The 72,089-nt window shown below is 32.8% G+C and overlaps 1 protein-coding gene across 5 annotated transcripts; it reads right to left on the bottom strand.

Annotated features, from left to right (window-relative positions):
* Window positions 1–18,622: 18,622 nt before the first annotated feature.
* Window positions 18,623–44,353, bottom strand: LOC110661959 (probable serine/threonine-protein kinase PBL4). 5 transcript variants are annotated; one of them, XM_058147237.1, is made up of 15 exons: window positions 44,093–44,353; window positions 43,545–43,967; window positions 43,351–43,434; window positions 43,183–43,247; window positions 42,901–42,983; window positions 42,585–42,720; window positions 41,007–41,168; window positions 36,733–36,784; window positions 31,142–31,522; window positions 30,856–30,942; window positions 30,688–30,758; window positions 21,040–21,119; window positions 20,772–20,919; window positions 19,055–19,213; window positions 18,623–18,883 (listed from the first exon to the last, which is right to left on the bottom strand). In XM_058147237.1, exons 1-15 carry the CDS (start codon window positions 44,139–44,141, stop codon window positions 18,770–18,772), a joined length of 2,094 nt encoding a protein of 697 aa, XP_058003220.1. In that variant the 5' UTR covers window positions 44,142–44,353; the 3' UTR covers window positions 18,623–18,769. The 5 variants fall into 5 exon arrangements, 4 of the variants coding, with proteins under 4 accessions (XP_058003220.1, XP_058003223.1, XP_058003221.1 ...); XM_058147240.1 differs by having other exon boundaries at window positions 19,055–19,085; XM_058147238.1 differs by having other exon boundaries at window positions 43,545–43,946; window positions 44,093–44,301.
* Window positions 44,354–72,089: the final 27,736 nt, after the last annotated feature.

The following is a 72,089-nucleotide window of genomic DNA, read 5'->3' as shown; positions in this document are numbered from 1 at the left end:
ATTTGGTGTCTTTAATTAACAAATCTCCATTCTTGAGCTTGAACTCTTCAAATCTTCATATCTTCAATTTTTATCTTGGGTATAACTTGCTTCTTTCTTCAAAAACTTCGCATCATCAACTTTCTTGACTTTGAATCAAAAGCTCCACCTTAACTTCAACTTTCCACCACCTTGAGCTTGCATTACCATTGTTGCATATGTGACTTTCTACATGTCACAACAGCTCCACCTTCAACTGAACTCGCCAAGATAGTCCCCAAGCTCTAATACCAATTTTTGTGCACCATGAAAGTGTGAAAACAATAAAGAAATAAAGCAAACATACAAAACACAATATTTATGTGGTTCACCCTATCTACACAAGGCTACATTCATGGGCATACCATCTTTCACTATCCATAAAATAATTATCAATTACAAGCTCAAAGCTATACTACCTATCATCCCAATTATACCCAAGAGAATCCTCACATCAAAACTGCTCATAATAAATATATTAGTTAGTCTCTCTCATTCTCTTCTAGACATAACCTAGCATATTTACTATTTTAACTACATTATACACCACAAAATGTGTCTTTAACTACAATGGGCTATAATCCTTTCTATTGGATTATACCCTTTCTCCATCTCAAGCCGAAGTTTTTTTCTTCTCATGGGACTACAATGGGCTAAGCCTCTTATCAATGTGCAAAGTCACTCTTCAGCAATTGGCAAAAGCTCTTCTCTATAGGCAAAGACAAAATTCATCATATTCCTATTTATAGTGTTAAGTCTCTCAATCCTAATCTAATTAAAAATTCCACTCAATTAAAAATAACAATAAAATAGAAATTCTACTTTATGTAGGAAATTTTTTTTCATCCTATTCTCTCATTCAAATTAAAAAAAGATGTCTTCTAATCCATTAGAGTTTTGGATCACAAATCTAACATGTCCACCATCAAATTATGCATGTCAGACCAAAAACTACATAAATTAAAAGTTCCCATCAAACATATGTCTATAAATATCAAAAATAGGGTTCGAATTAGCTCTCAAATCAAATAAAAATCAGAAACACTCAACAGCCAACTATAACATAAGAAAATCTTCGACGAAATTCAATCAACACGCGGAAAACTAAATAAAATTTAAGTATCTTTAGAGCATCAAAATCGGCGACAATCAATGATTGCTCTTTGAAAGTAGCCATGCAACAAATTTTAAGAAGATATGAAAATAAAGGAATTCATTTATAGTGATGGAAAACTGTCGTTTAGTACAAATACAAGAATGCTTGAAAGAATGGACATTTAAAAATTAAGACTTAGAACAAGATACTGAATGAGCGGATGTTATGGGTTAATCTTACTCCACCTCCTGAGCAAAGGAAAATCAAGACTTACAAGATAGAGAGAAAAAAAAAAAAAAAAAAAAAAAAGGTGGTAGACAATCTCCCCTTCTTCACGTAATGAAGCTTCCTATAGTAACTTATTAAATTTTGCAGAGATGTCAGATAGAGAAAATCTACATTTCTATTACCAAAAATAAAACATTTTGCAACAAAATTTCACATCAAAAATATTTAAAAAAAATATGATTTAATAAATAATTAACGTTATATATATATATATATATATATATATATATATATAACTCTTATTATTTAAATATATTTTAAATTAATAAATTTGAATATATTTTCTATTACCAAAAAAATAAATTGCTTTTTAACAAATAATTAATGTAATTTAAACTTTTATTTATATAAAATATTTAAATTCTATTTAATTTAAAGGTAATATATAAAAAAAATGTGTAAATATTATTGTCAAAAATATATTTTATATTTGATTAATGACTTATATAAATAGATTAAGATAAGAAATACAATTAGCACAAATTAACCCATTAAAATTACAACTCAATATATTTAATCTAAATTCAATTTTCTATGTAAAAAAATAAATAAATAAAACCAAATTAAAAATTAAGTTGTCCACTTTCCATATAAAGACATATAAGTAATTTAATTTTTTTACTACATTATTAATATATATTTAAAAGAAAAAATTATTTAAATTTTTTTTATTAATTCAATTCATATTAAAAAACTAGTATATAATAGTTTTATTGAGTTATTGCAACTGGGCTTAACCATTCGCAATCCCGTTCGGCCGCAGCAACGCACCGGCCTGCTTTAACACCGTTTTTTTTTTTTATCTTATTTTTTCTATAATATTAATACCGTTTTCTCTTACTATTTTATATTTTATTATATTTTATTATGTAATTATTCAATAAGCTCACTTGTTTAATATGTACAATTGTTTAAATTAATAATAATAATAATAATAATAATAATAATAATAATAATAATTTAAACTTATTTTATTATTATTGTTAAACTTATTTTATTATTATTATTATTATTATTATTACTCTAGTGAATATTTTGTGAAGGTGCTTAGAATCAAGCTGGCCGAAATTTAAATAGTTATATAATTATTATAATTAATAAAAAAATTATAAATTGTATTTTTATTAAACAGTAATTAATATTTATTTTTTTAATTATATATTTTATTAATTTAAAGTAATAAGAAAAAAAAAATAAATAATAAAGTTCATACTACACTTAGGTTAGCAAACCTATGCATACACTCAACATGGGACCTAATATGTGAAGTAGTAAAAATCTGGTACAAAGACATTATAAGATAAAATAGGATATAAGAAGCTTGGAGGATATCTCAAAATGTGGGACTAGCATGTAACAAAGCCGCGCTTTAGTCATGAATTACTTTATTAGCGTGATGCCTACCCAAAGCAAAGGCTCAATAAAACTCTAAGATAATAAAAAAAAAAAAGAAACAAAATTTATGATCCAAAATAATCTGATTAAATTTTGACTAATCATCAGCATCAAATAAAATGGCATTAGATATTTCCTAGCAAATAATCTCCACTATCAGATGAAACATGTCAAAAAAAAACACAACATTTTTTTAAATCATGAAATTATTTAATTATTATTATGTTATTCACTTCCATAATACTTTTTTAGCATAATTATATCCCAACTTCATAAATTTATTATCTTTTATTTTTACTTGTATTTTTATTGTTAATATTATTATTTTGGAATACACAATAGTAATATATCTACTTAAAAAAAAAATATTGAGAGCTCAAGGATCCACATATATGCCTCTTATTTTAGAGTCAAGGTATTACACTTATAAAACATATCTAATTTTTATTTTAGAAAAAAAGAAAGTACTTCAATAAGGGTCAGCAATCGGTTGATTTGGTTCAAAACCAAACTAAACTGATCAAAACTAAATAGACTGAATTTATAAAAAAATTTAAACCGAACTGAACTGAATAAGAGATAAAATCGAATTAAATAGAATTGAAACAATTTGATTTGATTTGGTTCGGTTCATCAATTTTACAGTAAAACAAATTCCAGAAGCAATAACACAAGCAAGCAATCAAGCAAACACATCTTATTTCAGGATTTCACAGCTTCAAGAATCAAAAGGCACAAATTTACAAGATATAAAGGATAGTGCCAACAGACAAGAAGAGCGACGACATGGCCTATATGAGAGGGGAGGGAATGGAAAGGAATTTGAGAGCAATCAAAGGAAAAGAAAGCTGAGGGGAAGAATCAAAGAAATATATAGGTGGGTAAGAAATCAAAATGGAATAGAGTAGAGGTGTTTGATTGCTTGTCGGAGAAAAAAAAAATCATATGTAAATGAGAGGGGAAGAGGTCCATAGTCGGCAGTAAGGAAGAGAAGAGATGAGTCTCAAATGAATGAAGATGCTAGGGTTTGACAGATTATGAGATTGAGAGAAAATGATATATATATACACGCACACTAAGATTTAAAAGGCTGAGATTGTTTGGAATGGATGGTTAGGTTTAGTCAAAGTTAAAAAATGAAACAATAAATTGTTATGTGGGAGTCAAACTCCAAACATTAGACTGTATTAGGAGTCTTTAACTACTATGCTACATCAAGCATATTCAACTCAACTCAACTAAGCCTTTATCTCAAAAATTTGGGTTCGGCTATATGGATTCTCTTTCTCCACTCTAAACGATTTTGGGTTAAATCCTCAGAAATGTGTAATGCTTCTAGGTCATGTTGTACTACTCTTCTCCAAGTCAGTTTAGGTCTACCCCTTCTTTTCTTTCTATCCTTTACTCTAATGTGCTCTACTTGTCTAACTGGAGCCTCCGTATGCCTACGCTTCACATGACCAAACTACCTCAATCTCCCTTTTCTCAACTTATCCTCAATTGATACCACTCCTACCTTTTCTTTAATACTTTCATTACGGACTTTATCTAGTCTAGTATGGCCACTCATCCACCTTAACATTCTCATCTCCACAACTCTTATCTTAGACACATACGACTCTTTCAGTGCCTAACACTCACTACCATATAATATGGCCGGTCGTATGACTGTACGGTAAAATTTTCCTTTCAACTTATTGGGAATTTTGCGATCACATAAAACTCCCGTGGCACGTCTCCACTTCAACCATCTGGCTTGAATCCTATGACTAACATCCTCCTCACATCCCCCATCTACTTGAAGGACTGAGCCGAGATATTTAAAGTGATTCCTTTGAGACAGTATTACTCCATCCAATCTAACTCTATCCAAACTAACTCATTCCCTATAATCAGTTTGGCCTTCACTGAACTTGCAATGCATGTATTCTGTCTTCGTTCTACTTAACTTAAAGCCCCTTGACTCTAGAGTACTTTTCCAAAGCTCTAGTTTTCTATTAACTCCTTCTTGTATTTCATCTATCAGAACTATATCATCCGCAAACATCATGCACCAAGGGATACTCTCTTATATATGTTTTGTTAATTCATCTAAAACTAATGTAAAAAGATAAGGGCTTACGGCTGAACCTTAGTATAATCTAACTGAGATAGGAAAATCTCTTGTATCCCCTCCCACCGTGCGTACAATAGTAGTTGCTCCTTCATACATGTCTTTCAATACTTGTATGTACCTAATAGATACCCCCCTTTTGTTTTAGCACTCTCCATAAGACATCTCTTCGAACATTATCATAAGCCTTCTCCAAATCAATAAAAACCATGTGTAAATCTTTCCTCGCATCTCTATATTTCTCCATCAAGCTTTTAATGAGAAAGATCGCTTCCATAGTTGAATGACCAGGCATGAAGCCAAATTGATTGGGAGAGATAGAAGTATCATGACGTAGTCGATGTTCCACAACTCTCTCCCACAACTTCATAGTATGGCTCATGAGTTTAATTCCCTTATAGTTTGAACAACTCTGTATGTCTCCTTTATTTTTAAAAATAGGTACTAAAATAGTCCTCCTCCATTCATCAGGCATTTTCTTTGAATTTAGAATCTTATTAAGATCTTGACATTTCTTTTCTCTCCTCCTTGCTAATCTATAAATATCTTTCTCCCCTTCTTTAGTTCCAAGTTTCTCATATAACTTTTCAAAGGCTTGTGCTCTTGCTTGACTCACTGCCTTTTTTGCTTCTTTCTTTGTTATCTTGTACTGTTCATATGCCTCATTATTATCACACTTAGGTGATTTCTTATACCATTCTCTCTTTCTCTTCACTGCCTTTTGTACTTCCTCATTCCACCACCATCTCTCTTTTGAGGGTGGTCCATGTCCTCTAGACTCTCCAAGTACTTTTCTAGCTCTTTCTCTAATCTTTGATGCCATCTGTATCCACATATCATTGGCCTCCATATCCAGCTTCCATGCTTCAGACTCGAGAATCTTATTTTTGAACTGCACTTGCTTTACTTCTTTGAACTCCCACCACTTTATTCGAGCTATACTATTTCTTCTAACCTTACTTGAATTATCCTAAACTTGACATCCAAGACCACTAACTGATGTTGACTTGTTAAAACCTCTCCCGAAATGACCTTACAATCCTTGCATAGAGCTCTATTTGTCTTCCTAGTTAAGAGGAAGTCAATTTGGCTTCTATGTTGCCCACTTTTGAAAGTCACTAAATTTGACTCTCTTTTTATAATGTAGGTATTTGCTAATATTAAGTCATATGCCATAGCAAAATCCAGAATTTTTTTCCCTCCTCATTTCAGTTGCCAAATCCAAAACCTCCATTAACATTCTCATAGCCTTGCCTATCACTTCCTACATGTCCATTCAAATCTCCACCGATGAAAACATTTTCTTCATTCGGTATGCTTTGCATTAGATCATCCATATCTTCCCAAAACCTTTGTTTACTCTCACTATCTAGTCCTATTTGTGGAGCATAAGTACTAACTACATTTATTGTTTCTCCTTCTAGTATCAGCTTTACTAGTATAATTCTATCTCCTACTCTTTTCATAGCTATTACAGCATCTTTTAACGTCCTGTCTATGATTATGCCCACACCGTTTTTATTTCTCTCCTTTATGGTAAATCACAGTTTGTACCCTGAATGTAACACCCCAAATTTTTAAATTTATTAGTTTATGAGTAATATTAATATTTTATTTTATTTAAATTTTAGAAAATTATTTGAAATTTTTCAGATTTTCGAAATCGGGTTTGATTTCCCGAAAATATAAAACTTTGATATTTTTAAAAATTAATTTAAAGACCACGTGGTAAAACTAAAAATATATTTGGACTCTATAAATTTTTTTGAGTTTTCTAGAATTTTTGGGCCTCGTTTTCGGTCCCAAGGCAAAGTAAAAATTTAAAATTTTGTATCTTGAATCGAACCAGCCGAATCGAACCGAAATGGATCTAATCGGTCGAATCGGACCAGCCCTTTTCTTTTTCTTCTTCTTTCTCCCTCGCGCGCTCGACGTCCCTCCTTCCCCTTTTGTTTTCTCTCTCCTCTCACCTCCCCTCGCCGGCCAGCCGCCATCCTAGCCTCTCCACCTCATCAGCGCGCCGCCTCGCCCTTCCCTCCTCACCGGCCGTCGCCTGAAATGCCGAGAAAGCGCGCGCGAAGACCACCTGATGCGCAGCGCGCTGCTTCAGCTTCCCGGTAGAAATCTGGCCGATCCGGGCATCGATTGGGCCGGGCCTTGTGTCAAACACCATCTACACCTCGAGAGTTTTCCATAGACACCAAGAACACCAAAATCCATCGAGCGGCTTGTCCAATTTTTGTCCAGGAAGTTTTAGCCCATTTCGACTTTTGGGCTAGATTTCTCGTAAACCGTGAATCCCACGAGAAAACCGAGAGTACCAGAGCGCTCCACTCGTCGAGAGCTTCGCGACAATATAAATTTCAAAATTTTTCGATACTATTTTTCGGTGGGTCCCACGAAACTTCATAGTATTTTTCTGAGCATTAAATGAGCTTAGAAAATTTTGTAAAAATTATATACTAACCCTCGTGTTGTGGGCTTCGTGTAGGTACCTTTAATTCACGGAAATTCGACGGTTGCCCGGATTTATAAAATTTCGGTCAGACAGACCGGCTACCGAAAAAGTCTTAGAATTAGATCGAGATTTTGGATACCCCACCATTATCAGATGTCCCAAGCACGTCCTTGGAGTCGGAATTGACATAGGTAAACCCAAACCTCACTTTTTCGTAATTTTCTAGTGCTTGAATTGGATTAAAAATTCATAAAATATTTGTGGTTGCTTAGAAAATTATAATTCCTTTTGCATTAGCTTAGTAATGATGCTAAGGACCGCGAGGCAAAGTTTTAGAATTTTTAGAACTCATTTGGGTAGTTTTTGCAAAAGGGTTAAATTATGAGGACTAAACTGTAATTTTACATGTTGTGATTGATGACTATTTAGATGGGCCCAGGAGGAGCTGTGTTATGTGATTGAGTTGTGGATATATGGTTTGTGGATATGGAAGTGTGTTTTAAGCCTTTTTGCAGGTTGGGTAGGTCCTAGATATAGGGGAGACTCTGCCAGATTTTCGGCACGACTTAGGACATATTTGGTCTTTTCTTGGTTTGTATTCAGTTAATTGTATTAAATAATTGTAATAAAATTGTCAGGTGAGCCGGGACATCCTTCCTCCTCCGCCCAGCTGCCACAGTGACTTCGGTTGAGTCTGTGAGTAAAATATTAATTTTAATTATAATTTCAATATTATTATATGTTCAAGCATGCCCATGCATCACTTATAAATATGTATCTATGTAGTTAAACACTAGGCACGTTTTTTGTTGAATTCATAATTGTTAAAGTGCCATGGATGTTATTGTGGTAATTTAGAGCAGTATGCGTGAGTTGGCGTTCGTGTGGTGTGGTGTGGTGTTGGCTATGGACAGGACGGGTAAACATAGCTTGAGATCTTTGCTGGGACCCGGTCCTTTAGGGTAGACACAGCTTGAGTTCTTCGCTGGGACCCCGATTTGGTTTATTAAGCGAAAGTCCGGCTTGAGTTCTTCGCTGGCACAGTTTGGATTAAAAGGGCTGTATAGGTGATCACCTTCCATATATGTATTGTTTGACATTATCCGGTGTGTGAGTGCTCTAAATTGCCTTTTTTATGTGATTTGTATGAAAATTATGACGATGTTTCATTTCACTTCACAGGTGCATTAGCTTTAGATAGCTATAGAGATTATGTTTAAAATTGATATTTTACTCTCTGAGTTGAACGCTCACTCCTGTTCATTATTTTTCCAGGCTATAGGAGTATATTTGTTGTGGTTAACCTGCTTTTCTTCTTCGCAGGTCGTTTATTAATATTTGCATAATTCTATTAACTCCTAAAATTTTTGCATGTGTTAGAAATATTTATTTGATTTGGGTCTGTAATATAATTACCATGGTAGACCTGTAAACTTATTATATGCATGTATGTTGGACTGGATGAGGGAGCTGAGCTCCCATTTATTTTTGTGACATTTGAGTACGTGGAGGGTGAGCTGAGCTCCCCAATTGATTATATATTGTGTTTACAGGTCGGGTGAGTCAAAAACTCCCCGTTGAAAGGTCCATTTTATGGCCGGACTCTATCCGGTTGAATTCTTGGGCCCAAATGGGCCTTAGAGTTGGGTTGAGGAATAGTTAGGCTTACTATGGGCCTCCGGGGCTTTAGGCTGGCCCAGGTTCTAGTGCCGGTCCGACCCATAGGTTGGGTTGTGACAAATGTGGTATCAGAGCTTAGGCTCCAGATTCATAGGGAAAAATTATCTAAAGTGTTGGGAAGAGTCTAATAAGAGTCACATGTGGAAAATAGGGTCCACATTCGTCTTGCATTGTCATCTTTGCTTCTAGTTTCTGCTTCATATATTGTGTGTAAATATGATTTTATAGAGCTGTGTAATATGCAGTTTTGAAATTTTATGGGCTAATGCTGCTGAATTTTAGGAAAATGCATAGAAGCAGGAGAGCTGCCACTGCACCAGAACCAGATGTGCCTGACGAGGTGTCGGCACAGGATGAGGCGCCTGCCCCGAGGAGGCGGGGTAGGAGGCCTAGAGTTGCTCAAGTAAAGGAGCAGCCACCACTAGTTCAAGAACATTTTTTTATGGCACAGGGTCCCATAGACCCAGTGGCAGCTACTCTAGCTAGTTTGTAGAGAACCATCGATATGATGGCGCAGTATATGATTCACCCCCCACAACAGTAGCAGTCCACCGCACCAAGAGGGGAACCTTACAAACAGATAATCAATTTCATGAAGTTGGTGCCTAATACTTATGATGTGTCAGACGATGCCTATCAGTTTTTGGATTCCTGCAAACAGGCAGAAACAGAGTTACAGTTGACTGATAGGAGACTTATAGAATGTTTGAGCATGTCATGGGGTCTATGCCTAGACAATAGATGAATGACTACATATTACCTCGGATGGAGGGTTTGTCATGGACCCAGTTTGTGGAACTGTTTATCAACCGGTTTGTACCAGAAAGTTTCAGAGATCAAAAACAGTGGGCCTTTGAGGCCTTAAGGCAGAATGACAGGTCTGTAGATGAATATGCTACAGAATTTCTGGAATTGAGCAGATATGACCCTATTGCAATGGCTACAAAAAGTATGAAAGTGAAAAGGTTCCTGAAAGGGCTTGACAGGAAGTATGAAAACATGGCCATGATGTCTGATCAGTCTTTTGATGTGGTAGTTGATCAAGCCCGACAGATTGAGATTAGCTACATCGGAGATGACAGTGGGAGAGCAAAGAAAAATAGAGCAGAGGGTTCTTCAGTTGTTTCCCACATGGGTGCTCCGGACAACGGAGGCCAAAGTAATTACAGAGGAAGAAGCAGGAATAAGAGGAATGGCTTTAGACACAAATCTCGAGGATTCAGACTAGGGAACGGATCCAGCAGTGGTCATAGTTCAGGATACAGCAATTCTGGGTCTGGTTCAGGATCCTCCTTAGCACCTTGCGCACACTGTGGAAAAGGACATTCAGGACCTTGTCTGATGGGTTCATGAGTATGTTTCAGGTGTGGCCAACTAGGTCACTTTGCTAGGGAATGCCCTGTGTTCAGCAAGCCATAGATGGGGTCACAAGGTTCTATTGCAAATGTTCCTCGTCAGTTTTATCCTAGTGCTTCCAGCATGGCAGGCAGTCAGTTCAATGGCCAACAGGGCTGAGGACAAGGGGGACATGGATTTAGAGGTAGATCAGGAGGTAGGAGTCAGTATCAGGGTTCTGTAACTCAGGGTAGATGTTAAGCTCGGGTTTTCACCCTAACCCACCAGGATGCCCAGGCTTCCAATGCAGTTGTGGTAGGTATTCTTCTAGTCTATTCCTATGAGGCTCGTGTTTTAATAGATCCAGGTGCTACGCACTCATTTGTCTCTCCAGTTTTTGCCATGAGATTGGGTAGGAACCCTACAACTTTAGAATGCCCTTTGTCTGTAGCTACCCCACTTAGTGACAACATAAATGTAGATATGGTTTTTTCGGGTAGCCCAGTAGTAGTGGATGGAAAGATCCTCCTAGCAGACTTGGTTCCTCTACCAGTAATGGATTTCGATGTAATTCTGGAAATGGATTGGTTGGCAACTCATTATGCCACTTTAGACTGCAGGAACAAAAATGTGTATTTCCACATACATGGTGTGGAAGAGTTTAGCTTTGATGGTGATAGGAGCGTGGCTCCATATAATTTGGTGTCAGCAATTAGTGCTAGAAAAATGTTGAGGCGTGGATGTCAAGGGTATTTGGCATTGGTAAGAGATACATTTGTAGAAGGTCCCAACATAGAAAATGTTCCTGTTGTTAGAGAATTCATGGATGTCTTCCCTGAGGAGCTTCCAGGGTTGCCACCAGGAAGGGCAATAGAGTTCTACATTGATGTTATACCGGGTACAAACCCCATATCAATGCCGCCTTACAGGATGGCAACAGCAGAATTGAAAGAGTTAAAGGAGCAACTACAGGAGCTTTTGAACAAGGGTTTCATACGTCCGAGCACTTCACCCTGGGGCACTCCTGTTCTATTTGTGAGAAAAAAAGATGGGTCCTTGAGGTTGTGTATTGACTATAGACAGCTGAATAAGGTGACTGTGAAGAACAAGTATCCACTTCCACAGATCGATGATCTGTTTGATCAGCTCCAAGGGGCTAGATTCTTTTCCAAGATAGATCTACGATCAGGCTACCATCAGTTGAGAATCAGGAATGAGGATGTGTCTAAAACAGCATTCAGGACAAGATATGGTCATTATGAGTTCTTGGTGATGTCTTTTGGACTCACTAATGCACCAGCAGCCTTCATGGACTTGATGAACAGAGTGTTCAGGCCATTCCTGGACCGTTTTGTCATCATATTCATAGATGACATTTTGGTATACTCTCGGACTGAGGAAGAACACTGTGGCACTTGAGGATGGTGTTGCAGACTTTGAGGGAGCACCAGCTATATGCCAAATTTTCAAAATGTGAATTTTGGCTACAAAGCATCTCATTCTTGGGACACGTGGTTTCTAGTTAAGGCATTCAAGTGGATCCCAAGAAAATTGAGGCTGTAACTGATTGGCTTAGGCCTACAATCGTCACTGAGATGCGAAGTTTTCTGGGCCTAGCTGGCTACTATAGGTGTTTCGTGCAGGAATTTTCCAGGATAGCAGCTCCCTTAACTAAGTTAACTTGGAAGAATGTTCCATTCATTTGGACAGATGATTGTGAGGAGAGTTTCCAGAAGCTTAAGGAGTGTCTAACCACCGCCCCTGTGTTGACACTATCGATGAGTGGTGAAGGATATACAGTGTACTATGACGCCTCCAGAGTTGGCTTAGGGTGTGTTTTGATGCAGAATGGAAAAGTAGTGGCTTATACTTCAAGACAGCTAAAGAGGCATGAGCAGAACTACCCCACCCATGATTTGGAAATGGCGGCTGTAGTCTTTGCACTAAAGATCTGGAGACACTACCTATATGGTGAAGTGTGCGAGATATACACCGACCATAAGAGTTTGCAGTATATCTTCTAATAGAGGGATTTAAACTTGAGACAGAGGAGATGAATGGAGCTTCTGAAGGACTATGATTGTACTATCTAGTACCACCCTGGGAAGGCCAATGTGGTAGCAGATGCTTTGAGCAGAAAATCTTCTGGCAGCTTGGTGCACATATCAGCAGAGAAGAGACCTTTGATTCAGGAAGTACATGAGTTGATGGATCAAGGTCTGATCTTAGATCTTTCAGATGAGGGGGGTATTATTGGCTCATTTTTTAGTGAGACCAGACCTGCGAGACTGAGTTAGAGTTTCCCAGCACAGAGACCAACAATTGATGAAGATCATAAAAAGAGTACAGTAGGGTGAAGGTGGTGAGTTTGGATTTGCCAATGATAGCGCCCTTATGCAAGGTTCCAGGATGTGTGTGCTCAATGTGGACAATCTCAGAAATGAAATCATGCGAGAGGCACACTATACACTATACAATGTCTACCCAGGCTCCACCAAGATGTACCATGATGTGAAAGATAGCTATTGATATAATGGCATGAAAAGAGACATAGCAGACTTCGTGTCCAAGTGCTTAACTTGTAAGAAGGTGAAGTTTGAACACCAGAGGCCATCAGGGAAGCTGCAAGAGCTCCCTATCCCAGAATGGAAGTGGGAAATGATTACTTAGATTTTGTGATTGGGTTGCCTCGTACCACTCGAGGATATGATTCAATATGGGTAATTGTAGACCGCCTAACTAAATCAACTCATTTCTTGCCTTTGAAGATCACATATTCTATTGCACAGTATGCCCAACTCTATATTCGAGAAATCATTAGATTGCATGGAGTTCCTGCTTCCATAATATCTGACAGAGGGCCCCAGTTCACTTTTTAGTTTTGGAGAAAGTTGCAAGAGGCACTTAGCACGCAGTTGAACTTTAGTACCGCTTTCCACCCTCAGACAGACGGACAGTCCGAAAGGACAATCCAAACACTAGAAGACATGCTTCGCATATGTGTTCTGGATTTTGGAGGTCAATGGGATGATCAGCTACCCCTGGTGGAGTTTGCCTACAACAACAGTTATCATTCTAGCATAGGGATGGCACCCTATGAAGCACTATATGGAAGAAAGTGTAGGTCTCCTCTGTGTTGGACGGAAATGGGAGAAGCAAAGGTGCATGATGTAGACCTAATGCAGTACACTTCAGAAATAGTTCCTTTCATCAGGGAACGATTGAAAACAGCTTTCAGTAGGCAGAAGAGTTATGCAGACCCCAAATGAAGGGATGTGGAGTTTGCAGTAGGTGACTACGTATTCCTGAAAGTTTCTCCGATGAAGGGAGTCATGAGATTTGGAAAGAAGGGCAAGTTGGCACCTCGGTATATTGGACCTTTTGAGGTTACTGATAGAGTTGGAGCAGTTGCCTATCGGTTGGAGTTACCACCCAACCTTTCTCACATTCATCCTGTGTTTTACATCTCCATGCTCAGGAAATACATACCTAATCATTCTCATGTGCTACAGCCGGATGTAATAGAGCTGAAAGAAAACCTGACGTTTGAGGAGCAACCTGTAGCCATAGTGGACTACCAAGTGAGGCAGCTAAGATCAAAACAGATCCCTATGGTTAAGGTTTTGTGGAGGAGTTAGTCAGTGGAAGAGTGCACCTGGGAGTCAGAGCGGGACATGCATAGCAAGTACCCTTATCTATTCAATGTATAATTCTGTACTTTATTATGCCTTGTATAAAATTCGAGGACAAATTTTCTGTAAAGGGAAAAGAATGTAACACCCCAAATTTTTAAATTTATTAGTTTGTGAGTAATATTAATATTTTATTTTATTTAAATTTTAGGAAATTATTTGAAATTTTTCAGATTTTCGAAATCGGGTTTGATTTCCCAAAAATATAAAACTTTGATGATTTTTAAAAATTAATTTAAACACCACGTGGCAAAACTAAAAATATATTTGGACTATATGAATTTTTTTTGAGTTTTCTAGAATCTTTTCAGAATTTTTTCAGAATTTTTGGGCCTCGTTTTCGGTCCCAAGGCAGAGTAAAAATTCAAAATTTTATATCTTGAATCGGATTGGCCAAATCGAATCGATCCGGATTAAACCGGTCGAATCGGACCAGCCCTTTTCTTTTTCTTCTTTTTTTCCCTTGCGCGCCTGACGTCCCTCCTTCCCCTCCCGTTTTCTCTCTCCTCTCACCTCCTCTCGCCGGTCAGCCGCCACCCCAACCTCCCCACCTCGCTGGCGCGCCGCCTCTCCCTTCCCTCCTCGCCGGCCCTACCTCGAACTCCGGGAAAGCGCGCGCAAAGACCACCCAATGCACAGCGCGCCGCTTCAGCTTCCTGGCCGATCCGGACATCGATTGGGCCGGGTCTTGCGTCAAACACCATCTACACCTCGAGAGCTTTTCATAGACACCAAAAGCACCAAAATCCATCAAACACCATCTACACCTCAAGAGCTTTCCATAGACACCTCAAGAGCTTTCCATAGACACCAAAAGCACCAAAATCCATCGAGCGGTTTGTCCAATTTTTGTCCGGAAAGTTTTAGCCCATTTTGATTTTTGGGCTAGATTTCTCGCAAACCGTGAACCCTAAGAGAAAACTGAGAGTACCAAAGCGCTCCACTCGTCGAGAGCTTAGCGGCAATATAAATTTCAAAATTTTTGGACACCGTTTTTTGATGGGTCCCACGAAACTTCATAGTATTTTTTCGAGTATTAAATGAGCTTAGAAAATTTCATAAAAATTATATATTAACCTTCGTATTGTGGGCTTCATATAGGTACCTTCAATTCGTGGAAATTCGACGATTGCCCGGGTCTATGAAATTCCGGCCAGACAGACCGACTACCTAAAAAGTCTTAGAATTGGATCGAGATTTTGGCTTCCCCACCATTGTCAGACGTCTCAAGCGCATCCCCAGTGTTGGAATCGATATAGGTAAACTCGAACCTCACTTTTTCGTAATTTTCTAGTGCTTGAATTGGATTAAAATTCATAAAATATTCGTGGTAGCTCAGAAAATTATAATTCTTTTTGCATTAGCTTAGTAATGATGCTAAGGACTGCGGGGCAAAGTTTCAGAATTTTTAGAACTCATTTGGGTAGTTTTTAAAAAAGGGTTAAATTACGAGGACTAAATTGTAATTTTTTATGTTGTGATTGATGACTATTTGGATGGGCCTAGGAGGGGCTGTGTGATGTGATGTGTGTGTTTTAAGCCTTTTTGTAGGTTGGGTAGGTTCTAGATATAGGGGAGACTCTGCCGGATTTTCAGCACGACTTAGGACATATTTGGTCTTTTCTTGGTTTGTATTGAGTTAATTGTATTAAATAATTATAATAAAATTGTCAGGTGAACCAGGACAGCCTTCCTCCTCCTCTCAGCCGCCATAGTGACTTCGGTTGAGTCTGTGAGTAAAATATTAATTTTAATTGTAATTTCGATATTATTATATGTTCAAGCATGCCCATGCATCACTTATAAATATGTATCTATGTAGTTAAACACTAGGCACGTTTTATGTTGTATTCATAATTGTTAAAGTGCCATGGATGTTGTTGTGGTAATTTGGAGCAGTATACGTGAGTTGGCGTGCGTGTGGTGTGGTGTGGTGTGGTGTTGGCTATGGACAGGACGGGTAGACATGGCTTGAGATCTTCGCTGGGACCCGGTCCTTCGGGGTAAAAACGGCTTGAGTTCTTCGCTGGGACCCCGATTTGGTTTATTAAGCGAAAGTCCGGCTTGAGTTCTTCGTTGGCACAGGTTGAATTAAGAGGGCTATATAGGAGATCAGCTCCCATATATGTATTGTTTGACATTATCGAGTGTGTGAGTACTCCAAATTGCCTTTATGATGTGATTTGTATGAAAATTATGACGATGTTGCATTTCACTTCACAAGGTGCATTAGCTTTAGATAGCTATAGAGATTATAGTTAAAATTGATATTTTACTCTCTGAGTTAAACGCTCACTCCTGTTCATTATTTTTCCAGGCTACAGGAGGATATTTGTTGTGGTTAACCTGCTTTTCTTCTTCGCAGGTCATTTATTAATATTTATATAATTCTATTAACTCCTAGAATTTTCACATGTGTTAGAAATATTTATTTGATTTGGGTCTGTAATATAATTACCATGTTGGACTTGTAAACTTATTATATGCATGTATGTTAGACTGGATGAGGGAGCTGAGCTCCCATTTATTTTTGTGACATTTGAGTATGTAGAGGGTGAGTTAAGCTCCCCAATTGATTATATATTGTGTTTACAGGTCGAGTAAGCCAAAAACTCCCCGTTTAAAGGTCCATTTTATGGCCGGACTCTGTCCGGTTAAATTCTTAAAATTGGGCCCAAATGGGCCTTAGAGTTGAGTTGAGGAATAGTTAGGCTTACTACAGGCCTCGAGGGCTTCAGGCTGGCCCAGGTCCTAGTGCCGGTCCGGCCAATAGGTTGGGTCGTGACACTAAACTACTCACTTCCTTACTTTTCTCTCCTACCCATTTAGTCTCCTAAATGCAAGCAATATTCACCCTTCTCCTTTCCAAGGTATCCACAAGCTCCATTAATTTTTTGTAAGTGATCCACTATTCCAAGTACCAACCCTGATTCTCCTCCTATCATGTTCCTTCCTAATTGATCTCCTTCTATGATATCTTCTATTGTTCTCTATGCCTATCTGATGTTCTATTCTACTATTTGTTCTACTATCTGTCTTATGGACTAACTTATTTACCCACACCCATCCATGATGTGGGAACCCTTGCTCATTTAAGACCACACCCGAGTGCCAGCATGGTACGTCACTTTCGGTGAACGCCCTACACCCTTGCATATTTTTCACTACACTCGGGCTCCGATGTAGCGCGTCATAAGTAGAGCACGCCCCAACGTTTATATCATTTGAATCCATATCATAAGATGTGATGAAATTTTTACACTGGTTGTCACCTACCGCAACCCTCCTCCTTTATTCGAGCTTGGGATCGGCTAAGAGCAAACTACTTAGGCGGAGTTATGCTACATCAAGCATATTACAAAAATATGAGGAATATATATATATATATATATATATATATATATATATATATATATATATATACACACGGTTTGATTTAGATCAACCAAAATTTTCTTTCAAAATCGAACTGAATTGAGATAACTAAAATTTTCAAAAATAAAAACAGAATCAAATTATTAAATAAGGGCAGTTTACTTCGATTTATTCGATGAAATTGAATAGTGTTCATGCCTATACTTCAGTTTGCCCTTGGCTAGAATGAGAGTTAGAAGGTAAATATTATTTTATATAATTGGATTAAGCAGGTTGTCGGAGCTCTAAATAAAATAAGAGTGTTTGAAGATATATTACTAATCAGTGAAGCTGAATTTTAGAAAATGACTTACATAAGCAAGTTATTTGTGCTTTTCAAAAATCACCACATGGCATATTAAGAAACTTAAATTACTATAGTTTAAAAAATATTTTATTAATGATCTTATTTAAAATTTAAAATTTAAAATTAAATAGTATATATCTTTATATCTTTTATCAAATATAAAATTATTTGAATTGCTATTAAAAATATAAAATATTATATTGTTACATTCTCATAAAAAATTTATTTAGAAGAAAATAATTAATAATTATTTAACAAATGAAAATTTAATTTGATTTAATAGAAATAAAATTATTTGAAAATTTTAATACAAATTTAAATTATCATTTAGAATAATTAATTAATTAAAAATTTTATCATTAATAAAATTTTATAGTATAATATTGAAAATATAAAAAAAATAACTATTAAATTATATTATTAAAATAAAATAATAAATAATTCGTATATCATTCGAGTAAAACAACTACTTATACTCTAATAGATTCTTTTGTAATGATTTAAAATTTAAATTGTTTAAAATTTGTATTTTCAATTATTTATGGATTTATGTTTCAGAATATGCATATAATTTGGTTTTTCCATTCTCATCATATCGACTATAGAAATAAGAATGAACCAAAAAAAAAAAGTGAATAGCAAGATTAATAAAAAAAAAATTCCAGTGAATTATGGTTTAAACACTCTTTTGCAACCGTCTATTGAAAAGTTTTTGTTTGAGCATTAAATGGGTGGCAAATATGCTAATGAAAAAAAAAAAGAAATTTATTTATTTGGAAGAAGAAAAACCCAGCAATAATAAGAAGGAAATTATTTAAAAACAAAATATAATAATTAAAATCAATGAAATAAAAAGAAATTATAAAGCTTCATACATTCGAATAAATTAAGAAAAATTATTCTACAAATCGAAAGTCAATACCCAAATAAGAAAGCTAAATTGTTTTTCCTCTACGGATAATCATAGCAAAAATCATTTGATGTACGGCCGTATATACGGTGCCCCCTCGCAAAGGTAATCCCTATCATTGTTTAACCATATACTTTGTTCTGGGAAATTCTGATCCCCTTGTAGGACTTTAACAATCTGCATCAAATAATAATTATAATGATAGAATTAATATTTTAACCTATAAATTATTTTCTCTATCCTATTAAAATAGTTGAACTAGTTATTTGATAATATATGAAAAATGCTCGGGTGTTTGATTTCTTAAAACTAGTAAAATAAATATGTAATCCAATTGAATTTACATACCTGACTCATTCGTGGACGATAATGAGCGAGTCTATATACACAAGATGCAGCACAATAAATCATTTTCTTCATTTGTCCTTCGTCGTAGGATTTCAAACCGGTATCAATAATATCATTATAATTGTTTTCCTGCAAAGCTTTTCTAAGTCGAGGAGCTACCTAAAAATTTATAAAACAAAAATATTAGTTACTTTTTTAAATAAAATCTAGTTAGCTTAATATTAATACTTGAAAAAAATCATCATGTGACATACTTAGAAATAGCTTGTAAAATTATGCCACCTGATTTATTAATAATGCTTAAAAAATATAAAGCTATTTCTTATTTGTTGCCGATGGAATAGTCAATTTGTTGATTTATAATAATAAGATTCCTCGTAAATTTTGAAGGTTTTCATAGTTGTTGCATTAAATAATCAAAATTTCAAAAATTTGAAGGTCTTCTCCATAGCAATTGCAAATTGATCAAAATTTTAATTATCAAATGATCAGACAAATAGATATGCCATTAAAAATATAAATTTTCAATAATTTCTATAGTTAGCTAAATGTTGTTTTAAAAAATTGCAAAATATTGTACAGGCAAGTGAAGATTTACAAATACTAAAAAGTATAAAAAAAATTCAATTTTAGAAGAACAAAGTGAATACCTAAAAAAAAAAAAACTGGAGAAGAAATAAAATGAAGACAACAAATTAGGAAAGGCCAAACCTTGTAACTTGTTAATTTTGGCCCAATTTTAAACTTTAATTTAAATTTTAAAATAATTAAATTAAAATTTGAAATTGGTCCAAATTTTGATTAAAAAAAAAAAAAACAAAGAAGTCAAAATTGACAAATTGCATATGGCTTTTTTTAATAGTTTGGCCATTAAGAAATAAATATGACCTTTTATGATTTTTTTCAATTATTTCTTGAATATTAGCATAATATTTAAGACAATAACTTTAAACATACTTTGTTATTTTTGCTATAATTGATATTTTCTTTTAAATCATATATTTTTCGTTTGATTGCATTTATACTATAAAGATATCATACGGTTACATTCTTATGAAAAATATTTAGAGGAAAAGTAATTAACAATCATTTAAGAAAAGAAAATTTGTTTGATTTGTATAGGCATATAATTATTCAAAATTTTAATAAAATTTAAATTTCACTAACTATATTTAACTATATTCTTACTAGTCAAATTTTAAAAAAAAAAAGTCAAACCTAAATTAAAATTTAGATTTCAAAATTACCTTTATTCCTCTCTCCCCTTCTTAATTTCTCTCCTTCATATCACCAAACCTTCTTAAATTTTCAGTTTTAAAAATATGCATTTTCAACAGCTAGATGATGACCAACAAACTCACCAATAACCTCAGTTTGTTCTAGACTAAAGTTACGTGTCTAGACATTGACTATGGCTATAGTGCATAGACAACCTTTTTGGTCCTTTCATCCACTTTTCATAATTCTACTTTCTACCCCAAAACTTTCTCTGTTCAAATAAAATAAAAACTTCCTATCAATTCATTCTTTGGCTCTGATACAATTTAAGGGAGTATACTCCTACAAAGGTGGAATTAGCTAATATTCAAGAATCTTCACATCAAATCATGCAATTTGAGTTAAAAAAAAATGGCACTCTAATGGGCATGATTCAATCTATTTTGTCATTAAAAACTATAAAAATAATAGTATAGCGGATGGAGGAACAAATTCATACCCAAACAGACAACGTAGTGCCAACACCGTCTTCATTTTCTTCAACAGCTCGTTTCCCAGTAATTAATTCCAAAAGTATAATACCAAAGGAAAAGATATCACCCTTATCAGTAAGCTGCCTAGATTTTTTATACTCTGGAGCCAAATAACTGCATGCACTCAGACAAAATGTGCATAAGAATAAACTAATAATTGAGAATCTCTCCCAAAGAAAGAAAATGTAGGAGGATACGATCATGCAAAGCTAATGAATAGAAAATATGTCTTACCCCCCATTCTGATGATCAACTGTGGAACTCTTAGATTTTGAAAAGTGCAAATTCTCTTTGGCAAATCCAAAATCTGAAATCTGAAATGAAAAAAATTGATATAAGTAAATTCATCCTACAATGTAACATAAAATCTAAGGACAATAGAGCCTAATTTAAATAATTTTATATTTCAATTTGAGTTCACATGTTGGCAATATATTTCAAAATGACAACATTTAATTGAAATTATAATTGCACTAAGTTGACTTAAGTCAATCAACTTGAACTCAATGTGATCATAATCCTATTAAAATTTTAAAACGTAGAGGTTAGACTTTATTAATAAATTTTAATTTGGCTTATAAAAAAATTATAAAAAATATCATTTAACAAATAAGAGTTGCGGAGATGAAAATGTTAGGGTGGATGAGTGGCCATACTAGATTAGATAAAGTCCCTAATAAGAGTATTAGAGAAAAGGTAGGAGTGGTGCCAATTGAGGATAAGTTGAGAAAAGGGAGATTGAGGTGGTTTGGTCATGTGAAGCGTAGACATATGAAGGCTCCAGTTAGATAAGTAGAGTACATTAGGTTAGAGAATAGAAAGAAAATAAGAGATAAATATAAACTGACTTGGAGGAGGGTAGTACAACATGACCTAGAAGTATTACACATTTCCAAGGATTTAACCCAAAATCGTTTAGAGTAGAGAAAGAAAATCCATATAGCCGACCCCAAATTTTTGAGATAAAGACTTAGTTGAGTTGAGTATCATCTAACAAATATATATATATATATATAATAGAACAACATATCATGTTAGATATGTGTTTATAGTTTTATAACAGTAGAAACATTATTCTCCTTCACCAAAAATTCTGAAAGAAAATTAATGCACAATAGCATCACTCTATTGTAATCATTCTATTTATCTAGAGTTACATTGGGACAAGTTTTGCACTTAGGTTAGCTCTTCCCAAAAATTTTTATTTTTAATGTCTTTTAAATTAGAAATTTAAATTTGGAGAAATTGTTTTTTTTTTTTAGTATTTTAATGGATTTAAATATTTTTAATTAAGTCCTATAGGCACAATTCAAATATTTAAAATATTTTGTGTGAGTAAATAAAATTATTTTAATCAGCATTTAAATCAGCCTAATGGGAGGGGGGAAAGAGAAAGAGCAAAAAAGAATGGTAAAGAAAAGAAAGAAAAATGATATAATATAATAGTTTTGAAATGCTCTAAAATAAACTTTTGAGCAAAAGACTAAATCATAATTTTATATTTAATCATTATGAATTACGAAATAGTTACGAATGAGCCCCTCCAATTCCATTTTCCTCTCTCTCTCTCTCTCTCTCTCTCTCTCTCTCTCTCTCTCCTACCACCCACCTTTTCCTACGATCGTGGACCTCCTCCACCTCCTCCTAAGCTTTTCCAACTACAAGGAGGCAACGACTACCAGGAGAACCAAGGAAAAATGCAAAGAGCTAAAACACAATTGTTGGAGGCCAAAACTTTCACAAGTAATAACTCCCTCCTCAAGCCATATTAAGACCTCTTATACATCCTGTTTTTCTCGTCTTCCTATGGCAATAAGTTCCAACTGAAAAGAGTCATCGTTGTTGCTCGTATAACATGAATCAAACGTCAAAATTTTTTGCCATCAAACAATTTTAGTGAGGTTATGTCAGAAGGACCTAGCCAATATGTGATTTGAGACCACCATTGTGATCCTTACAAATGTCAACTTCGTTTAGAGATCAACTAGGTGAATTTTTGGTTGCTGAAAAAATTTGGAGACTCACAAATGGCCAATATTTTTTAGTGAGTTTTCATGCCCTACTGGTTAGATTTTCGAGTAACTAATTATGAGTAATTACACACTAAACAGTGTAGTTTGAGCTTTGTTTAGGTATGTTTGGATTAGCAAAACTCCACCAATACCTAAAACTCTAATGTGTTGGCTCAATAACCTACCGCGAAAGACACTTAATATTACAGTTGATTTTTGCATTTTTGGACATGCCCAAAACAACAATAGTTATAGAATTTATGTAGGCAAGCCTGAAATCAAATTGACATTTTGATATATTAGGCTAATTTTTAATCTAATACTTAAATTCTACAATTGGTTGAACTTGATTAAGCAAAATTAATTGGCATTTTAAGACAACATTATTAAGGGCTATTGAGAATAATAAATATATGTAATTGAGGAAAATTGAATATTTTTGTGAAAAAAGTTACTATTTAGTCCCTCTATTTTAATAAAACTAACTACTTGGTCCTCTTATTTTAAAAAATACATTAATTAGCTCTGTATTTTTATTTTGTTTACTGTTTAGTCCTTGCGTTCAGTTTAAATCAAGTTTCCTATTGATCATTATATTCAAAGGAAAGAGAAATTACCTTTATGGGGACTAAATTCTTCAAGGTTTAGAAAATAAAGGGGCTACATAGTTGTGTTTATCAAATTATAGGGACTAAATGAAATTCAAACTAGTTACTTAATATAAAATTGAATTAGGGATTCATTATGTTAATTGAAACCCAATTAAGGAACTAACGGCATTTTGGACTTTTCACTAATGCCTAAAATGACTAGAGTAACTAAAAAGTTAATGAAACAAAAATATAGGGACTAACTAATGTATTTGTCAAAATAAGAGGACCACATAGTTAGTTTTATTAAAATAGAGGAATTAAATAACAATTTTCCCTTTTGAAAATTAAAGGAGATTGGGAGCATAAGCTAGAGTTATGAAATTTAGTTAATTGAATTTAATCTATAAGCCCCATATGGGCATTATAGCACATATTGCTAGCTTGAGGCCATTTGCAATGCTTGTGTGAGAATAGGAGGTTTGATCCTAGTATAAGAAAAACTCTACTAGATTTTCAACATGATCTTAAGATGTTTATTTACTTTGATTATGTTTCATTTTGTTATTTATTGATGACGATTTGATAAGTGTATAGGTAATCCAAGTAAACCTTTTTTCTGCTCCAAATCGGATTAGCGAACTAGTGTGGTCACAAGCCTATTTATTGATATTAAACATGCACTTAGCATCAATTGTAATACTCGCTACCCGAGCTGGATGGAATCTACATCCGAAAGTAGAATATTCTCCTAGGCTCCAAAGGATAAGTGAAGCTGGGAGTCGAGTGGAAGTAGAGTGTATGTGAAAGTAAAGCCTTAACTAGTAAGCTCAAGGGAGATTTAATTATTAATGATGGCAAAGAGACTTGGTTGTCAAAGGTTATATGTTAAGCCACAGAAAGTCCCTAAGCAAAGGTATTTAAAGGACAATTAAGATATTTTGGAGTTGCATACCTTCCCTCTTCTCTTTCTCGAAACATCTCCCTTCTCCCTCATTTTTCCCTTATTTTGTCTCCTTTTCTCTCACGAACCAAATACCCACCAACCCTAAAGATTTCTGAAAACCTCTCATTTAAGATGAAAAAACTTTTCTTCCTATAAATCTTTCTTTACTTAAGGAGTGTTTTGGAGTTTTGAAAGTTATAGTCCTCTTGCTAGGCTTTGAATTTCTAAGTAAATCTTTCCTTCTTCTTTAATCTCTTTAATAATTTCAGGCCTAATGGATGTTAATGAAGTTGGATAGGAGTATTTGAGTTTTTTAAGAATTTTAGACTTTTGTGAATTTAGTAAATTTTCAATTAATGGAGGGATTTACATTGTTTTGGATATACTTTAGTTGTTTAAGACTTAAGGTAGTTATTTAAGGTTAAAATTGACTTAAAGAAGCTTGAGGTTGAAATCTTAAGCTTTAAAATCAAGTTTTTGAATAGTAAGTTAAATTGTGAAAAATCCATATTCAACAGCTAAAAGAGGATTTTCAGCAGTCGAACCACGTGAACAGTTACATAAACATTACATAGCACTTTTAGTAACCAAAAGTGGTTCTGCCAGCAATGTAATTTTTATATAATAAACCCTTTTAAATCCTTCTTGTAGACTTGAACTGGAAAAGCGAAGGCTTGAGTTTAGAAGCTCATTTAGAAGTAAGAAGTAAGAGTTTGGTTAAATAAACCATAATTTAAGGTAAGTAGAAACTAAACTTCCAAATTCTACAAACAAATGTTATTTTTATGCATAAATACATGCCTATTTAATCATGAAAAATTAGTTCACACACACACACACACACACACACATATATATTGCATTTTATTAATTGTGATTTGCAGCGGATCATGGATGACCCACAACAAATGAAAAGGAAAGGAAAGATTGAAATGGCATGCAAGCAAAATAAGCTCAATGATATGCAAAGTTATGGAATGATCAGGTAAGACAATTCTATGTCTTTAGCATCCACTATGTTATGTAATAAATTTGAGGAAATCCTAAGAAGCTCCCATAAAGGGCTAGGCATATTTGACTAATGGAATGAAAAATTAAGTGAGAATCACTAGTGACCTGATTAACATCTATGAATTACTTGTGTTGTGTAAACCATGTGTATGTTGCATTTCATGTACTTGAAAGATTCTTTAAATATTATTTTATTTTTGCTTTTGTAATTTCCTTGCTCACTAAGTTTATATACTCACTCCCCTACTTTTACTTATCCCTCAAGGAATAAGAGTAGAAGATAGAGTCAACAGATTTTGGATAAGTAAGCTCCAAGGTTTGATATGACACTTTTTCAATATTTTTGAATTGTATTCTTTTTGTGGAGCTTCTTCAAGACATGTATAACTTTTGTTATTTTGATTTTGTATTAATGGACTACTTTTTAGGGTTGTGCAAATTTTGTTGGTACTATGACTACAGTATGATATATTATTATGTATAGACCATGCATTTACCTTGATTCCACTTATAAAAAGGAATTTATATTAAGCTTACTTATGAAAACATGAATGCCTGATTTATAAAGATTATGAATATATGACGGATGTAGAATTTGGCTGGTAAATATGTGGGTCCAATGGAAAGGAATTATGATAAATGGATCATAGTGCCAAATATGGTGTCATATACATGTATGTATAAGGTATGAATAAAGTAAAATGTTAAAGTTTAGGCTTGCTATGGGTTTCGATGACCTTAAGTCTACCTATTCCTTAGCATCGATAATGGTCCCACATTTGGATCATTATAACAATATTATTATATATATACATCATATTATATATGTATAGTAGTTAAATATTTTAATACATTCAATATGTGTTGCATTATTTACTTATATTTTTCATATATGAAGCATTAGAAATAATTTGGAACTTGGATATATAAATGTACAATGAGGATATGGATAAGAACAGAGTAGGATCGACTTGAATACTAGTTCTATAGTAACCGATATGATTATGTATATGGATAGGATAGGATTGACTTGAGTAAAGGTTCACTGATGCCCAATATGCATATCGATATGGAAAGGAAAGATCTAGCTTTAGCACAAGTTTATTGGTGCTCACAAGATGGATACAAGAGAAAATCATACCTAAGCTATAGTTCACCGGCAAGCATTAGATTGAGAGAGCTAGGAATGGCCATGAGGTAGGTCAGGGGTAAGGATCGCTCCCCCCCATCCTTGCCCCATAGGAGTTCGAGCAGGGCTGGAACTTTCTCACCAAGGAGCAGGGAAAGGCAGATTTCCTCGAAGGGACTTTTTTTTTCATTTTAATTGATTATATATAATACAAATTTATTTATTAAAAAATAAATTATAAGTGAGACCTTATCATATTTAAATACATAAAAACATATAAATAAATTTTTTTAATGAAAGTGATAATATTTTATTGTACGGCGTGGGTTTTGGTGATTCAAGGCAGGGAAACCTTCTCCCCATCCCCACCTCGAATAATATCGAGGTCACAATCTGGTCTAGTAAAATTTTTCAAGTTCAGGGTGGGGCAGATTGGGTTTGGGAACAATTGCCATCCCTAGAGAGAGCTAATATAGCAATAAGCTCTTATATATGTATATTGGATTATGGGTGTGTGTGTGGTTCCAAATAATTCCCTTTTGTAGATGTTTTATAATGCCCCTCACCCAAGTTGACTGAAATATGCACCCATGGATGAAATATTCTCTTAGGCCCCGGTGACCTAAATACTAAATGATAAAGATAATTTAAGGGAAACCAAATTCTAATAAGCAGAATTAACTGTTGAAGTATGGGTATTCTAAAACCTTCGATTTAAAGGGACCATCGGCCATTGAAACCTTTGATACAATAGTAGTCAAATGTGGGAATAGAATTTTTTTTTTTTTTCCCTCTTTTCTCTCTTAAGATTTCCCTTCTTCTTTAGAACCTTCCCTCAAGAACCTTTTTCCTTTCTTTCTCTCCTTTCCACCTCACTTCCTCTCTCCTTTCTCTTTCTCGAAGATCCCTTATAGAAGGAGCTAAATTAAATCCCAAATACCCTAACAAGACAGAATAAAGAATATTAGAGACATTAAAGAAAAGAGTGGCATTTGGAAGCTAAGGAAGTTCAAGTATGTGAAATTTCTTCTTTGTTTCTTTAAATTCTTTATTGTGCAACTGAAAGCATATAAACTATAAAGAATAAAGGAAATACATAAAATACAAATATTTATATAGTTTACCCTCTTAATATAGGTTATATCCACAGGCATGCCATCTTCGACTAATATTAATAATAAATCATCAATTCCAAGCTCAAAGTTAACTATCTATCATCCCAATTACATCTAAGAGATCACTTACATCAAACTACTAGCAGAAAATATATTAGTTAGTCCTCTCAATCTCCTCTATACATAACCTAATATATTTATTGCTTTAATTGCTACACCACAAAGGGTGTCTTTAACTATAATGAATAATAACCCCTTCCTCTTATACTATGCCCTTTTGTACCTTAGGCTAAAGCTCTCCTTCTATAGGACTATAATAGGCAAGTGCCACTCTCCTCAATGGCAAAAGCCTTGTCTTCCTTGGGTTGAAAACCACTCCTCAGTAGTGGGCAAAGCAAAATAATCTCTCTACAAAATACTCTAATTTATAGTATTAATCATCTAAATCCTAATCTGATTAGGAATTTCACTCAATTTAAGAATAACACTAGAATAGAAGTTCTACTACTCTAATATAGGAAATAATCCTCCATCTTATTGAGGAATATTTCTCTCACTCAAATTAGGTAAAGGTCTCTCTAAATCCCACTAAAATTTTGAGTCACAAATCTAACATTCATTATTATCATGTAAATAAGCTCTTAGGTTATGATGTATAAATATTAGAAATTCATTTGAAAAGATTAAAAGTTATAATTGCCTAAAACAAGAAGATTACTTCTATTAGGTATGATATGAGTTGTTTCAAGTTAGATAGTAAGAAGGGTAAATGGAAGTATGTTTAAAAGAGCCTAAAAGTCAAAAGAAATGATCACAAGATTTCAGGCAAATAATGACATAAACAATTGATTTTGGAAAATGTAAGATCAATAGCCAACAATTAGAAGTTCAAGATTGATTTAGCCCTAAAATATAATTTAAAATGAATTAATGCAAACTGTAGTATAATGGTTTATCTTATAACTCTTTGTAAATATGAAACTAGGATTATGAAGAAAAGAATCAAAGGATTAGCCTATATCTAGAAGTGAAAGTATAATTAGAAAGCTTCCTTTTAAGGTGAGTAGAAACTACACTTTGATTAAAGAAGATTTTATTGCATACATGTTTATGCATCATGAAATTTATTTTTAATATATTTGCATCTCAAAGTATATAATTAGTATGGTTACATAAATCATGAAGGAGCTATATTTTATTTAATGTATGTGTGTATGGTAGCTCATGGATGACCCATTGATTTCCAGAGGAAAGGAAAAATTAAAGGAAAGGAAAGGCATGCATATAAAAGAGCTTATTTATCAATATTACCAATTGGATGCTCAGATAAAGCCATTTTGTGTCTCCAACATCCATCTGTGTCAAGTGAGTTAAGAAAGAGAAATCCAATCGTAGCTAGTTTGACACTCCTAGTTCCATGGACAATAAATGAATGAATGGGGAATCATTGGAGACATGACTACCATGTATGCTATTGTTTGTGCTATGAAATTCATGTGCTAGCGATAGTTCATGTGCCTACAGAGCATTTTATAAATTATTTAATTTCCCCTTTGGTTTCTCTACTAGCTGGTACTAGCCATCTCACCCCTTTTTCTATCTATCCCTGCAGGGTATGAGTAGCTAGAAAGTCAATAAAATTTAGAACTTGAGCTCCAAGGTTGGTCAACCATTTTGGTTAACTTTGGTTCTATTGAGTAAACATTTTGTGGAGCTCCTAAAGACATTTAATATTTTACATTTTATATACTGTGCAGAGACATTGAGTATACATATGTATTTTAAGAGTATATTAAGTTGTAATTTCCATGTTTAAATTAATTTGATCAAGGAAAGATAGAATGTTGAAGTATGTTTATGGAAATATGAGCCCTTTGGGCCTAAAAGAAGAATTTTATGTACGTTTTATAAGAATGATTGTGGAAATTTATTGGTAATCATGTGAAATGAATTATTTATTATTTTGTTATTTAAAGAATGTGTAAAGGGAAAAGAATGAGAGCTCTATGGGCCCAGCTAAAGTAAAGTTGTTTACTCATGCTATGGGTTCCAATGGCCATAAGCCTACCCTTACCCTAGCATCGCTAATGGTCCTAAAATTGGGTCATTACATACTTGAATAATTGTTATGTTGTGAATTAATGTCCATTCCATATTAGGACGACATTAGATGCTACTCTAATTATAGAGACTATGATCATATTCAATATCAAATTTTATGAGTTGAAAGTTCATTAACATTCAACTATTTTTCCTAAGTGATAAAAAGATTGTTAAAGTTACACGTACATTTCTCCTTCACAAGCTTTTCATTTACTTTAATCTACGTTATATTAATTATTACTCTTAGATGCTCACACGGATAATAGAGTTGTGCAACCTATTATACTATGCAATATTATCTGTGTGATAGAATATTGTGTAGGTAAATGATGTATGGATTTTAGGGTTTAGCTTGACTCTCCTAATAGATATTTGATAATGTATTATTGTCTATCAATATTAGGGTTGAGCAAGGCTCCCTTACTAGATACATATGAATGTGTGTATGTGTGCTAGATCATGTTAGGGCATGATTAATGAGTCGGGGGTAAGCTAAACTCCCCATTTGATATTTTGATTTGGCTTATACAAGTCGGGTGAGCTGAAACTCTTTGTGCGATTGGTCTAATTATAGCTTGACTCTATCCATTTAAATTTTGGATTTGGGCTTCTTTGCTGGGCTTATTTATTAGGCTTAAAATAGTTAGATTTGCCACAGACTTTAGAGCCCCAACCCACCCAATTGGGTTGTGACATGAGCTCAATTCAAATTTTTTAGCTGAAAAATTCAGTTTCAAATCAACCTAGCTCAATAACAAATAGCCTCTACTACGTTTTCTATTTCAAGGACAACAGTTCAAATTTTAAAGCACATGATTAAGATTCTGTTAAGATTATACAAGACAAATTTTCAAAAAGAAAAATCCATTAATTTGGGGATATAATAATAATAATAACTCATGCATCTATATAGATAGAGATCTCATTAGCAAAATTTTATAAGCATGCATAAAGTTTTATCTCTTGTAAATCCTACCTTTGGTTCAAGGCTGTCATCAAGGAGAATGCTACTCATCTTAACATTTCCATGTATGATCTTAGGTTGACCTAAAAATACATATATCGCAAAAGTAAAGTGAAAATAAGAGACCAATTTCTTAAGCATGAAAAAAGAATTTAACTTATGAAGTAACTAAATACGTACACCATTCATGTAAATATGCTAATCCTTTTGCTAAACCCTCGGCAACTTTCATTCTGGTTGACCATTCGGAAGTTGCAATGTAATTTCCTGCAATTGATGATATCTTGTACATAATTTTTCTTTTTCATTTTTTTATTTTGGATATATATAAAACCAAGAGTGTTAGGGTATGTAAAAATCCTAATTAACATTTCCAGCACATGATTATATATATATATATATATATATATATGTGTGTGTGTGTGTGTGTGTGTGTGTGTGTGTGTGTGTGTGTAAAAGGACTCACCATGAAATGGAGACAATGAGTTCTTGGCTAAATACTCATAAACAAGCAATCTATTGGTTTCTTCAATGCAGCATCCAATCAGCTTCACAATATGTCGATGACAGATGCCGCTAATGGCTCTAATCTTTTCCATAAATTCATCATCATCTCTGCTCGATTCACCTAGATATTCAAGCTTTTTAATTGCATAGATCCTCTCATCATTTATAAGGGATCCTTTATAAAATTTTCCCATGCCAATCAAGTTTTTGTGATCGAAACTTTCAGTTGCCTCTGCTAGTTGTCTAAATTCAAACATTATTGGCGGAGTAATATGTGTGCGCGGAGTAATATGTATGCTCTCAATGTCAAGGGTAGATTGGAGATCAATAGGAGCGCCAACTAATGGTGTCAAGGAGAACAGAGATGCATATAATTAATAAAAAAAGCTCAAATAGTCGAATAGAAGCAATAATAACGAAATTTTTGTGCTTAGTTTAAACTTGGTCATTGAAATTATCAAGTTGGATCAAATCGAGTTAATGTTAAACTAGATATAAAAATTTAATCCAAGTTTGACTCCATTCATCTAATAAAATAAACATATTTAAATATAAATTTAATATAAAAATGATTAAATATTTCAAATATTTATTTTTATAAAAATATTTGAACTATCATATGTGTGTGCGCAGGGGGAAGAAGAAACATTTGCTTTGTCTAAATTATGTTTTATTATTTATAATATCTATAATTATATTTTTATCATTTAATTTAATTTTAGAGTTTATATAAATTTAAAATTTTTAAGACTTAAAATTTAAATTGTCTATATAATTTTAAAATTTACATAAACCTAAATTCTTAATCCTACTTATATTTAAATTATACTTAATAAAATTTTTATCATAATATAATTTAAAATCAAATTTTATAAAAATACCTTTATGATTTATATTATTTATAAAAATAGAAAGGTATTTTATTTATATGAATCACTTTTTAATTAATCCAAATAGATTTTTATCTCTATCTTATAACTATTTATATTATAATATTTTAATACAATTACATATAAATTTATGTAGAAAAAAGAAAAAAATTAATTTTTATAGCCACACATATAAATTCTTTGCTCAATAAAAAAAATAAAAATATTTAATTTAAAATTATATAAAAATATAGTAACATAAAGTGTTAAAGCAATACATAAATAACTATTATACTAATTAAAATTCTAATAAAAAACTATAATCTTAATCCTAATTTTATAAGTAATTAACAAAAGTTTACGCATAATTTGTTAATAATTATTATAATTTTAAATTATAATATTATATTTAATTTCAGTAATTAAAATAATAAATAATATAAAATTAAATAAGCAAATACAAAAATTCAAATCATAAAAATCAATTACATATAATTTGCTCAACACCTAACATACACAATGATTATAACACTAAATTCTTATTTAGTATTAGTATTTTTATTTCTAATTATATTTGGCAAAATTCTTTGTTTTTTATAATATATATTTGTGAGATTTTATTCATCCTAATAAAAAGGATAATGTAAAAAAAAAAATATTCTCAAACTTTGAGTTTTTTAATAATGGTAACACAAAAATTTTCTTACAAAATACCCTAAATTTTTAACTTGTTTACAATTACATTCTACCATCTATTCCACAGTTAATTATGTTAGTAGTATGCCCTAGAGCATATCATTTAGTATGTATCTTGTACATATTTTTATTAATAAAAGGCATTTCCACTTTTCCGTTTACATAATATATTTATGTGTAATAGAAAAGGTCCATTGATATTTTGTTAGAAATATTATTCTTAAGTTGTTAAGAATATGAGTGACAATATTTCTAGCACAAAGTATCATAAATAGGTTCACAATCGAGGATACTTCATAATAAGGACATGACTTATCCAGAAAGATTGTATTCATGTTTGTTCCCAAGTTATTTATATGAGATATAAATAAGATGGAATGGTGAGTCTCATGCCATATAACAAACTTAATAGGCACTTATAAATGATAAGTAGGCCGAACCAGTGACACTTATGACAAGCACATGGAGTTTACTCTTGTCAATATTTTGTCATAAATCATATCAGTGCATATAATCTTTAGACCTGAGATAGCACAGTTATCTTGTATATAGGTAGTTTGAGTTTGATACTGCTTTCATACTTGTACTATGTATGGGTATATGGGCATGTGTTGGCTCCTACTAGTTATATATGGAGGTAGGTGTTGATCAAGATGGAATCTGTTCCTCTAAGTAAATAGAGTTAAAATCCTATGTTCATTTAATTGTTCTTGATGTTTCAAGTTCCTGTCCAGGACAGATAGATTTATTTAGAAAAGAGTTTCTGATGAGAAAAATCTTTTAATCAAGAACTGGAATTAAAAGAGAACATAATATTCATAGCAAATGGAGTTTGACATAAACCATGACTCCAGCTTGAGTTGGGATTTTGTAACAGAGAGATTCTAGTGCATGGTAACATATGATTATAGGTTCATTTAAGGTAAACCTTATTACTAATTGGGTGGCCATGGCATGCTATGCTAGGTGTTAACCATGGCTATGAGGTTCATAAAATGATTTAGAGAAATCATTTATGGTAAGAAAGAGTTCTGATGATATTAAGAGTTGATATCATGTCTCATTGCCAATTAGTGATGAGCCTAGTAAGTCACACACATACACAAGTTATCACCTATTTAAATATGATTTAATTAATTAATTAAAGAGTTTAATTGATTAATTAAATAGATTTGGTTTGCAATTAAATTGCAAAGTCCCTAGCATGACTTGAAACCAAATCTAGATTATTGGATGTGTAGTATAAATTAAATTTATATTTAAAGTGTTTAAATATGAATTTAATTGATGAGAAATTAATTAATAGAGATTAATTAATTAATTTATATTTGATATAAATTAATTAGAAGAAGAAAATAATTATTTTGGGTTAAGAACTCAAAATTAAGACACAGGGGCATTTTGTTCATTTCATAGTGTGACACGTGGCACCATGAGATGGTGACACATGGCATAACACATAAGCTTGCCAAATATTTTTTAATCATGTAAGATGATTAAAATCAAGATTAAATATAGGTTTGACACTTGGCACAATGTGATTGGGTCACTTAAACCTAGAGCTAATCAAAAGGTGACATGTGGCTAGGGTTTAATGTGTTAACCTAGCTATTTAAGTGTGGTTATGAAAAGAAAACATAACCAGCAGCCTCTCCTCTCAATTGTCACGCCACTTTGAGCCTCTCCAGCTATTTCTCTTCATCTCTCATCAATTCAAAGAGATTAGCCATCAATCTCTTGAATTAAGAACACTACAAATTGTTTCTAGTGTCCTGTTTACATCTCTAATCTCTTAAAAGGCAGAACTTGAATTTCTAATTAATAGAAAAGGCTTTGGAAGCTGTTCAAGGGCTGCCATAGGTGTTCTTGGTGTGGACAAGCTAGAGGGACAACATCCGTGTCTCAAGACGAATCTCAAAGGCGCAGACACGCTGCAGCACATCAAGAGGTTAGTGTAATCGTTCTTGATTTAATCTAGGGTTCTAAAATTAATCTGATTAATTTTAAAATCTTAAATGGCAAATACAGATCCAAAAACATATTAAAAGAGTTTTAATATGTTGTTTATCATTGAAATCAAATAGATAAAAATAAATCTTGCATGGTGCATGTGACCCTAGGTGAAAATTTTTGAATTCAATGGTATAATCTTGTGTTTTTCACGCTTCCGTTCCTTCAAATTATAACGGTGAAAATATTAAAAAAATCCCAAATTATATCTGTTTTTACAATTGTACCCCAAATTTTTTCTTTTTAATAAATATACCCTTAACATTGAAATTCTTTACAATTGAACTCCATCATTAGTTGCATCATTAAATGCTAACACAAGTGCTTAGTCAACACTTCTAATCATCAAATTAAACCCAATTTACAACAAAATAAACTTTAATTGATGAATTAATATGTCCTATTTTTGGGCTGTGAAGGTGGATCTGATTGAGTTTTTGAGAGGAAATATTGATGAGAAGTGATATTGAGTCATCATAAGGCAAAATTGGGTTATGTAGAGGTGATCATAGTAGAGGTGATGGCTTGTTGAGGTGATGAAGGATGATTGAGAGATACGTTGTATACTCTAATACTATAGGGGAGGAATAAGAGCACCGGTTAATGATGGTGGAATAAGTGACTGAAGGAGATTAGTGCCAAATGGCTTTGTAAGGCGTGGAGGTTGAAAAAACCTAGTGGCAGAGGAGTGGGGAGGTATAAGATGAATCTCTGTGTTTTTGGTGAAAGTGATGTTGTTTTGTTGGAAATGAATATTCCTTTTTTTTTCTTTTTTTGTAAATTAGATTTAGTTAGTATCGATTTGGGGTTTAGAAGTGTCGACCTGGAACATTTGTTAGTATTTAACAGGCAACTAATGGTGAGATTCAATTATAATGAAATTCAAAGTTTATGGTATATTTATTTAAAAAAATGATTGGATGTTTTTTTATGCTGATGTGGCAAAGTCCATTAGATTAACATGGAATAGATGGTATGGTATAATTATAATAAAATTAATAGTTTAAGATATTTTTATTAAAAAAAAGTTTGAAATATAATTATAAAAAACTGAGGAGTTTGAAAATATTTTGTTTTGACATTATCTCCTAATAAAATAAAAATCTATATTATAAAAATTATGTGTTTAATATATATATATATATATATATATATATATCCTAAAATTCTGAAATTTTATTTTAATTATAAAATTTTTATAGTAAATCTCATTTTTCTCTCTTATTTTCATAGTTTTATAATTTTTTATTTGATTGATATACTTCTACTTTTATTAACTTATGTGACCACTATCAATTCAATGAAAATTAAAATTTTATCACTTAAGTGATAATGCTCTAAACCACACAGTACATTAAAAATTAATCCTATTTTCTAATTAATTTTATAAATAATTTTTTTTATTTTAATCTAGCTATACAATCTCAATAAAAAAAATTAAATATCGGCTTTAAATTATCAAAAATATTAAAATATAGATAAATCAAAATTATTTTCTTTATAATAAAACAATAGAGTTTAAATGAATTTAATACCATGAGCTAACTTGCATTTAATATTGACTTGTCATTTGAATTTTTAAAAAAACATCTTCACTCATTTATATTTTAAACCTTCTTATTATATTATAATTCACAACTTAATTAATAAAACATAACTTTCATAAAAAATATGATGCAATAAATTATTTGATACATATTTTATTTAAACTAATTACATATTTTATTTAGATATTTAATTAAGTAAACATATAAAAATTATTATTTTAATTTAAATAATTATATTTAATATCTAACATTCTATAAAAATTATAAATAAAATAATTATAAATTATTTAATACACATGCAACACTTACTTTAAATATGAGTTTATATATATATATATATATATATATATATATATATATATATATATATATATATATATATATATATATATAAAATATTTTGCAATTACTTTATATACAACACGTACCGGGAAAAGGTGTCCTCTTCTCATAGTCAATTTCTTCAAGAATTTTAATTATCTGCATGATAATGTTAAAAAGGTTATATTAGCTATATAATCATTTCTTTTTTAATCAAAAGATTAGAGACTCAATTATGTATGCTTAGTCTGATATAGTCCAATAGACATATCATTCACCTAATGGAATAGATTCAAGTCCCACTAACAAAAATAAACTCAATTGTGCAATCTCTTACATATATATATATATATATATATATATATATATATATATATATATATATATATATATATATATATATATATATATATATATATTAATGAATATATATTTTAATATTTTTATTAATTATTTTTGAAAATTTTATATTAATTTTTCTAAATATTTATAAAAAAAATTATTGGCCCCTCAAATTTTCTATTGGTCGCTAATAATTTATAATTTATATATTATGATATAAGTTTCAATATTAAATTATTTTAATTGTCATTAAATAATTATGAAATTTTAATTAAAAACTACTTATTCAGACTTTAATATTTACAAATTAAAATTATACTTTTATTTTTTTTTTGCTCTTCGTATGGGTAAATATTTTTTTTTTCCTTTATTCTCTCTCTCATTTTGCTTCCTTTCCTTTATTTCATTTAAATTGAAAAGTTATTTTATTTACATATATACAAGTAAATAAAACTAGTGATCTCAAATCTCATGTAAATTTTGAATGGATAAACTTAAATATACATTTATTTTTATTTTATGTGATATATTTACTTTATTGTTTTATTAATCTCTAAATTTTCATATTTATTTAAATTTAATGACTATTATTTTTTAATATTATATTATTATGCCATATGATATAGCTATTTGGGGTTTATATTTATTATTTGACTTTGAATCAATGAATTTTATATAAGGATTTAACATAATATTTTGATGCCAATTATTTTTATTTTTTTAAAAAATATAATTATATTATGAAGTTATATAATAATCAAAACTACAATTTTATAATGCTTATATTTATTATAGAGATTTTTTTATAATTTTGTTGAATTGATTAAAAATTCTTATAATTTGATATTTTGTGTTATTTTATTTTCTATATATTTTATACACTATATATGTGTAAATGTGTTATAATTTTATTGATATATTATGATTAGTTCGGCCCCCTCAATAAAAATTTTTTGACTCCGCCCCTGTCCACAATTATCAAACCCATAAACTTAACAAACAATCATTTTTCTTTTATTTTACTCATTCCCCATCATATCTCCTACCTCCCTCTCAAATAATAATTCTTACCCTAAAAAGGCTATGTTAGCAATTTATGCACTTTATTTTTCTGTTTCGCTTGCCTATTTATGAGTGTATTTAAGTAGTCTATTGACCAACAAATTTGTGATTAATACATAAATAAAAGTTAGGCCAAATTATACAAAAAAGTCAACCTTTGCAAACTTTTTTGTTTTAATTCTATCATTTTAATTTTGGCAAAAAAAGTCAAAATTGAAAGGAGTGCATAAATTTTATCCAAATTTGAAATCCAAATTGGGGGAGTGTGTCTCTGATGATGTGCAATGCCATCTGTCATTTTTTATTCTAAAATCATGGGACCTAGTGGATACATCATTTTGACAAATTATACAAAAAACAAAAAACTAAACCTTTACGCACTCTGACATTTTAATTTTATCGTTTCAATTTTAGCAAAAATACCAGCACATCTCTCTCTCTCTCTCTCTCTCTTCTTTGCGTTTTATTATGAAGGTTGGTAACTTTGTGAAGGTGGCTTCTTAAATGAACTCAAACAATTTTGTGGACCTTCCATAATAAAACAAAGAGATGATAAAACACTTCAGTTCCTTTCCTTCCCTTCTGTTCTTTCTCTAAACTCTTTTCTTTCATTTTCTTTTGCTCTCATTGACACCATAAATACCAAGCAACCATACCTTGACTCTTTACTACGCAAAACTGGTGTGATCTCTTAAGAGGATTTCCCACAAACACTACTTCAGACTTCAATGACATCATCGAGGAATTGGGATTTAAGGAGTTGCTATATGTTAATGGGGCCGCCTCTCGGACCCACATTGTTGGATGGATCTCCATAGCTAATGAGTGCCCACCCAACTCAAAGAACCAGTTTCGCCATGAGATGGTACAGTTGTGGTTTTATTTAATGATCAAAGCTTTTGAGCAATAAGTAGTAAGTTGATTATGAGTTTATTTTATAATTAATAGTATAAAAATTTCTTCTTTTTTTATTATCTTTTAGGTTATAAAGTTCCTATCGAAATTGTTCTTCTTTTGTGAAGTAGAACTGGATAGATGGGGAGAAACTCTATAGTACTTATCCCTATCATTTATGAGAGAATGAAAGAGAAGTACCCAAATTTCATTGAACATGAAGCATGGTTTGATTTATACTCGAGCATCAAGTGAAGATGATGATCCTTCATCCCCATTTGGCCACAAATGGAAGCCAATTTTTTTTACCAAAGATAAGAAGCTGATCGAGTCAAGGTTTGTTCTTTGTTGTTCTACTCATATGTTGACACAAAAAAGACGTATAAATCATGCTGTGAGTCCAATTATCTTATGTTCTATTACAACAAGGCTATTAAGCATGGGATGCAGTTGGGATGGTTGGAAGATGGAGTGAAGAAGATAATGGGTCCAATCCCAGTTGTCAAATATGACAAGTTAAGAAATCACAAGATTTGGTTCAATAGCTTGGTGGTTGCGTACACAAGTTGGGAAGATTGTATAAATAGTCCTAAGAAGGCAATTACATTTAGGGATGGTAAACCATTGCCAAATGAAATAATTTATTAACTGCTTGAAGATGAAAGTGTTGCCATTCTTTCATAATGTGTGTGTGTGTGTGTGTGTGTGTGTGTGTGAGAGAGAGAGAGAGAGAGAGAGAGAGAGAGAGAGAGAGAGAGAGAGAGAGGGTGGGGGGTTTAGTTTTCTTGCTAAAATTGAAACAATAGGATTAAATGAAAAAGCTCATAAAGGTTTGGCTTTTTTATATGATTTGTCAAAATGATGTGTCAAGTAGGCCCCATGATTTTAGAATAAAAAATGTCAAATGGCATGCCACGTTATCAGAGCCACAATTCCTCCAAATTGGATTTCAAATTTGGATAAAATTTATGCAAACCTTTTAATTTTGGTTTTTTTTTACTAAAATTGAAATGATAGGATTAAAATATAAAAGCGCACAAAGGTTTGGCTTTTTTGCATGAATTGGGCTAAAAGTTAAGGTATTTAATAGATTGGTAAAAGTATATAGGATAATTTGAGTTAATTTCACTCATAGTCCTTTAACTTAGTAAGTTGTATTAGTAATGTCCCTTAACTTTAATTTGTATCATAAAAATCTCTAAACTTCAATTTGAATATCATTAAAATTTATGTAACCTGCTATTACAGGTTTCCAGGTTAACTATGGCTAAATTTCAATTATCATCCCCAATTTCAATAAATATAATACACACATCTCTCAAATTTAATTTATCTCACAAAAATCTTTAGATTTTAACTTAATAAATAAATAACTTTTATACAAAATGTACTAAATAATAGATAAGATTGGATATATTATTTTTCTAATTGAACAAATAAAGACAAAAACTATATACAATATCAACCTATATAAAAAAATGGAATCATTCATACGTAATTAGCGTTTAAATATTTTCAAAATAAAATAAAATAATTATATGTTATTAATTTTTTTCTTACGTTAAAATAAATCAAAGAAATTAAGATAAATTAGATATAAAATTTTTAGATATTAACCTAAAATTTAATTAAAAAATAATATATGTAAGAATAATATTTTCATATGATACATTAAATAACTAATTGTAAATATATATAAAAATATTAAACTATTTGTAAAAGTATGATGTTATTTAAATAAATAAAATATAAATAAAGATTAAAAATTTTAAACTAATTATAAAAGTTGAGGGACAATGATATAAACCTATTTAAGTTAAGGGATGATAAGTGAATTTAGCCATAAGTTGACCTAGAAACCTGTAATAGCAGGTTATATAGATTTGAGTGATACTCAAATTGAAGTTTGGGATTTTTATAATATAAATTAAAGTTAATAGACGATATTAATATAATCACCTAAATTGAGGGACTATGAGATAAATTAACCTAGACAATTTATATATTCAGCTTGTGACATTTTTATTAACTAGTAAAACCTCAAAATCATTTTTATAAATTACACAGATAAAGAGATTTTTACCTCTTCCATGTTTGGTCGAGAGTGTGAAGGCTCATATATGCAAGCTCTAGCACAAAAAATCATTGCTCGCATTTGCCTTTCATTGTAGTCCTCTTTCAATTCGGAATCAACAAAATCTGTATAGTTTTTATTGTTCAAAGCTTCTTTAATCCGAGATTCTGCCTGAATATTATTAAACACAAGTATTAGTTTTTTTAATCAAAAGCAAACTTTAATTTTCTACCATCAGTATTATTTTTTTCTTTCTTGCATATGATAGCTTAATGCAAAGGAAATATATGATCCGAGAAATTTGAAACAGTCCATAGATTTCAAAAGGCTTCCTTTAGGATAATTAGAAGGACTATCTAAGTCATTTAGCAAATTTTATTTAAGAGAAAAGTACAGAAAAATATTATGTGAAATATATTATGTGATTTTGCATTTTTAGCACTATTTTTTTTTTTATCGTAGTGAATTACCATAAACTAAACTAACATCGTTTTGACCCGCATAAAATTTAACTAACTTGTAAATTAAGAGTTAACTTTAATACGAATATGATTCAATCTAAAGTAAATTAGTTTAGATTAAACTAAATTTTGATTCCAATGATTAATTATAATTTCATACATGCCAAATAGGAATTGTTTATGTTAGATGTGGGCAATTATTAGATCCTCTAATTTGATTTCAAAGCTTCTTTAATCCGAGATTCTGCCTGAATATTATTAAACACAAGTATTAGTTTTTTTAATCAAAAGCAAACTTTAATTTTCTACCATCAGTATTATTTTTTTCTTTCTTGCATATGATAGCTTAATGCAAAGGAAATATATGATCCGAGAAATTTGAAACAGTCCATAGATTTCAAAAGGCTTCCTTTAGGATAATTAGAAGGACTATCTAAGTCATTTAGCAAATTTTATTTAAGAGAAAAGTACAGAAAAATATTATGTGAAATATATTATGTGATTTTGCATTTTTAGCACTATTTTTTTTTTTATCGTAGTGAATTACCATAAACTAAACTAACATCGTTTTGACCCGCATAAAATTTAACTAACTTGTAAATTAAGAGTTAACTTTAATACGAATATGATTCAATCTAAAGTAAATTAGTTTAGATTAAACTAAATTTTGATTCCAATGATTAATTATAATTTCATACATGCCAAATAGGAATTGTTTATGTTAGATGTGGGCAATTATTAGATCCTCTAATTTGATTTGAATCGAATCTATATTAATATGTACAAAATTTAAAATATTTGCAAAATTGAAGGTCAACTTGATTACGTATACTTGCAATTCAAAATATTCATAATCCAATCGACCCACATAAAAAAGAAAAAGACTCAAAATGACTCTGCAACCTTATTAGATGGCCTAAACCAACCTCGACTTGACTCATTTACCAGCTACAGTTTATATATATAAGATAGCTTTGTATTACTAGCTTATGTTATTTAAGCTATATATATATATATATATATATATATATATATATATATATATATATATTAACTATTTCTCAAATAGATCAATGAATAATTTTCTAATATATTAAAATTGCACCATTACGGTTTAGTGTCATACCCAACTAACGATATTATCACTTTCATCGAATAATGGCTTTTTTCCAGAAATTAACTCTAGAAGTACAACACCAAAGGAATATACATCTGATTTTTTGGAGACTTTTTGAATTTCTCCAAACTCTGGATCTACATAACTGCAATGATGTACTAGGGTTAATATTTTTTAAAAAAAATAAATTGAAAATCTACATTAAAGAAACCGCAAATTTGATGTTCTATCTGTCATTATTTTATTTCATATTTATATGTATTCAAAAAGTAGACCATAGTAGCCATGCACTTATAGTTAACAAAGGAAAAAAAAATTATCTTACACGTTAGTTCCCTTCAATTTACTGGTGATATGACTAATGCCATCAATATTTGGCAAAAACTTGGAAATTGAAAAATCTGTAACCTGAAAAAAAAAAAAAAAAAGATTATTGATTTAAGTAAGATTAGTAATTTATTTTGCCATAAAGTTTAATATCAAAGACAACTATACATAATTAACTTACATAACAAAAAATATATATATCAACACACTAACAAAGAAAATTTTAGTATTTAACCCAAGGTTTAAATGTTAAAATTTATTTAATATCAAATTACCTTACCTTTGGTTCAAAATCATTATCAAGAAGAATATTATTTGTCTTAATATCTCGGTGTATAATATTCCCTGAAAAATATACATGTAAAAAAATAATTGAAAAAAATAACAGTAAGCTGAATACGTAATTATATCCTAAAATAGTTGAACAAGAAAGCATTGAATTACTCACATTCGTGGAGATATTGTAATCCACGTGCGGCTTTTATGGCGATATTCCTTCTTCTTGGCCAATTCAAAACGTTCTCTTTTCCATCTAAAAATATAAACTCAGCTTAGCTCAGTAACTATTATCAACAATTATGATGGCGTATATATATATATGTCTTCCAAGATAATTATATGTATGAAAATCTCAGGACTCACTATTTAAATGATGTCTCAATGTCTTATTGGGAACAAGCTCTAAGACAAGCAATTTATCGAGGCCATCATCGCAGTAGCCAATCAGCTTAACAACATTTGGGTGACTCACTCTTATAAGATAATCCATCTCCTCTATTTTATCTGGTGGCTTTTCGTCACTTGCATACTTAAACTTCTTGATAGCAACGGCTTCACCATCTAAAAATCCCTCGAAGACATCACCAAATCCACCCGAGCCAAGCATTTTCTTGTTTCTGAAATTTTCGGTTGCCTCAGATAGGTCCTCATACTCATATTTCCTTAACTCAGGTGGATTTGGTTCTGGTAAAGTAGATCCAACATCTGAGAAATTCAAAGGAGGAGTAGTGTGATGATGAGTAGGATCTGGATTTCGATTTGGTTCTGCAAACGTAGATCCACCATCTGAGCAAATTACAACACGCCTCAAAGTCAAAGGAGAGAGAAAAGTGTAAGTGTTGAGACATTCCAACCTCCAAACATCTAAACAAATTATAACAATTGCTTCACAGAAAAACTTCGAAAAATACCTCTGGTGTCAGCCCTCTTTCCAGAACAAAACCCAAAGCAGCCAGCCATCAAGAGTTGCAGAGTCCCACCGAACAGTTATGCTACCACCATCAATAAGAGACAGAGAGAAAGGTGTATTATTTGGAACGTCAAGTTTGAGACTATACAGAGTTAGGCAATTTCTTTTTTCTTTTTTTGAAGTATACAAAGACTTTGGGGAAAAAAAAAAAAGTATACGAAGACCAGAAGAAATTCAGCCAACCTAATCATCATATAGATAAGGAATAAGACATGCCACCAATCATGAAATATTTTAAAATATTTTATTTTAAAAAGGCTAACATTATTGATCTTGACGTACTAGACTTTTAATTCATCCTGGTTAATTACTCAAAAGAACATTTCTAAACCTTAGAAAAGTGGGAACTCAGTGACCAATCGATCGAAGACATATTTTAAATATGTTATAATTATTATACATTATTATATATGTTATAAATATTATATATTATTAAAAGGGTTAATACTTTTCCCCCTTACCCCTTTTTTTCCCTTGTATTTTCGCGGATGCTGCACGTTGTAGGGACCCACCCTCCCCTTGATATATACATGTCCTTTGGCCTATTCTGACAGGCGCTGCACTTATCTTTTCTTTTTTTCTTATTTTATTTTATTTCACATCAATTGATAAAAAAATATTAAATATTTTTGTTATTTTATAATTTCATTTATTAAATTTATAATTATAATAATCAAATTTCTTAAATTTTAAATTTTACTAATTAAATTTATAAAAATTATTTTATATCAAAAATTTTTTTGGACATTTAGTTTCCACAATTATAAATTTAGAATATTTGATTACTATAATTATAAGTTTAGTAAATAAAATTTAAATTTTTTGAAATTAATTATAAGTTTTAGCTATAATTTCACTCAATCTCAAATATTGAGATTAATTTAATCCAAAATTAAAAAATGTAGCTATAATTACAAATTACTACAAACGTTTAGCCCTTTACATTTAATTGTAAATTTAATTTTAAATTTTGAATATAATTACACCTAATATCAAATATTATAATAAGAAAATCAAAATTTAAATCTTAGAATAAAATTGAAAATGACAAAAAAAATTTTAAAAATTGAAAATGACAAAAAAATTCTAATTGTCTATTATTATTATTATTATTATTATTATTATTATTATTATTATTATTATTATTTATTGATATCTACAATGTTTGATAAACTAAATAATGTACAATCGCACCATTATAAAAGTATAGATTTTTAAATGCAACTTCGATGCTTACATAAAACATAAAATTAATCACCGCTTCTAAACATAGCAATCTCTCTCTCCATATATATATATATATATATATATATATATATATATATATATATATATAATTTTAATTACTTTTAAAATTATTTAATTATTATTATTATTATTGTTGAAATAATTTTATTTACAATAAAATGTTATTCCCTATTTTAACAATAATACTGTGATCATTTTACTCTGTTGTGATATGAATAAAGTTTAGTTGATGATGAGTGGAGAGAATCCATAATAATCATGGCTTGTATAACACCAACACCCTACTCAAATTTAGTCAGAGAATCATTTTCACTTAGCCTTGTTAATACTGCTACTTTTCTTATCTCCTTCTTGTAAAAGAACCTTAGCTTCTAAAACGACCTTGTAAAAATTTTCAATATTCCAAAAGTACTCAAGTAGAAGAATCAGTTCTTCCACTTTAAGCCCTTATAATATCTACAAATGTTTTGGATCCTTTACTTGAAGTATTAGGTCTCTCATCTCTTCCAGAAGATCTATAACAAAAAAGTATATACAAACTTCTAGCTTAGATTAGTGTGCCTTGTGATCTACAATAGCAAAATAATACGTGACTCTTGAGATTCCAACCTCTTTCATTCTACAATGGAAAAGACAATAGTATTCGCAATTGCACATTGGAGCCATTCGAATAGTTCTGACTCTTCATGTAGACGAGGTTTACTAGTCACTGCCAGACTCTCTTTGTTGGACACTAGATTTCTCCACTATGAACATGTTGTTATTAGGACTTGCATAACCACCCTTCATGCTAAAAGTGTGGTTCTCACTTCTTTCCAAACTACAGTATGTCAATGCAAGATCCTAATCTTCCTAAAACAATGACGGTTCAAGTGTAACACCCTCATACTATGTAGTTCCATACATTCTACTGTTCCGGTAGCTAATGCCTGTCCGGACGGCTAGGATGTCTAGAACTATACTTAAATCATATAGAGGAGTCATAAACAAAATTAATAAAGATCAAATGAGGTTGGATGAAAATAAGAGTAATGAGCCTATGTCCCAACAATGAGTGACCTATACGGGAAGCGACTATAAGTTTAGTTGCTACCCTAAATTCGTGTGGGATCCTATGGAGACCTTAATGACGGAATTATTTAGAAATTATTGGGAATGTAAAAATCATAGAAATAAAAAAGAGAATAAGTGTTAATAAGTAAATGAAAACTTAAGAACTCATCGGGTACTATGGAAAAAGAAAGACTATAACCCGATGAGGGGCATTTTAGTCATTTCACTTGAAGAGGTGACCTTTGATCAAAATGCCAATTAAATTAAGTGAAATTTATGTATTGAAAAATGAAGAAACTTTGAGGAAAATTCAAGTGTAAATGTGTAAAGAAAAGAAAAGAAGTGAAAAATTCAATTTTAATTTGAATTATGACATAAGCATAACTCAATTATGACACAATTAAAAATTTAATTAAATTATATGTTAGATAAATGTTAAAAAGAAGACAAAAATCATTTAATCAAATTTGACCATTATCTTCTTCTCTTTTTTCTTCTTGGTCGAAACCTGTCACACCCTACTCCTTGTAAGATGTAACATGATCCCGTAGCATACCTAATGAATTACCGTACTTCACCTACTGGTAACCCATTAAATATACTATAAGGGATTTTAAAACAATCTCCGATCACTTTTATAGTGGTGGAAATGTTGAATATTTGTTAAAAAGCCTTTAATTGAAATTTTGGTCATGGATTAAATCCTCGATTAAAATCTGGTGTTACAAAAATTTTTCAAAATTTCGGCAGAGTGCCGGCTGTATTTTGAGAAAACAGTTCTTCAAAACCTGAAAAAAAAAAAATACTTCCAATATGTTTTCTCAAACACAACTCCAATACAAATCATTTCATATCCCCATTCAACACAATCAAAATCAATCCAATTTTTTTCAAGTCATACTTAGCATAAAGAAAACCATACATAGATTTCAAAACTCAATAAGAAATTTGGATATTACATTCATTACAAAACTCATAAATAAATTTGAACATTACAATAATTTGCATTTTAATTACATACTCAAAATAATATTACAAAAGTTCTTATACAATTGCTCAAATAAATTACATACATATAATAACATACATATATCAAAATCTAACATACAAGGGTATACCTATGATATACCCGGAACTAATCCCAATGAGTCTTCAAGGAATCTTACTCAGCTGCTCTATAGTCCTTTCATCTGCAACAACATATAAAGCTACCGCTGAGTGGTGAACTCAGTGGTGCATAACGATAATTTAAAATGTAATACAATATACATTGACTATTTATAACAAAAATTTGAAAATCTTAAATTCATCAAAATTTCAAAATCACAATAAACGTTACTAATAATATCAATCATTTGTTGAAATGACCTTGATCAATAATCACAATTTTTCAGATCATAAAATCAATAATTAAAATTTTCCAATCATACTTGGTCATTTGAAACAATTTTATCAACTATGAAAATAGTTATTACCAAATAAATAATCTCTTTCAAATCAATTGCCTTTAAATAATAGTTTAAGATCACCATTTCTCACTTTCCAAAACCATTCTTCATCTCACTAACTATGTAAGACTAATCCGTAAGGGCCATTTTCGGGGCGATTCTAACTCCCTATGGTCGAGGAGGTCGAATCGGGATTCTAACTCCCTATGGTCAGGGAGGTCGAATCATCGTGCACATTGTACAACACAACAATGAAACTTTCGAAATGGCCAATGGAAAACTTAGATCTAACCTCTAATAAGAGGAGAATCTAAGCATGTGCACGTACCATGGTAATCAAAACAAAGCTAACTCCATTGTCTCTTCAACAAATGAGAGAGACAGGTAATAACCTAGTTAAGCATCTATAGTGAGATATAAAACAATATCATGAATCTCTTTGTCCTTGTTGCGAGCATAAATCAAAACACAATTCAATTCAATGTCAATTCCAATATCCAATAATTTTTTTTTATGCTCATCATAATTCAAAACATATTTTATCATAATTTTTTCAAAACTAATTTATTCAATCCACAACAATGCTCAATAATTGTTGAAATACCATTTCACAAAGCTAAATTCATGCATACTATAATAATTTCAATAACCATTGAAATAAATCCAATACTTGATAAACATAATACATAAGAAAAATAACGTCATTTAATCATATGAAATATTCAGAACAAAATCAATTAAAAACTAGTTGTGCACAAACCTCTTTTATTGACTCAATTCACTCAAATTTTCGCTTCTCCTTCGAAGATCCCTTTCCAACTAAAACACATAAATTTAAAGTGCTTCAGTATTCATTCAATCCATTTCTAATAACTGATTCCAAAAATTTTACTTTTGTAGTCTCATCCTACCTAATACGGTTCTTAAATTCGGTCCTTACATTTTTGTGTATAGTGGCACTATTCAAGTCAAAATATTGACTTTTTCATACTTCATAGGTTTATCAATTCTAATTGCACTCATATACCACATTTTGGGTGTCAATTTTATTGGCATTGATTGCCAATTCAATTTCTAATTTCCCTAGGTACAAATCCAAAATTTTAGTTTTGGTTTACTGTTTTCTACTATTTTATTGGTCTCGTTACTGCAGGAATTTGGCTAAATGTTATTCATCAAAGTTGTTCCTTATTGTCTTAGTTTTAATTCCCTTTTTTAATCACTCAATTTGGAGTTTTGTAGCTCAAGTTATGCCTTTCTAAGACTGGCCGGATTGGTCCAAACCCAGAATTCTGGGCACTTTCTTGGTTCTGGCAATTTTAGTGTGCCGATCGGTGCTCACTTTTCGGATGGGTTATGGTCAGAATTTGGGTTTGTTTTCCTCATAAAAGTTGTAGTTTTATGTCTTAGCTTTCCATCGGTATAAAATTCAGGTCATTTGAACCTTCATAGGCCAAGTTATGGCCAAATGAACATGTACTGTTCATATGATCAGTTTTGTGCAGGGCAGTGTGCCTAAATCCGGATTTGACCTAATTGTTCACTAACTTAAAGTCATTTTCAGGGCAGGGTTTATACACAAAAATTGTGGCATTATGTGTCTAATTTCATCTCCAATTGGCCTCACACCAATTAGAGTAGCAGAATTATAGTTTTGGTCCCTGAAAGGGACCTAGGTCAGGCTGTCCAGTAATGACCCCTCACCAATCCGAATTTGACTTAACTTCTCACCATTCAATCACACCCCAAATGGTCCCAATTGACCATTTTGAGTCCCAAATAGGTCAATTTAGTTCAATTTCAAAAATCCCTAATTTTTCCCCCAATTTTCCCTAATTCAAGAGCCCTAATTTTCTAATTTATTCAATTTATTCAAATTAAAGCTTACAAATTACTTCTACCTACTTAATTAAGCCTAATTATATGTTTAATTCACATAAATATCATCAAAACCCTAAGGGACTAGGGCTGGATTAAGATTCATAGGGTCCCTTTCTTGCATAATTCTTTCAATTATTCATCAAATTTCAACTTAATTCAAGTAGTTGAGCATAAAAATGGAGAAAGAATTAAAAGAATAACACTAACCTTTATATAGCTTTCCAATCTCCAAATTTCCTCAACTTTCCCTTCAATTTACATCTCCAAGCTTCTTTTCAAGTCTCAAATATATGGTTTAATCTAAGAAACTAGAGAAATTATGGTGAAATTTAGGGTTAGGGAAGCTCCAAAGTGAGCTTTAATGGAGGAATTTTAGTGAGAGGATATTAGAGAGAGGGTGGACGGCAAGAATGAAGGGAAGAAGACCAATTTTTACTTTTAAATTTTTGGTTTTTATCTTTTATTTGACTTGGTAAAAAATCTAATTAATTAGAAATTATTTTTCACATCATGCTTATGTCACTTTGGTGATGTCATTAATCCTTATTTTCTTTTCTTTTCTTTTCTTTTTCCTTTCTTTTTCCTTTCTTCTTTAATTTAATTCTATATTTTAAAATTTTCATTTCTCAAATTTTATTGGACAGTTAGGTCATAAGTCACCTCTAGGGGTGAATTAACCAATTTTCCCATCGCCGGTCTGATCCGGTTTGCAAATAATTTAGTGTTTCTTCTGGAACCCTGACCTAATTATTTAATCTAGTTCTCCATATTTTTCTATGATTTTCACTTTTCCTCTAGATTTGCAATTTTTCTTAGACCTGTGGTGTCACTGTCATGACCCAGGGATGGGGTTGGGACATGCTTGTTCAACCAGCTACGCACTGGGGTGGAAACTTCGTGTCCCACATCGGAAACGGGAAGAAAAGATTTGGGCCATATATGTGGGAGCTTTCCTCACCTGGTCAGCGCGCTTTTGGGAATGAAACCTCCCAAGGGATAAATCCGTGAGGCCCATGGGCCAAAGCGGACAATACTAACTGGAGAAGGATCGGGCTGTTACAATTTGGTATCAGAGCTGGACTCCCTTTAGTACGGTGTGTGGTGCGAGGACGCACCAGGCGGAAGCTGGTGGGCTTGTCATGACCCAGGGATGGGGTTGGGACATGCTTGTTCAACCAGCTACGCCTTTGGGGTGAAACCGTGTCCCACATCGGAAACGGGAAGAAAAGATTTGGGCCATATATGTGGGAGCTTTCCTCACCTGGTCAGAGCGCTTTTGGGAATGAAACCTCCCAAGGGATAAATCCGTGAGGCCCATGGGCCAAAGCGGACAATACTAACTGGAGAAGGATCGGGCTGTTACTGTGACGCCCCTTACCCGTCTACCATATAGCCGAGCAAGAAGTGCCACATTTGGTGCCGGAGCACCCTATCTTGTTTTATCATATCTATTGTAAACTTTTGATGTCATTTAAAACATGTATTCTATGTGTAGAATTTTTTTTTTTATTATATATCTTATTTCTGTAGAGACCCAGACAGAGCCTCCCTTATTTTATTAGCATCTGGCGGATTCCACTAATCACCTGTTAACATGTCCATATTCATTTTACACATTTCCATATCATATTCTCATGTATCATATCATTTACAATTATTTATGAGATCTCAAAATGAAGTATTATCTATTGCATTCATATAGAAATTCATAGATAATAAATTACAAGTTTTCATTTCAATCTCAAAGTTTAATTACAAGTCCAAAATGAAATACATCATAAACTAGTAATTACATCATGACTAGACATAATGAACCAAAATACTAGTCTACACATGGGCCCTACCAAAATACAAAAGACTGATGAGGTGACTCTTATCGGTGGCAGATCTGGTTGGAACTCTGTCCGAATACTACTGTGGCAGCTGCTGATCTTCAGTACCTACGCGATGGAAAACCAACGCGCTAAGCATAACGCTTAGTGGTGCATAATTTATAATAATAATAATTAAACAATTGAAATAATATTTACAAATCATAAATTCTGGGTCTTTTACATTTTTTTACACTTTGGAATCAATTAAAATTATTGGGGTCTTTCCTGTTTACTTATTGTATATTCAGTATTAATTAATTATTATCAATGCCCAAGAAACCTATAACAAATTATAAAAATTTGGATACACGGGAGTATACGGGTTAGACCATATGTCTACCACTGTATACATCAGCACGAGGGCCAGGCGGTATCGGGCACGAGACCCATTGTCGAGCTTGTCTGGACATATATTGTCAGTTCATGATTTGCTCTATAAGCAGTACTGCTATCTGTGGTCCCTAATTGGTATACCAATTTATCCGAACTAAATAAATAAGTCTAGGTATACTATGGGCAATTAAACATTTTTAATTATTTAAGCACTATTTACTGTTACTATTTTCTAGTACTGTTCATTGGTACCATTAATTTCATATTAATGGGACATTAGTCCCAATTTACATATTCATATTATTTTTAATATTTAATTATCCTTATGAGTATTTTAATTATCATATATTGCATTTTTCCCATGAACCTTTCTTTAGGTTCATGTTGATGTGTTATTTTTATCTAGGAATTTGACTAGGTTAGGATGTCTATTTAGTCACACTTCCTTCATAATAATTGTTCCTCTATGTTTAAACTTGAATTTCAGTTTTTGAATCACTGAATTTGGAGTTATAGAACTCAAGTTATGGTCAAAATACCATAACTGGTCCCTTTGCCTCTAAGCTGTCCAGAATTTACAATTTCTAGTCAATAAACTTTGACCAGTCATTTGATCATTTTATTGTCATTTTTAGACTTAGGTTCCTTCACAAGATATGTTCCTCTATGTCTTAGGGACTCCCAGGTACAATTTCATAATTTTTCAAGCTTGGTATAGTGAGTTATGGTCAATGTATTAACCTGGACTCTCAGTCTTATAAGGGCAAAAATCAACTTCAGGGCAGTATGTTTGACCCTCTTTTTAGGGTCTTTACACTTAGAATTTGGCAAAGGTGTCTAAATCAATATTGTATCCCTAAGGATCATGTTTCTAGATCATATTGGAAAATCTCAAATGGAATTTCCTAATGGGAGTTATGGCCAAATGAACACACAGGTATCAAATGGCATTCTGGGTTCAACTTAACATTTTCTTGATTTTAATTCCTAACTTTAGCTAATATTTTCCCTAGGATGCAGTGGTTTCTAGAGCTTGGTCAAAACATAAAAATTGTTGTGCTATGTCTTATAAAACTTTTGGCACTAGTTTCACTCAATTTACAGATTTGGAGACCAAGTTATGGCATTTTTGCCAAAACTGGTCAAGCATACCAAAGGAACAGTATTTTGGGACATTTTCTGGGTTGGCAGTTTCAGTGACCCAACTTGTGTTAACGATTTGAATTGGTTAAAGGCAAAACTGGGTTAAGTGATCTTCATGAAAAGTGTAGCCCTATGTCTAAACTTTCCATGGGTAAAATTTTAGGTCATTTGGACCAGTATAGAGAGAGTTATGACCAAATGAACACGTACTGTTCATTTGGTCATTTTCTGGGTTGGCAGTTTCAGTGACCCAACTTGTGCTAACGATTTGAATTTGTTAAAGGCAAAACTGGGTTAAGTGGTCTTCATGAAAAGTGTATCCCTATGTCTAAAATTTCCATTGGTAAAATTTTAGGTCATTTGGACCAGTATAGAGAGAGTTATGACCAAATGAACACGTACTGTTCATTTGGTCATTTTCTGGGTTGGCAGTTTCAGTGACCCAACTTGTGCTAACAATTTGAATTTGTTAAAGGCAAAACTGGGTTAAGTGGTCTTCACGAAAAGTGTATCCCTATGTCTAAACTTTCCATGGGTAAAATTTTAGGTCATTTGGACCAGTATAGAGAGAGTTATGACCAAATGAACACGTACTATTCATTTGGTCATTTTCTGGGTTGGCAGTTTCAGTGACCCAACTTGTGCTAACAATTTGAATTTGTTAAAGGCAAAACTGGGTTAAGTGGTCTTCATGAAAAGTGTAGCCCTATGTCTAAACTTTCCATGGGTAAAATTTTAGGTCATTTGGACCAGTATAGAGAGAGTTATGACCAAATGAACAGGGTACTGTTCATTTGGTCATTTTCTGGGTTGGGTGCAAGGAAATCCGAATTTGGGCAGTATTTAGCTCAAGTTTTGGACAGAATTTGGGCATGGTTTCTTCATGGAAAATGGGCTATTTTGGGTCTAGTTTCACCTCCAATTGGCCTCATACCAATTGGGGTCACACAATTTTATTTATGGCCTAAAATGGACACTGCCCTCAACAACACAACCTGCAGAAAATTAACACTTCCAAAACTCAATCTCCTCCAACTTCCTTACTTCAATTTGCATGCAATACACTTCTATAAGCAACAATCTCATCCCAATAGGTCAATTTCAACATTTTACACAAAGTCCTCAACATTTACACAAACCCTAGTTTTCAAAGTTTCAAATTTACACAATCAAACACCCAAACATTTCAACTAATTACACATTCTCATGGAACCATTTTTCATCACCTAAAAGCAATAAACTTCAAGTTCCATGGCTGCCAAAAATTCAAGGGTTCTTTCCTCTAGATTTTCTTTTTGTTTTAATGGTATTTATGCTTAGCTAAACATGCTTTTCATGTTTAATAAAGAGAAGAAGAGGGATTAGTGCACTAACCTCTTGTGACCCACTTCAAACTTTAATCTTTCTTCTTCTAATGGGTATCTAAAGCTTCCTTATGGTGTGGGCTAAATTTTTTGTGAAGGGGTCTATGGGTTTTAGGGAGGAGAAAGCTTGGAAAATCAAGCTTTAAGAAGAACAAAAATGGAGGGAAGGAGACACTAAGGGAGGCAAGGAGGGAGAGAGAAGAGGAAGAAGAAAGAGGTTGGTGGGTTTTGTCTCTTGTGGGTATTTATATATATATTTATGTGTACTTTATTGTTTTTAAATTTCATAAATCTATTTCCTTTCTTTTCTTTTCTTTCCTTTCTTTTCTTTTCTTTCCTTTTCTTTTCTTTTCTTTTCTTCTTCTTTCTCTTCTCATTTTTCAATTTCAAATTCATAAAATTAATTTATGTTAATTATTCTATTTCCAAATTTTAATTTGACATTTAAGTCAAAATTCACATCTAGGGGTGAAATGACCAAAATGCCTTTCATGGTGCATATCGGGTTATTTTTATTATTTTTGTATCAAATAAATAAATTCTCTAAATTTTATTTTATTTCTCAAAATTTTTCCTATATTTTTTTAATATTTATTTCATTAATTTATGCCTCCTCACTATAGTTTAAGTGTAGTTCGGACATCTGTTGTCCAGAGCAGACATTAGTCGTCGAACGATAAAATGTCTGGACTACCTACGGTGAGGGCGTTACAATTCTTCCCCTCTAAATAAAATTTCGTCCTCGAAATTTACACAGTATAATTAATCGAGCGACCGCTATTTCCTTGTCTTTTCACCATTTTGTGTTATAATACTTTACTTTTTTTTTTTTAGTCTCTCTTATTAATCTTTATTCTACAATCTTATCCTTATCTCGATTTACTATTGAAAATACGTAGCTCTACACAATAGTCCCATGTCGGTCTTTGTGTCTGACTTACAAAGACAAACATCAAGAGCATTGCATAGTTACTACGGTATATCCCAATAAACTAACTCTCTTTTTTTTTTCAACTAGTTACGTACTCATCTTCTTTCATCTCATATCTGACCTCCTTCTCATTTCCATCTATTATCTTTAACACGATCCTTTTAGGTTGATAATGCAATCACCGTGACCTAAAGGGTTGGTGACAAGTATGTCATCTTCTGACCCATCTATCGGTATCCTCTTTTAACAGGAGGTACAATGCATATATAGGGGTGAACATAGTTAGGGTCTATCAATACATACTTAAAGGTATTATAATTAGGAAATGTACCTCTGATAACATCTACCGGATTTGGCTCTTCTCGAGCCATAGCGTACACGCGGGATGCTACTTCAGCCTCGGGGTGTTCTATAGTCTTAGAAGCTCTTTGTGATGTACCAGCTACCTCTGGTCTCATCGGTCTTCTACCCCTCTGTACTGTCGGGGCAGACTTCTGAGTCTGTGGTGGAGCTGTGGGAGCACTCCTCCATGGGCAATCTCTAAAAAAAATGCTCTATGGACTCACATCCAAACATCCACCCGTTAGTAATCTACACTTTCCTCTGTGGTTCTTCCTACAATGTGTACAAACTGGCATCGGGATTGATCTCCGTGCTATAGGACCCACAGAATTGTCAATTGATACACTCATCTGACCTCCTCTCCTCGGGGCAAATCGAAACCTCTGCCTCTATTCTCTACTCTGAATCTAACCCTGAGACCCCCTGGGTCTCTTGCTCTTTGTAGCAGCTGCGCTGGACTAGCCAGGTCCAGACCCTCTCTTACACTGCCTGTCTCTCTTAAACTGCTCATCATTTCTAACTCTCTCTACTGGGGTCCTATATACTAGCTAGGGAGGTGGTGGCATAGCTCCAGTGACCTGACGGAGCAATTGAGTTATTTGCTCTAGGAAGGCCTGTTGTGTCCTTACTAAAGTACCCAACGATGGTTCTGCTCTACTGCTACTGCGCCCCTGACTAAACGCAGGTGCAGGTGCGTGACTCTCTACTTCCTCCTCTATCGGTCCTGGAGGTCTGTGCTCTAAAGGATCAGATGCCATCGATCCTATAAAACAGACAAAGAACAAATCTACATTAGTGTCACCTCGACTCTATCTAAAGGCCCATGCATGTGATGCAACTATTTCTTTCTATCTATCTAGGTCTAGGACCACCTAAACCTCTGCTCTGATACCACTAAATGTGACGCCCCTTACCCGTCTACCATATAGCCGAGCAAGAAGTGCCACATTCGGTGCCGGAGCACCCTATCTTGTTTTATCATATCTATTGTAAACTTTTGATGTCATTTAAAACATGTATTCTATGTGTAGAAATTTTTTTTTTATTATATATCTTATTTCTGTAGAGACCCGGACAGAGCCTCCCTTATTTTATTAGCATCTGGCGGATTCCACTAATCACCTGTTAACATGTCCATATTCATTTTACACATTTCCATATCATATTCTTATGTATCATATCATTTACAATTATTTATGAGATCTCAAAATGAAGTATTATCTATTGCATTCATATAGAAATTCATAGATAATAAATTACAAGTTTTCATTTCAATCTCAAAGTTTAATTACAAGTCCAAAATGAAATACATCATAAACTAGTAATTACATCATGACTAGACATAATGAACCAAAATACTAGTCTACACATGGGCCCTACCAAAATACAAAAGACTGATGAGGTGACTCTTATCGGTGGCAGATCTGGTTGGAACTCTGTCCGAATACTATTGTGGCATTCTTGATCTTGATACCTCTGCGATGGAAAACCAACGCGCTAAGCATAACGCTTAGTGGTGCATAATTTATAATAATAATAATTAAACAATTGAAATAATATTTACAAATCATAAATTCTGGGTCTTTTACATTTTTTTACATTTGTGGTATCAGAGCTGCTCCGCGTGCAACCTTGAGCGATGGTGGGGCAAACCTTAGCGAGGACGCTGAGTCCCATAAGGGGGGTGGATTGTAACACCCTAGGCAAATCCCACATCGACAAAACACGGGAGAGATGTTGGATTTATAAGTTGGTGGTTCGTAACTCCTAGCGACGCGTTTTAAAACCGTGAGGGCTTCGGCCCAGAGCGGACAATATCACTAGTGGGCCGGGCCATTACATTTGACAAATGTAACGGCCCGGCCCACTAGTGATATTGTCGCTTCTGGCAAGCCCTCGCATTTAAAACGCTGTCATATGTAATGGCCCGGCCCACTAGTGATATTGTCCGCTCTGGGCCGAAGCCCTCACGGTTTTAAAACGCGTCGCTAGGAGTTACGAACCGCCATCTTATAAACCCAGCATCTCTCCCGTGTTTTGCCGATGTGGGATTTGCCTAGGGTGTTACAATCCACCCCCCTTATGGGACTCAGCGTCCTCGCTGAGGTTTGCCCCACCATCGTTCAAGGTCCACTAGTGATATTGTCCGCTCTGGGCCGAAGCCCTCACGGTTTTAAAACGCGTCGCTAGGGGTTACGAACCGCCATCTTATAAACCCAGCATCTCTCCCGTGTTTTGCCGATGTGGGATTTGCCTAGGGTGTTACAATCCACCCCCCTTATGGGACTCAGCGTCCTCGCTGAGGTTTGCCCCACCATCGTTCAAGGTTGCACGCGGAGCGGCTCTGATACCACAAATGTAATGGCCCGGCCCACTAGTGATATTGTCCGCTCTGGGCCGAAGCCCTCACGGTTTTAAAATGCGTCGCTAGGAGTTACGAACCACCAACTTATGAATCCAACATCTCTCCCGTGTTTTGTCGATGTGGGATTTGCCTAGGGTGTTACAATCCACCCCCCTTATGGGACTCAGCGTCCTCGCCGAGGTTTGCCCCACCATCGCTCAAGGTTGCACGCGGAGCAGCTCTGATACCACAAATGTAACGGCCCGGCCCACTAGTGATATTGTCCGCTCTGGGCTGAAGCCCTCACGGTTTTAAAACGCGTCACTAGGGGTTACGAACCGCCATCTTATAAACCCAGCATCTCTCCCGTGTTTTGCCGATGTGGGATTTGCCTAGGGTGTTACAATCCACCCCCCTTATGGGACTCAGCGTTCTCGCTGAGGTTTGCCCCACTATCGTTCAAGGTTGCACGCGGAGTGGCTCTGATGCCACAAATGTAATGGCCCGGCCCACTAGTGATATTGTCCGCTCTGGGCCGAAGCCCTCACGGTTTTAAAACGGGTCGCTAGGAGTTACGAACCACCAACTTATAAATCCAACATCTCTCCCGTGTTTTGTCGATGTGGGATTTGCCTAGGGTGTTACAATCCACCCCCTTTATGGGACTCAGCGTCCTCGCTGAGGTTTGCCCCACCATCGCTCAAGGTTGCACGCGGAGCAGCTCTGATACCACAAATGTAACGGCCCGGCCCACTAGTGATATTGTCCGCTCTGGGCTGAAGCCCTCACGGTTTTAAAACGCGTTACTAGGGGTTACGAACCGCCATCTTATAAACCCAGCATCTCTCCCGTGTTTTGCCGATGTGGGATTTGCCTAGGGTGTTACAATCCACCCCCCTTATGGGACTCAGCGTTCTCGCTGAGGTTTGCCCCACCATCATTCAAGGTTGCACCCGGAGCGGCTCTGATACCACAAATGTAATGGCCCGGCCCACTAGTGATATTGTCCGCTCTGGGTCGAAGCCCTCACGATTTTAAAACGCGTCGCTAGGAGTTACGAACCACCAACTTATAAATCCAACATCTCTCCCGTGTTTTGTCGATGTGGGATTTGCCTAGGGTGTTACAGTCACAATGCCCTGTATGAAAATAGGGTTTCAGTTGACCTCGCAGTTACTTCCCGGTATGATCACCCATCGTTGTGACCCTCGACTCATTTAACTTTTTATGTTCTATTTTTCTTATCTGTATTTGACCTTCTAGTAATCACTATTAATTCTTATCCAAGGCTTTTCTAGATGACTTAACCATGATTCTAATCCTCTTAATTGTCCGGACCGACACCGGTCAACGGAATAGTGAAATGCACAGCCTATGTATGTAGGGGTGTTACAATTCTCCCCCCCTTAAAAGAAATTTCGATCTTGAAATTTTATGTCGAAATTTTGCCCACTGTCTATCCTTAATCATTCATATGTGTTGTTTTCTCATGTCTCTCTCACATTTTCATGTAGCCTCATAGTCTGAATGATGGTCCGTAGTACTTTAGCCAATAATATTTACATATCAATTGCTCACCTCGTGTGCCAAGTTTCTTATGAGTTTCTATCATAAGTTAAATTTAAATTCCTTTTAATTCTAGAGGTAAGCAAATCTGTGTGCTAACAGATCCACTCTTTCTAGGACCTCATATAATCCTATGAAGTGAGAACCTAGCTTTTCTCCTTTCTACATAATCTTATAATCTTTTTTTCTTTGAGTCTATGCAAGACTTCTAACAATCTAATACAACATTTAATTTGTGTGCATAACACTAATCTTCTCTTACTATTGTTCTATTTAATATTTCGATTCATGTTTCCTTATTGAATGACCATTGTGATTTTATTAGAATTACTTATCTAGTCATTGGCCATAGATTCATAACTGTTATCTTGCCAACTTTATTTCGAATCTAGGTCTATGTGCTATTTTACACCATCTTGTTTGCTTTTATTTAACTCATTTCTTATTGTTCTATTTGTTTCTTTTTCCATTCCATAACTTAACTTCAATTATTTTATTCCTCAATCTTATCTTCTTCTTTAACTTGACTGTTGAGTCATGATTTAGCACCTCTTATCATCTCTAATAAGTCCGCTATACTTCAATATTACTTTGATTTGGTCCTCTGACCATTCTAGTCTGTACTCTCACTGATATTCGTAACATTTCTTGTTACATTCAAACTAATTATTCAAATTTTTATTTCCACAACTCTTTTATCTATCAATATTCCATAGCTTATTTTTTTACTGATTTCCAATCATTACTTCCTCTTGTACTGGACTATAGCCTATCCTTTAATACCCTAAGAAGGGAATCTATAGAACTATCCTTTTTCTCTTGTCATGTACCAATTATAATCTAGTCATTATGATTCACACAATAGAATTGTGCTCTTTCTAAGAAATACATGGCCAATTATTCTTGTCTTAATTAGAACATCATTTTGCAATCATTTTGTAAATTATAATTATCATTCATAGCATCTTATCTCCTTCAGGGGAACAAAATTTTTCTTTGTGCCCTGTTATTCCTAATATAATACCGTTTTTCGCTAAACTTTAGGCAAAAAATCCATGACAATATCAAATAATTATAACCCCATATTCGAGACTGGATGACTTTACCATATAGGTATTACCTTTAATTTGTGACTATGCTGAGATCTCTAGTCTCATAGCAATTCCTAATGTTCTATAGTTCACGTTAGGGTAATCGAGTCGTTGACTCTAGCTACCTTACAACCATAATCTTTTAATATTCTAATTCTAGAGTTCTAAATCCCGAATTAGGATTTTCAAACTCATTTCCAATAACAAAATTCTATCCTGGCATAACTATACCAAAACAGATGTCGTTTGCAAATTTCCTTATCTTAGTGCACTATCGGGTAGTATGTAGCTTTATACAATAATCTCAAGTCAGTATTGTAATCTGCAGCTTACAGTACAAACATTAAGAACATTGCATAGTTACTATGATACATTCTAATATATCAAACTTTCCCATATCTTATCCTTCTCGAATCCACTAATATCGTAAACTTATTCTGATTACAATATCCATTAACAATTACTAGCAGTAACATCTTTGCTTTCATCTAGAGTAATTTTATTACTGTAACTTACTTTTAGATCCTATTGCCTTACATTAAATAGGTTCACCAATGAGCTTTATAAATTATTGTGTGCTAGCAAATCCTCTTCGTTGACAAATTCTTCCAAAACTGATTTCAATCATACTTGTTATTGTAGTTTTTACCTTAAAAGACTAGTCACTAACATATTAAAATTCATTCTCATGTAAGGGAATATCAGTAAAACATATAATTCTAACACCAACATATAATTAAGTAGAGCCGGAAATCAATTAGTACCTAATCATTCATTTCAAAAATTAAGAACGTACCGGCAACTACATCTGAAGTCTTTGTTTCTTCCCCTTGGTGCATGGAGTACACCCTGAGTGATGCATCCCTCTGTCGAGGTTGGTCCAGTATGCCATGATTGCCCGAAGTATTGCCTCTACCTCTTCCTCTACCCCTATTAACTGTCTGTGGACCTCTGGGGGTAGAACCTTGGACTAATCCCTCAGGTGTAATATGTGGCATATATCGATGTGCTTTAGTATAATCTCTGGCGAAATGCTTACGTTTACCATAATTGTAACAGGCTCCAGTGGCCTTATGACAAATACCCCTGTGTAACTTACCCCATACCTCACAGACACGGATAGGGTAGGAACTTCTAATTCTTTGTCAACTGATTCTCTATTGCTTCTGCCCTAAAGATCAGTCTCTGTCATATCCATGAGTTTGGGGTCCCTCAAATTCTTTTCTCTTCCCCAAATTACTACTTGAACTCTGACCCATAGGTTTCTCAATCTTCTCTATTTCATGCTGCCCTTGTGGGGGTTGGGTTGGTACTTGAGCTTGGGCTGACAGATTATCAGCCATTTGCTGAAAGAAGGTGGCCATTTTCTGGGCCATTTATGTGGTAATTTGTACGGGTGGAGCTGGTACAGTCAGGCCTTCGACACTCTAAGGAGCTGAGGCCTCCCCTTGTGCCTCAACTATATCTAGTTGTTCTATTGGTCTATCTCCCTCTTCCATTTTTATTCACAAAATCTTCTTTTCCTGGGACAACCTACACAAGGAAATTTCTCTCCATTAGTTCATATTTATGATATAAATGTACTATATGTATCAAACATTTGAGCAGTTGTATTTACCAACAAAATATTTCAAATTCATAGTTCAAAATTTACTTTAAAATCTTTGCTCTGATACTACTAAACATGTCACACCCTACTCCTCGTAAGATGTAACATGATCCCGTAGTACACCTAATGAATTACCATATTTTGCCTACCGGTAATCCATTAAATATACTACAATGGATTTTAAAACAATCTCCGATCACTTTTATAGTGGTGGAAACGTTGAATATTTGTTAAAAAGCCTTTAATTGAAATGTTGATTATGGATTAAATCCTCGATTAAAATCTGGTGTTACAAAAATTTTTCAAAATTTCAGCAGAGTGCTGGCTGTATTTTGAGAAAACAGTTCTTCAAAACCTGAAAAGAAAAACTCTCCCAATATCTTTTCTCAAACACAACTCCAATACAAATCATTTTCATATCCCCATTCAACACAGTCAACTCAATCCAATTTTTTTCAAGTTATACTTAGCATAAAGAAAACCATACATGGATTTCAAAACTCAAGAAGAAATTTGGATATTACATTCATTACAAAACTCAAAAATAAATTTGAATATTACAATAATTTGCATTTTAATTACATACCCAAAATAATATTACAAAAGTTCTTGTACAACTGCTCAAATAAATTACATACATATAATTACATACATACATCAAAATCTAACATACGAGGGTATACCTATGATATATCCGAAACTAATCCCAATGACTCTTCAAGGAATCTTACTCAGCTGCTCTATAGTCCTTTCACCTGCGACAACATACAAAGCTACCGCTGAGTGGTGAACTCAGTGGTGTACAACGATAATTTAAAATGCAATACAATATACATTGACTATTTATAACAAAAATTTGAAAATCTTAAATTCATCAAAATTTCAAAATCACAATAAACGTTACCAATAATATCAATCATTTGTTGAAATGACCTTAATCAATTATCACAATTTTTTAGATCATAAAATCAATAATTAAAATTTTCCAATCATACTTGGTCATTTGAAACAATTTTATCAATTATGAAAATAGTTATTACAAAACAAAGTCTCTTTCAAATCAATTGTATTTAAATAATAGTTTAAGATCACCATTTCTCACTTTTCAAAACCATTCTTTATCTCACTAACTATGCAAAACTAATCCATAAGGGCCATCTTCGGGGCGATTCTAACTCCTTATGGTCGAGGAGGTCAAATTGGGATTCTAACTCCCTATGGTCGGGGAGGTTGAATCATTGTGCACATTACATAACACAACAATGAAACTTCCGAAATGGCCAATGAAAAATTTAGATCTAACCTCTAATAAGAAGAGAATCTAAGCATGTGCACACACCATGGTAATCAAAACAAAGCTAACTCCATTGTCTCTTCAACAAATGAGAGAGACGGGTAATAACCTAGTCAAGCATTTATAGTGAGATATAAAACAATATCATGAATCTCTTTGTCCTTTTTATGAGCATAAATCACAACATAATTTGATTCAATGTCAATTCTAATATCCAATAATTTTTTTTATGCTCATCACAATTCAAAACATATTTTATCATAATTTTTCCAAAACTAATTTATTCAATCCACAACAATGCTCAATAATTGTTGAAATACCATTTCACAAATCTAAATTCATGCATACTATAACAATTTCAATAATCATTGAAATAAATCCAATACTTGATAAACATAATACATAAGGAAAATAACGTCATTTAATCATATGAAATATTCGGAACAAAATCAATTAAAAACTAGTTGTGCACAAACCTTTTTTGTTGACTCAATTTTTCGCTTCTCCTTCGAAGATCCCTTTCCAACTGAAACACATAAATTTAAAGTGCTTCAGTATCCATTCAATCCATTTCTAATAACTAATTCCAAAAATTTTACTTTTGTAGTCTCATCCTATCCTATAAGGTTCTTAAATTCGGTCATTTATGTTTTTGTGTATGGTGGCACTATTCAAGTCAAAATATTGACTTTTCCGTACTTCATAGGTTTGTTAATTCTAATTGCACTAATATACCACATTTTGGGTGTCAATTTTGTTGGCATTGATTACCAATTCAATTTCTAATTTCTCTAGGTACAAATCCAAAATTTTAGTTTTGGTTGACTGTTTTCTACTGTTCTATTGGTCTGGTTACTGTGGAAATTTGGCTAAATGTCCTTCATCAAAGTTATTCCTTATTGTCTTAGCTTTAATTTTCTTATTGAATCACTCCATTTGGAGTTTTGTAGCTCAAGTTATGCCTATTTCTCTATGGCTGGCCGGATTGGTCCAAACCCAGAATTTTGGGTACTTTCTTGGTTCTGGTAGTTTTAGTGTGCTGACTGGTGCTTACTTTTTAGATGGGTTATGGTCAGAATTTGGTTTTGTTTTCCTCATGAAAGTTGTATTTCTATGTATTAGCTTTCCAACGGTATAAAATTTAGGTCATTTGGACCTTCCTAGTCCAAGTTATGGCCAAATGAACATTTACTGTTCATATGGTCAGTTTTGTGCAGGGTAGTGTGCCTCAATCCGGATTTGTCCTAATTGTTCACTAACTTAAAGTCATTTTCAGGGCAGGATTTCTGCACAAAAATTGTGGCATTATGTGTCTAATTTTATCTCCAATTGGCCTCACACCAATTGGAGTAGCAGAATTACAATTTGGTCCCTAAAAGGGACCTTGGTCAGGCCGTCCAGTAATGACCCCTCACCAATCTGAATTTGACTTAACTTCTCACCATTCAAACACACCCCAAATGGTCCCAATTGACCATTTTGAGTCCCAATTAGGTCAATTTAGTTCAATTTCAAAAATTCCTAATTTTTCCCCTAATTTTCCCTAATTCAAGAACCCTAATTTTCTAATTTGTTCAATTTATTCAAATTAAAGCTTACAAATTACTTCTACCTACTTAATTAAGCCTAATTACATGTTTAATTCACATAAACATCATCAAAACCCTAAGGGACTAGGGCTAGATGAAATTCATGGGGTCCCTTTCTTGCATAATTCTTTCAATTATTCATCAAATTTTAAATTAATTCAAGTAGTTGAGCATACAAATGGAGAAAGAATTGAAAGAATAACACTAACCTTTATATAGCTTTCCAATCTGCAAATTTCCTCAACTTCCCCTTCAATTTACATCTCCAAGCTTCTTTTCAAGTCTCAAATATAAGGTTTAATATAAGAAACTAGAGAAATTATGGTGAAATTTAGAGTTAGGGTAGCTCCAAAATGAGCTTTAATGGAGGAATTTTAGTGAGAGAATATTAGAGAGAGGGTGGACAACAAGAATGATGGGAATAAGATCAATTTTTACTTTTAAATTTTTGGTTTTTATCTTTTATTTGACTTGGTAAAAAATCTAATTAATTGGAAATTATTTTTCACATCATGCTTATGTCACTTTGGTGATGTCATTAATCCTTATTTTCTTTTCTTTTCTTTTTCCTCACTTCTTTAATTTAATTCTATATTTCAAAATTTTCATTTCTCAAATTTTATTGAACAGTTAGGTCATGAGTCACCTCTAGAGGTGAATTGAGCAATTTACCCATTGCCAGTCTGATCCGGTTTGCAAATAATTTAGTGTTTCTTTCAGAACCCTAACCTAATTATTTAATATGGTTCTCCACATTTTTCTGTGATTTTCACATTTCCTCTAGCTTCGCAATTTCTTGGACCTACAGTGTCACAATGCCCTGTACAAAAATAGGGTTTCAGTTGACCTCGCAGTCACTTTCCGGTATGGTCACCCATCGCTGTGACCCCCGGCTCATTTAACCTTTTATGTTTTATTTTTCTTATCTATATTTGACCTTTTGGTAATCATTATTAATTCTTGTCCAAGGATTTTCTAGATTACTTAACCATGATTCTAATCCTCTTAATTATTCAGACCGACACCGGTCATCGAAACAATGAAATGCACAGCCTATGCATGTAGGGGTGTTATAAAACCCCCTCATCACTCTTCCTTCATTTTCAAACATTTCCAACCTTGTAACCTTACAATTCTCCCACAAATTTTCATAGCTAAACTTTACAAACCTTGAAATTAGAACTTTGGTGGAAGATTAGAGAAAAGAAGAACAAGAAAATTTGAAGAAATAAGAAGTTGGGAAACTCACCATTAGAGGTAAGCTCTCTTCCAAGTCTAAATAGATATGTAAGTGTTAAATTGAGTTGATGATGGGAAAATTACTTGAAAAAACGTGAAAATCATGCATGAATGGAAGGAATGAATTTCGGCCAGCTTGGGATTGGTTAGGAAATGAAACTTAAGAAAATAATGCTAGAATTTTCATGAAGACACCCTGCTTAGAAAATGACCATAAGTTACCCTAAATGAGCCTTGAATCCGAAATTGTAATTCTAGACTTAACAAAAATGACCAAATGAACAGTACTTGGTAAATTAGCCATAACTCACTCTAGAAAACTCCAATTTAGGTGATTTTTGAACTAATGGAATCCTAAAACATAGGAGAACAACTCTTATAAAGATTGTGAAGCCAAATTATGAATCTAAGTTGATCAAATTGCTAGACAAAGTTGGTTTAGTAAATCTGCCCTGATTCTGGACTAACCTGGAAATCCTGAACCATTAGCTATCCAACCAGTTTTGACAAACTGGAGTTGTATAAATGCAAATTAGGTGATTCCAAAGCCAAAATATTCATGAGACATATAACTAAAAACTTCATGTTTTGACCATAACTCAGTTTTTAGGGCAAAGTAGAGGAATTGTTGGGATAAGTCAAGAACCCCAAATATGGAATTCCTGCACCTTAGCTATTTGGCCTTGCAACCTCTGAATGGTTAGCAGGCCATAACATCCTCTACAAAACTCCAATTGAAGTGATTTAAAATGATTTGAAAACCTAAGACAAAGACCTAAATCATTGTTTTAGGAACTAGGGCCAAATTATGAGCTTAAGATGCTCGGATATAGAATGCAATTTAAGGTACAAATCTAGAAAACCTAGAATTTTAAGATATGGCACCCAAAATAGTGTTTAGTAATTTGGCCATAACTTGAGATCCAAAACTCCAAATTGAGTGATTCAAAAAGGAAAATAAAGCTAAGACATAGAGAAATACCTTTTATTAAGATTACCTTCCTAAATTATGAATGGAACTAAGTTGAAATAGGGTTGAAAAGTCAGAGCCCAAAGCTGCCTTGAACCCATAATGCATTAGAATTTCCAAAATTAACTTAAGGATGCATCATGCATTTATTTGATTAGCTATTGGAGATAATTAGGATAAGTATTAAGACACTTTAATTGTATGTTTTCAGTAGAAAAGGAGGCCTTGAAAGGCAAGGAGAAGTAAATCAAGAACAAGGAGATCTATTAAAGGTTTGTGCACAACTAACTTTCTTCTTTGGTTTTAACTTTGTAATTGATTTGAATGAATTTATTTTGAATGAGTTATTATTTTTCTTGCATTTGAGAACTTTAACTTTGTGAAATGAATTTGTGATTATCGAAAGGCGAATGTTGGCTATAAATTTCACTACAGCAAAGGGGTAAGCTGGTTTTGAATGTCTTTAGAAGTGTTTTGAGAAATTATGTGTTGCCAACCCTATAAGGGGAATTTGATGAATAAAATGTGATTTATTTGATTTGTAATATGATTCTTGAAATGGAAATATTTGAATTTATTTTGAAACCACAGTTGGCATGGAAATTTGATTTGTGACCCTTATTATATGAGGTAAAATTGATATTGTGTTCCTCCCTTTCTAGCTCACCAGTTGAGGTTGAGTTCAGATGAGTACTCATATTGCTAGCTAGCCACCTCCCTCATTAACTGTGTACAACACGGTATTGATCGTGAAATTTTGTGTCATAGCTTTAATTGTATAAATTGTTGGCAACACCATTGTTTGCAATTGCTTTGATAAAATGTTATTGAAATAATTGATTTATATGATTGAAAATGTCGATATTGGTTTTATGAATTATGAAAATTTGGATATTTTAAATTCTTGGCTATGCCTTGCACAAACATGTTTTATATTGAGTTTGAAAATTATAGTTGTGCACCACTGAGTGAAATACTCAGCAGTAGCTTTTTTTTGCTGTCGCAAGTAAAGAGAAAGGTACAACAACAGAGTGAGCTGCTTGGAGCTGTTAAAGATCACCTTCGGCTATATATATTAGGTATACCTTTTTGTAGATTCATTTTGATATAAATTGGCCTGTATGTGTATATATAAGACAAATGAGCAATAGTATAAATGAATTTGTAATAATATTTTGATATCTTTTGGATTGCAAATTTGTATATGAACAATTATTTTGGTTTGTATATGAGAAAAGTGTACTTTCTTAATGTTGGTTGAATGAAAGAAAATGATTTGAGCTTGAATGAATCCAATTTGTGTATGATATACTTTTATAAATTGATTTTCAACAGGTTTGAAGAACTGATTTTGTATAATTTTAGTTGTCACCACGTAAAATTTCTATAAAATTTTAAAAAAGCTGATTTATTTCTAAATCAAATTTTATGGGGCATATCTAATTCAAAGACACTTTAATAATTCTTTTATCATCATTTTATAATTAAAAATGAAATGGAATTGTTTTAAAATCCCTTTTAGTATATTTAATGGGTTATTGGTAGGCGAAGTTCGATAATTCATTAGGTATATTACGGGATCATGTCATACCTTACAGAGGGGTAAGGTTTGACATCAAGTCTAACTTGTAGGTGTAGAATAGACAGCGTTTTCCATTTCAACAACTCTTCACCACTAGATTATTTATAAACATCAAGATCATGCTATTAATTTTTCTCAATCTAGTGGATGCTCTGTACATTCTTACTGATACATAATCTACTTCAACCATTGTGTATATCCCTAGACAACTATCAAGGGATGAATTAGCAAAACTTATTCCTATGGAATAACTTACTAATTATGAAAAGCTTCACTATAATTCTCATTCAGTCTAAGCATCAGAACCATATTTTATAGATAGGCTGATGGAATTGTTAAGACAATGTTTCAGAGCCTTGAAAGCTCTTCTTCAGAAAATCCATCCATCTTTTGTTATTGTATGATTTCTCCTATCAAGGAAAAATGATACAAATTCTTATTATAGCATTTCACTTGGATGAAACTCTTATCTATACTGGAAAGATAAATGGGAATGCATTTTGTCTAAGATGTTCCTGGTTCTGGTATGTGTGATGAGGAGTGTGGATGTCAACATGAACATGATGCTGATGATGATGTCTTTTTTACAAGAGCTCCCAGAGGGAGAAAACAAAGAAAAAATATTTTTCTCCATGTAAAAGTTATGATCCCAAAAAGGACTCTTCTCCAAACTGGCCCTTGTGTTGGTATTCACAAAGAAACTATAAAGAAAAAGCCTCTACCAATCTATGAATTGGCCTTAGAGATCTTAAGGAAAAAAAGAGAAAGGGAGAATAGGCCCACTCCACTGACTCCTCCTCTGATGCTTCCACTTGTCTCACCATGTATGATGTTAATTCTCTCAAGATAACTATGCATATAACTTTCCTCTTTTATAGCATCGTATTGATCCTATTTAAAAATTAGATTCTCGATCATTTATTTAGCCTTCTACGGTTGAATCTAATGGAGAAACCAAGCCACTAAGTCAAGTAGAAGAAGTCTTACATTGGCAAAATTTGAATGCTAAAGTTCAAAATAACTTTTTACAGAAGATAGACTTTAAGATTGACTTGGTAGTAAATCAAACACAACTAGATAAAACTAAGGTTTATACTCTACCTACTCAAGTCAATAAGCTTTATATCAATTTACAATCAAGAATCAACCAACTTTATGCAAATCTTATAGCACTCATTCATCAAAAGTGGTTTGGACAAGAATTCTTTCAAAAAGAATAAAAAATTTTGAGGTTAAAGGATGCCTTTGTCTTTTTAGGCTATTATCCAGCAATTCTTGGGCAATAAATGAACTTTTGCTTTTTGCTCCTATATTTGGAACAACCTTTTATCAGTTTCCAACATTCTCCTTTATGGTTCTGCCCATAAGTGGTGTAAAGAATAAGTAGAGGCAGCTTCTTTATACCTACTTGTGCTGATGTAGTAGTAAATAGAGTGGGATTATCTGCCTTCTTCTCTTGACTTTACATTCTTACCTTGCTAGAAACAATTTATTAGCATCTCGTAAGTATAAAAATCATAGTAAGTAATATAGAAAGATATCATTCCTAAAGGACCATACTGAGAATCAAATAGTGACAATTTTAATTATCTAATTGATTCAATTCAAATTTGAATTTAAAAGTAATACTACAAATTAATTAAATTAAATCTATGAAAGCTAATTAATTCAAACATCAATGAGTAAAAGTATTCTAGAGTTAGGGGTTCACACTTCAATTAACTATGAATTTTAATCCTAGTCACTTAATTATAGGCAATTAGAACTTTGAAAGAAATTAACCCTTTGCCTTATTCTCTTGACTCTGCCTTCTTGGCTCGCTAGAAGCAACTTGTTACTTTCTTACAAGCATACGGATAATATCAAGTAGTATTGAAACATATCATTCTCACAGGGACCATATTGAGTATCAAACTATGACAATTTTAATTATCTAGGTGATCAAAGTCAAATTAGAATTTAAAAGTAATACTACTCATTACTTCAATTAAATCTATGAAAAATAATTAATTGAAACAACAATGAATAAAAGTAAATGATAGTTGGGGGTTCACACTTTAATTAACTATGAATTTTAATTTATTCACTCAATTATGGGCAATTAGAACTTTGAAAGTAATTAACCCTAAATTATCTAAAGTCCTCTCTCAAGGCACCACAGACATATTTTAATTAAATCAATACCTATTCTCATTGTATCAAATCAATCAAAACCATTAAGTTCTTTGGCTAATTAATCAATTACATATAGAATTGAGGACTATTTCTATAACAAGAATCCTAAGTTCAAAATCTTGTTCATTCTACACCAATTTTCACCTTTCAATCCATAAATTGATATATGAAATCAATGCCAAGTGGATACTAATACAAAGCATGCATTAAGAACAAAAGAAATTGAATAAAAATGAAAAACACACAATTTTATTGAATAAAATATCATATCAAATCAACAGATATTGAAAGTGTTACATCCCTAAATCCAGATAAAGATAACTGCTCATTCATGTTCAAATCAACTATCAAGTTCATTAATAAAAGAAAATAAAACATGAGAAAAAAGTAAAATTAGAAAAACCAGGAAGAAATAGCAGCTTTGATCTTTTGGAGCTTCAATCGGAATCTCTCCTTGTGTAAAAAAGTGTTCTTCCTAATCTTGATTCCTCCTTGAATCTCTTGACTGAAGGTGTTCCTGTGAATTTTTGGGACTCATACTATTTATTCTCTCATGGGAACCTTAGTTTTAGAGTCCCAAATAGCTTAAAAAAACCCTTTAAAATGGGAAAACAAAGAAAAAAAAAAGCACACTTCTAATTGTTATTTTCGATGTTGACACACCCTACCCCAAGTAATTTTTCTAGATTACATGGCCTACCCTATGTAGCAGTCTGTTTCTCTTGAAATAATAATAAAATTGCTCTTCAGAAATGTTACATAGCTCCCCCTTATTGTTACATAACCCAATTACATGGCAATGTAACTTTAGCTCTACCTTGACTCCTTTTTCTTCTCATGCATGACGTAAGGTGTAAAATTA

Source organism: Hevea brasiliensis, chromosome 5, assembly GCF_030052815.1.
Source record: "Hevea brasiliensis isolate MT/VB/25A 57/8 chromosome 5, ASM3005281v1, whole genome shotgun sequence".
Lineage (NCBI taxonomy): Eukaryota > Viridiplantae > Streptophyta > Magnoliopsida > Malpighiales > Euphorbiaceae > Hevea > Hevea brasiliensis.
The sequence above is the reverse complement of the archived record's forward strand: the minus strand, read 5'-3'. Positions and strand labels throughout refer to the sequence as shown.

What these genes read in the sequence shown, in the direction of transcription:
- LOC110661959 (XM_058147237.1), bottom strand. Translation starts at nt 44,141, where the DNA reads ATGGCTGGCTGCTTTGGGTTTTGTTCTGGAAAGAGGGCTGACACCAGA. An exon ending in ATTACAATATCTCCACGAAT is followed by an intron (nt 43,248 to 43,350) that starts GTGAGTAATTCA and finishes TATATTTTTCAG; the next exon opens with GGAATATTATACACCGAGAT. An exon ending in GAAGAGGACACCTTTTCCCG is followed by an intron (nt 31,523 to 36,732) that starts GTACGTGTTGTA and finishes TGACACCATTAG; the next exon opens with TTGGCGCTCCTATTGATCTC.